The 70,103-nt window shown below is 45.9% G+C and overlaps 1 protein-coding gene across 1 annotated transcript; it reads left to right on the forward strand.

The window, feature by feature from the left end:
• The first annotated feature begins 27,880 nt into the window (after positions 1-27,880).
• On the forward strand, positions 27,881-51,076 carry cdh10a (cadherin 10, type 2a (T2-cadherin)). Its single transcript, XM_037455907.2, has 12 exons — positions 27,881-28,126; positions 32,863-33,210; positions 38,967-39,261; positions 41,205-41,324; positions 42,274-42,441; positions 42,787-42,968; positions 43,739-43,992; positions 44,840-44,976; positions 45,065-45,186; positions 45,538-45,646; positions 46,029-46,280; positions 49,818-51,076. The coding sequence occupies exons 2-12, from the start codon at positions 33,001-33,003 to the stop codon at positions 50,306-50,308; spliced, it is 2,340 nt and encodes a 779-aa protein (XP_037311804.1). The 5' UTR covers positions 27,881-28,126; positions 32,863-33,000; the 3' UTR covers positions 50,309-51,076.
• The last annotated feature ends 19,027 nt before the right edge of the window (positions 51,077-70,103 follow it).

Consider the following 70,103-nt stretch of genomic DNA (forward strand, 5'->3'; position numbering starts at 1 on the left):
AACCAGCCAAGTTGATGCTTTTAAAATGATCCCAACATACACTCACTCATAATATATATCCAAAATGTATTCATTGAGAAGGGACCCAGTCGTTAGTATTAAAAAAATGGGCAAATAAATGATTTGTGGCAAGAGTTGCAGCTCCGTTAATGTGATTAATTAAACAATAAAGAAAGGAAGGACTTCTCCTGCTAACTATTATTATTATTAAATATTATCTCTGCGATTGACAAAAAGCTGCAGCGGGAAAACGCAGACTCATCACTTCCTCTTGTTTTCAAGAAGCACAAAGAGCAGCAACGACTCACCCGTCTGGAGTGTAATGACTATATATGTGCGCTATTGTCAGGTTTGTAAAGCGTCTGCATGATGTGTGCGTGTCCGTTATAACACAACGATGACTCACCAGCAGCTCCCTCCACATTAATTGCACCAAGCATCATTATTGTTAACACGCGCTATCAACTGCTTCAGCATGTAACACACAAAGACAGAAAAATAAAGCACTTACTTGCTCCTTCTTTCTGCACCCATATACCTTTATAATGAAGACCAATTACAGAGTTGCAGGCTGGCAGCAGCAGGATGAATACATTCTGACATGCATCGTAGCGCCGGGATAATTAGCCGAGCCGGGCGCCGGCGTGTATACGCTCCACCGCCAGGCGGGAACCGGCACCGACCTTTTGGAAGCAGGTACGAGATTAGCAAGAGAAAACGTTTCCCAGGGGGGCGAAGCGGCGCCGGGCCGCCTAGAGCCACTGGGTGGGGAGTTTTGAGAAGCGTTTCTTTCACTTAGTGAGGTTTGAGTTCACTTTTCCGTCTTTGCCAAAAGAAAAAGGAAAGGAGAAAACACATGGCAAAGTTAGTGAAGGAGCTTAGGGGGGGAGGTGGGGGGGGGAGTTGGGGCGGCGGGCGTCCATCCATCGGAGCCGCCCGCCTGTCCTTGAAGGCTCGCGGAGGCCCGAGCCGCCCGGTGCCGGGCGAGGGGGCGGGGCAACGCCACGGGACAGGACGCCAGTCAATCACACGTACAGACAACAGGTACAGACGCACAACCTTTCACGCTCGCATTCACACCTACGGGCAATTTGGGTTCATCCATTAACCTAACCTGCATGTCCTTGGTCCGTGGGAGACAGTCAAAGCACCCGGAGATCCCCCCCCTCCCAGATGCAAACATCTGGAGATGGAAAACAAAAAGGAGGTTATTAAACCAAATATGTTGTTTAGAAAATTCAAACAGGGACCTTTTTTCAAACGCCAGCAGTTAGATTCCCCATAAATTGCCCTTTTTTAGTGTTTTAGGTCATTTTTATTTTGAGGCCTAACTACCATACAGATATAAGCATTAAGCAAGAGCAACAATGATGCAATAGCACGATAATCAGTAACAATATCTATTCGAGCAGAAATGGTAAAAAAAAAGCTCCCTGGAGAAATAAAGTCATCGCTAAATCAATTCTTCAACATGACGAAAGCTCCAAAACGTCACAGTCTCTATAATAATCAATCGATTTTATGCAGAGGAAATGTTTTATTGACTTGAAGTAGTTTATAATATTTGGAGGGAGGGTTGAGGGGACGGGGTGAGACACACAGATCCACCAATACAGAAATCACATGGACTCCGGTATCGATAGAGCTCATGTGTCAGGGGAGGTTAGATACAGTAGGACTGTGTAGTTCAGTAGACTGGGTGTCACCATGTCACCATGTCACCATGCATAAAGTGGTAGAATAAATGGATCTTTCCCATGTCATCCCAAGCAAAAGAAGAAATCTGTATCAAGCGTAGAACAGGTGTTTGTTTTTAAATCTAATCACTTATCTTAAGACACTGACTGGAGGTTTTTATAAGAAATATTTCCCGTTTTATTGAGATTTGCACATCTTACAAAAAAAAGCATCCCACTTTTCAAGGGTGGTGAGGATAAAATATCACTCTGAATGAATCTGAAATCAGGAAAATGTGAGATTTGAAATGTTCTTAACTTCTCTTGGGGGTGTCATTAAAATAATTAAATCCTAAAGTTATGTTATTATAACAAGATAAGAATTGTAGCAACTCAATAAAAACTGTCTATATAGTAGACGTCTAAAAAGAGGTAGCGTCTTATATCCATAGAGAATATGATTGCATGTTGTAGATGAAAAGAAGGATGAAAGCAGAGAACAATACGTGAACATCTCAGCTCACCCGGTCATGTTAGACCACATCACACGGCCCGTGAGATGCATTAGGATTTATATTTCATCACACACCAAATATGACCTTTTGTATGGGCCTTTTTCATATTAAATTACAAATTACATCCTGCGAATTGGTGGATGGAGCATATTAAATGAAATCTTGAAAGCATGAAGTATAGTTTTGGAGACCAGGCGATATCACTGTATTTAATTTGGCCAGCCAGTGAATTGAATTAGGGCTTTGATTCAGCTCTGAGTGTGGAATTATGTTTCATTATTTAAGATATGATGTCAACTCTCGTTATCATAAAAATGACCAGGGTAATTGTTACGACAATAAATATTGTTGGCTTTTCAAGCTCATGCGAGTATTGCAAATATTTAAATGCTGTTCACACGCTGCATAACAAAACACATCGGTCACTGGATATTTATGCATTCTGAACAATAACTTATGTCACACACTTGGATTTATGGGACACTGTTGTATGATTCATAATTATTAATTCCACCGTGTGACCACATTAAGAGATTCATTGGTGCTTGGGGTTGTTTACTCTTTCGCGACGTGTGATTTGTTATCGCCATTAAACTTCGCTCCGCCCAGCTGCTTGACCACCGGCGTGATTCTAACGGATGACAACCTGTCGCACACTAAATAACAGCGCGGCCCGTCCACTTAAGTGTTAGTCATTCCACGTTTTTTTTTTTTTTCTTTCCAAGCTATGGAATTACTCAGCCGAGGTAACGCCACTGGAGAGTGACAGCCACTTTGTCAGCGCCCCCCCCCCCCCCACCCACCCCTCGGTCAGGGTTGTCTTTTTGCATTGCAGACTTGGCACAAATTGTAAATGGCAGCGCCACTTGAAGCCAGCGAAGAGGCACACGGATGGTACAGTAAATGTTAGACTCCGGACGGGACGGCCACTGCTGCTGTCAGATAAGCGCGGAGGCCAATGGCGCGGCGTGCTAGCGGTCCACTGGGGGGGGGGGGGAGCACGGGTGGCAGCGAGGGTGGAGAAAAAAAAAGAAGAAAAGAATGGGAACAGCGACGGGGGGGGGGAGAAGCAGACCTGCTCTGCCTCAACAAAATGACGGGCCTTAAGTGGCAGCTGGATGACAAAGAGCTAAAATCATTTGGCTAAACATTTAAAAAACCAGCCAGTTACACTTAAATACTACAGTGGTCTTTTAAAATAGCCAACATCAAAAACTGTGATCATAGTGTTGCTGTTTGCCCGGGCGCTTTGTATCTGCACAAGTCCTCCAGCAGATGCCCTGCTCCTCGAGTGTGTGTGTGTGTGTGTGTGTGTGTGTGGGGGGGGGGGGGGGGCGTAAACATTGCCAGCTTTATCAAAGGCCTCAGCTCGCCCCGCTCTCCATCAAGTCTCCACTCAGCTAATGCCTGCATCTGTAATGTCCCCGAGGCGGCCTTATCTCCCCCGGCCACTTGGATTCATTGCCAACCTCCGGTTTCGTGGCAAAGCTCTGATGTGAAGACAAGCGAGCCGCGTGCCAAGGTGGGCAGCAGAAAAGAGCGACCCCCCCCCCACCCCCCCCCTCCTTACCCCCCACCTCTGCCCGTCTCTCCCATTCTCGCCCTCCTTCGTCGACAGCTACCCCCCCCCCCCTCCCCTACCCGGCACAGCCAGGCTGTGGTGAACAAATGAAAGGCTCTTGAGCAGATTGCCCTCTGCGGCCTGCTGCGGGTGGACCACTTAGAGTCCGACTTCATGACCACCCAGACAACGGGAACCGGAGAGCCTGCAGGACAATGTTCAGGGACAACTGCCTCCCTCTAAACCAGTGATTCTCAACTCACTAGTGGGCCTTTGCATGGGAAAATAAAAATTAGAATTAAAAAAAATCACAAAACAATTCCTCCTGTGATTTTATTTTGAAGGGACTTTTTTTAATGCAATGTTATTTTGGCCGGCTAGTGTGCCAGGTTGGGTCAAACCATTCTGATATGGGGGAGACATTCTTAGGATAATTAAACATCCTGAATATAAAATATAAAATTCAGCTTATGAACTTGATTTTGAATAAATTTGAGAAGTTTTGGGTCGTGGCTTGTCATTGAGGGGTGATGGTGGGTCCCGGAGCCAGAACCAGTTGAGAACCTCTGCTCTAAACAACCGATCTGACACGGTGTGCTATCAAAGGCCCCGTCCTCTTACTTTGTGAGGCCTTCAGGGGCCTTCAGCCTGCTGTAATACAACAACAATATGGGCCGTTAATGGCCAACAAAAATGTGGTCCAAGATCTCTTAAAGTTATATTGGCGAGTATTCTTTTTATATATATTATATATTCATACCACCACCTATAGCAGAACACGCTTAGTACTTAAAACCATGAGGTGCGATATGCAACTCCTTGCACTCGTTTGCATCTCCTGCATACGTACCCACGTACCCGCAGAGACGCCGCTTAACATTGAGATTTCAGCAGCGTGCAACGGCACACGTCGTAATCGTGCTGAAGAGGCAGCTGATGGCGGCGCATCACAGCCGAGGGGCTTCCTCTGAGTGCGGAGCAAAGGTCAACGGAGACGCTCTTGGCTTCCAGCCTTTGTGTTTTGTGTTGAAAATTGTCAAACAGACTTGATTATTCAACAAGTCGTATTTTGGTATGAATTCTATTTACCAACCCAGATGCCGTGAGATGAATATATAAACAGCAAGTCGTTACGTAAGTCAGTAAAAGAGACACAGAGGGAGAGGATGTCAGAATAAATGCTGAAAATACGTTGCTGTAAATTGCCCTTCTCAAATATTAAATCAATGTGCAATTATTGACTAGCATACGGAATGAATGTCATTGCGCATCCAGTGTGGTGATCTTTGATAGCTACAGGGCTCCATCACTTATTCATATACTTGTGAACGCAATCATCTGTGCTGCTTTATGGGGGAGACACGGAAACAAAAGTTGAGTTTCAAAAAACAGCATCGGGTCAAAACAAAGTTCATCAGCAAGGGAGATTTCACGATAACTTCTTCCGTGCTGTCATCCTGGTCCCAACCCGTCGTGTCTAATTAACATTACAGCCCCCTCCGCAGGTTCAACCGGCTTCCTGGGTGCAGGTTTAAAAAAAAAAAAAAAAAGGTCTGCCGAGGTTACGAGTTAACAAGGAGCGTGTGATCAGACGCTGCCTCCGTCCTCTGATCCATTAACCTGAAAACAGCGCGATGCATTCGCCCGGCGTCAACTAACATTAGCATATGACTATGCTCAAGTGGTTACAATGAATGGAAAATAAACCACCGCCCTTTGCTTCACACATTATGGTTAGTTAGAGCAGATCTGTGCTCATACTGTTAGATAATTAGATAAACAATAATTAAATGTTATTACAACGGGAGATATTTTTATATATAGTGCGACACATATAATATTGGCCATTTTATTTTTATGTAAGTGTAGGGATCACAATTTGAAAATATCTCTGTATAGTTGGGATGTAATTAATATGATTTTCATTCATACAAATGAACCAGACACAGTGCACGTGTGTGTGTGTGTGCACGTGATCGCTGTCTCCACCAGTGTGTTTGTATCCGGCTTCAAACTGAATGAATCTCCGGTTCACCAAATGATGATTGTCTCGTGATGTTAATTTCAGCCCTGGACATTCTGCACATCCTTCTACATCTGGCAAATAGAGCATAAAATACATCAATAACACATCAGTCTGAATCTGAGCTGCTTGTTGTAGCAGAAATTCATCAAAGTCAGCAAACGGGAGGGGACACGCACTGTTTTTCAAAGGGCCAAGGATCTGCTCAACTGATTTATTCTCTTCCTTTTTCAAGGAACTTTACATTTTGTGACTACTGCAACACATCCGGTCGGACTGTCGCCGCGACGAGAGGGAAACGCTGTGAAGGTCGGAGTGACGAGTGTTTTACACGTGCTTCACAACGTAAATGTGGCAGCTACTCGATGCTGAGCGGGAAATTAAACACATGTCTATACAAAGCATTCATGAAAGATGAAATAAAAAAGTTATTTTAGGACACTGGCATCAACGAATCCATGATATTAGGAAAAATGATCAATTCCAAAAATATATATATGCGAGTGCAGAACCACTGGTGCACTGTGAGACACTAGCGTGTAGTTTTCATATCTCCCATCCTTCAAAAAGGCTACGGTTTTTGAAATGACTGAGGTTCAGAGATCAATGTGCTCATGAAGAGCTCGACAAATATAAAACTTCAAAGAAGCATCCAGAGCGACTCAAGAACAATAAACATCTTGGGCTCTGGGAATAAAGGCCATTAAGAAAACAAACTGGGCCTTGAATAAGAAGCTGAGCAGCTCTGCGCTCCCTAATGGCTTTTTGCTTGGTGGATCTTTCTGAATTAAAATAAAGATGTCAGCTCTGCACAATAGAAACCTATGCTTTTCTTTTGCACGTATGTGTGTGTGTGTGTGTGTTCGGAGGCGTGCTTTTAATCAGTGTTATTGATAGTTTTAATTCGGCGGTGCTTAATATTCCTGCTCCCATTGCACTCAGATAGTGTTTAATGTGCAGAATTGAATCTGTACAATGAATCACGGCGAGTGCACTGCGCACCAGGAGCACGGATGATTCAAGTTGAAAAATAACACGTTTTTTCTTTTTTCTTCTTTTTTTCCTCTGCCAGCGGAGGACGGATAAGCTGCTGCTGAAAAGCAGTTCACAACGTCACACACACAACTGTGATTACTGAGAAAAGTCCCTCTCGCGCGCAATAAAAAGAACCACAATGCCTCGTACGGGGGTTGGGGGGGGGGGGGGGGTATCAACATTGCAAAGCCAGCGGAGAGAGAGATTGTGATCAGGCACCAACATTTACGCAACACACCCCGCGTACCTGTGACCTCGGCCGGGTTCAATTTGATTGTCTGCAGTTGAAGAATCCGCTAATTGTCGAGCCAAAGCACCACTTCAGCCCACTTTGCATCCCTCTGCGTCAAGTAGACGGGACTGTGACTATGAAATAATCCTCCGGCTTCACTTCATCCTTCTGAAGTTTAAATCCAGGGTGCACCATACTTCATTAGTAAAGCCACTGCGAAAAAAAAACTCCTGTCGAGAGGAGTCATTTCGGGGGGGGGTCCATGTGGACCGAGTTTACTCCATAAAACCTTCTCATTCCAGCGTGTACATCACACCCGTGATGTTGTTTGGAGGTTGATGTATTTTGTGACCACTGGAGGTTCAGTTCAAGTAGCCATATTTAGATCGCGTTAAGTAAATCGTTTATGATATTTTTTTATTTTATTATTTATTTTGGACGTACATCGGCTCAGGTGCAATGTTCTTTCATCCTCCATCCTCATTCTCCTCAGACACTGGGTCCCTTTGAATGAAAGCTGTGGGCGCATGAGAGAGAAGGGCAGAGCGTTACATCAAAAGCTCGCCAAAGATCCGGCAATTTTCATTTTTTTCAATACAGAAACAGCGGAAAAATGTTAATTGGCTTCTCAATTTTGAGCATACGTGGAGTCATTTATGGCAGTTGTGAAATCTAAATGTAAAGGGATCAATTAAACAAAGTAATACTAAATGTTTCCTGCATAAAGTACAGGTACGTGTATCTATATTAACGAATGGACGGATGGAAAGCACCACTGCAATGTTGAATAACGTCTATTTCTGCAGAGTGTTGCTTCCCCTGAACTCAACACAAACAGCACTTTGACGCCTCTCCACCCGTCGGCGGTGCGCTACGTCGCAGAGCCGAGGCGTTCCTCTCACCTGCTCGCTCACGGCGCATTTAATTAGCGGGCGATGCGGTCGCCCCGTCGGCCATTGCTCTCCCATCTGGCCTGGACATCGTTTGTAACAACGGCGAGAAACCCCCCCCCCCCCCCCCCCTCCCAGGAGCCAGATATATCTGTACATGTACATGGAAACAATGGCAAACAGCCAGCAGGCCTCATGAGTATTTCAGGGTGCAAGCTATTATTCATGTACTATTGGTACAGCGTGCTTTGCACCGTGGCAACACGGCGCAGGTATTCTTAAAAAAAAGGAAGGTAACATGTTCCACATGCACCTTTAAAAGCTCCTTTGTAACCTCTGGTATTATACTATTTTTAGCACCACGTTAATGTTACGACTTTAAAAAGCATCCATCATGTGATGCCCGGGGGGGGGGGAAGAAAGGGGCCGCTCGGGCCGCGTCGCCATGTGGGTAAACCTCTTTAAACATCTGTGGGTGATGTCTGGAATAGGGCTTCACGACAATAGCCCGTTTCCCTTGAAAGGAGGTCAGGTGCCGCCGCTGCTCTGTTTCCTCTAATAATCCAAACTGATTCTCTGAAAGGCTAATGGATGGCATCTGATTTGCATGTAAATTATCGCGAAGTCTCTGGCGATCTACGATTCTCAATCTGATTTAGAGACGGAACAGCAGGAGAGGAGCTGGAAATAATGTGTGTGTGTGTGTTTGTTTGTGGGGGGGGGGGGGGGGGTAGTGGGGGGAGCAGGGAGAACACATCAACAAATAGGGATTTATTTATTTTTCTTCTATTCTTTTTTTTTAACTGGATAAGCACTTTAATCATGTATCAGACATCTTGGCCTTCTCTACCGCCACTCATGCAACAACCCTCCCATTCGATCGGGAGTTGTTTTTTTTTTATTGTTTCTTTTCTTCTTGTGGTTCAGCTCTCTCAACAATAATAACATTCTGGTGAGACACAAAAGACGACCTGTACTGGCTATGAAAAAAAAGCACAATTCATTCATTATTTAATACGTGTAAGAACAGTGCAGACGCTGATCCTTTGCATCACGCAGCTCGTTGAATTGCGCATTTCTTTTGTCCACCTCGTCTCCACACGCACACACACACACACACACACACATCTCACAGTCAGTGTAATAAGAGGAAACTGATGAGTAAGATCTCATGACTCACTGTGCAAGTAATCAACGAGGAGCCTGTGAGTCGTTCTCTGCAGAGCGACGGCACTGGAAGCCTGGATGCAAATTATCTGTTCCTGCATCGAGGTCCGGTAATGACAGCGCCACTTTCTGCTCGGTGAAAGTATCAGTAACTCGGGTTATTTATGCAGCGTGGAGTGTTCACATTCCTCCACGTTCACCCGTGTTGGTTGTTAGGCAAAAACGTTCTCCCTTTAGCACAACAAAACAACAAAAAGTGCATTTTGCATTCAATTATTCATAGAGGCAGCGATTCATTTTTGCAACAGTAGCTGCGCTTCATCCAATAAAAAGGTTCAAGTATATTTGACCCCGTGCAGTCCGTCTGAGAATTTGAGTTCCTTCTGGTAAACAGCTACAGCCTGCATACATCTAGGGCTTTTATTGTGAAAGGTAAATAATGGAGGAGTTGCGTGCATTTTGCATACATCCCTTTCCGCACAACGTGATTGGTTGATGCCTTCCTGGTGGAAAACCTGAGAGAATTGTACCTTTTTGGGGGAAAACATCTTAAATCCTAACAATCCAAAACTACTATTTACTTTGAACCAGCAGTCACCTTGTTTAGGCTTTTATGGTGAAAGTTCTGTGTATCAGCCCCTCGTCCGAACTAATAAACAGAAATTCTGCACCGGGCTGCGCGTCAATGCGCCTCTTGGGGCCCAACGTAGCAACGCGCTACACCCGGCACGTGTCGCCGAGTCGTTGAAGCAACATCTCGGCGTCCCTCAGCGGCGGCGGCGGAGCCGGACACCCTGACACATTTATCCAGATGATAACGCCACGAGGACGCCATCCGTCTGCTCCGGGAGCAGCAGTTAGGTCTCCAGAAGTGCTGATCAGCTTGTTCCCAGAATGATGCACCGTTAATGGCCGCCGTGTAATGGCTTTCCTTTAGCGCGCCCATTCATTCCGCAGAGTAGTTTAATATATCACCGCGTTTCGCCGTGTGTGTCGTCGATTTCCTGTTAGCGGAGCCTCGTTTATGTTTATTTAAATATTGAGGATCTTTCAAGCGGGGAGACACATAAGTGGAAGATGCTGGAATGCTGAGAGCGCATTTGACAATTCTTCTGCTGGCTTTCATTAACCAGGAGTCTAACCAAATCAATCATTTCTATTTCAATCATACAGTAAAACACTCGACCGCAACGGCAGGCTGAAATACAAACTGAGTTTTAATGAATTTGAGGGAGTTTCAATTGAAACAATGATGAAAAAGTAGAGCACAGCCAACTGGTGACATGTAAATACCATTGACCTTGATGTTTATTGGTGGGTTGGTTTCCTGCAAATGTCTTATTGGTCTTATTAGGCATGTATTAATCATGTTAATCTCCAAACCCTGTCCCATGCAAGGAAGGCTATGTCAAACAAAAGTTCCTCCGGTGGCCGAAAGCTGCGTGAAGTAAGATTTTAATTTTTGTCTCTGGACCATTAATTTATACAATTTACTTTCTAATGAGTTAATTAAACTCACATTACAAAAGGGCCAGCAAGTTTAAGGATTCGACGATGGATAATTGACCCACGTCATTTGACACTTTCCCCACTGAATTGAATCTACTCAGACAACTCGATACTGTGAGGAAAATTTGAGGAAAATGTAACCAAAAGCGGGAAAGTTTTAGTCATGTGTTTTAGTCAGGGTCACACAATGGAACGGTGGTTTCATCCGCGTTCATCCACGCATGCATTCCTTCAAATGAAATCATTTGTGTTGCCAGGAGACCAGACAGTTGAGAACTTGACGTGATGGTGAGCATCACTTTAAAGAAGCGTAAATTCCACCCAACGAGGAGCATTACTTCTCGCTTCCTGCCGGCTCCCCGAGTCGCGTCACCTCGCTCTCTCCGAAATGGAAATGAAGCCCTGCCGCTGACGGCGCTATTTTTCTGACGGATGCCCTGTAGTTTATTGAATTTTTCTATGACAGGAAACACACGGGGCGGTCAGCAATCACTACCCCCTCCTCGGGTCAATTCCATTCTCAATTCAATACTTGGACAGAAGGGGGATCCGTGCAGAATGAGATGGATGCTGCGGCGAGTCGAAGCCTGCGTGTGTTATGTGTAATTTAGGTTGAGATAAAAAAAAATTAAAAAAAATTTACCGTGATTAGAAATCTAGTTCTAGTTTTAACATATTCATTTATTCATATCCATTGTTTGCTAAAAGAAAAAGAAAAAAAATCCAATTTATTTTCTTTAATTACTGGTGGACTGTCTCTTTAAATTCCTCCGCCTGGTGTAGATTTCATTTGTGAAGGCAATTAAACAAAGAGATGAAGGAAAATGAAGCAACTCTACGGAGATTCCCAGGATGTCAGGAATGTACTGTATCCACATGTTGATATATAGGATACATAAGGGGGGGAAGAGATGATTGGCAAGGGCAATGGGAAAGATAACCTGTATAACCTCTGTATGTCAAATGACCATTCATTCATTATTCATAAACCCAGATGAGCTGTTTTTATTTTTAGACACTGCTGAAATCTGTGAAGAGCGACCTTTTTATGGAACCAAGCAAACAGTGAGCGCTGCGTGATGTTTATTACGCTCTTAACTCACGGGGATGTGACAACGGAGCCAATAAACAGCCCAGCATTCATTTGTCAGCGAGTCGTCGTGGAGACTTAATGTGGCGCTGATTATTTTCTAACTGCAACGTGTCGTCGTTGTAAAAAAAAAAAACGTCTCGTCAGATTAAAACATGAACACTATTATACATCTTGTTCTCTTGTTATCTGTGATGACAACTTTTTCGTCTAATAAAAGAGAGACAGACTGATTCGCTGTGTTTGTCTTTCCTGATTGCAACGATTATGCTTAGAAACAACGTCAATGGAGCAAACTACACGGGAAAATTCATGTGAATGGATGTGAGTGACACCCTGCAGACGTGTTGATGAAACTTGAGACAAATGACGCTCTTACAATTTGAAGGCAAAATGACGAAAACAAAACCACTGCCTCCATATCTGTTAATATTCTAAAAAATAAGATTTTTGTACGAAAAATACATTTTTACATTTTTTTTCTGTTTTTAAAAATGTGCAAAACTCTGTAAAAATGAAGATCTGTAAATGAACAGTCCAACTGTAACTTTCAGTATTATGCTAATGCAGACAAAATGTTTTTCTCATTTAAAATAACGGTCAAATGAACAAAATTTGTAAAAATAAGGTAAAATAACTTTACAACTTTACATAATTTTACTGACACCTTTATCCAAAGCGACTTACATTTGAATTTAACCCATGGTCTACATTTTGCGTGGGGAGCAATTAGGAGTCAGGTGTCTTGCTCGGGGACACTTTGACTCGGCACATGGAGCAGACGGGATTCAAACCGTCAACCTTGCAATCCCCAGCCCATCACGCTACTTCATGCACCACCATCGCCCATGGAAAAAACAAATTGTGTTATAATCCCTATATAGACTATATACATATTAGGAACTGCTCACAGCTCTATAGAACTCTGTATCTGTGAGATGCATGGAGATTCAATAGAAAGCACTTATATGATGACATTTGCTGTTAAGCCGCATCGACGGTTGAAAAAGTCACGTTCAGGCCGTAAACAGCTTAATGGCAGAGGAAATAGAATAATTAGCCACAAACACATCGTGGTCCCCTTATATTGCACGGATTACTAATGGATCCCGACGGCTCGAATGAGGATAGATATGCCGATCAACCCCCGAGAGACTCGGGATGATTGATGACTGTCGAGTCCCTTTCCTGGTGGTGAAGCTACCCGAGGCCTCCTCGCAGCGTAACACCACCACGTGCCCTCCAGAGGGGAAACATCGTGATGCTTCCTGCAGGGATCCTGCTAGTACACACATGTGCGACCCTTTGTCTCCCTGCTCTGAACAAGCATTCATCCAAAGGGTTTTAAAGGTTTCCTTTACTAAATATCTAACACAAGGGTTTTTGTGTTGACAGATATAAAAAAGAAGCTTTATTCTGTTTGCTAATTCCGCACCGTTTTTTTCTTCATCCATTACAGGAGGACATAAATCAAGGTAAGTAATTCAATTCCATCTGTTACTTCTTTATGTATTAACAAGGAGACATTAATCAATACCCAATCGACGTTGCATCCCCTTCTCGGGTGAGGAAAAAGAAATCATTCCCACAGAGAGCGACGACGTCATTGACCACCTGCCTTCCGTCCCCCGTAAATACGGCTAGAAACGAGCTCGACGTTTAGGTTCCGACGTTCCGGTGCCATTTCCTCAAATGCAAATTAATGAGGCCAAAGGGGGGACAACAATGACTTCGTCGAATCATTGAAGAGGCCTTATTCTTTCCCTTATCTGTAGTATATATACTGTGTATATACTATATGTACGAGGTGGTGGTCTGTGCACTTGTCTGACACGTCTTTTTACTTTACTTACATGATGGATTAGGACAACCCCCCCCCATCATGCTGCGAGGTTGATCTCACTGGATTACAGACAGTTCAGTGGCAGCTAATCAGCAACAACCGACAGATACTGTTCAAATCCCTCTGTGCTCGTTGGGAACTGCACGTGTGGGTTGAGTAGTGAGTGGGGGGGGGGGTCAAAGGTTGCAAACAAAAGCCTTCAAACAGCTTCTTTTCTTCTTTTCAATGTTTTTTGCCTGTGATCAAACCGATGGAAGGTCCAGAAGCGCTAACATTTGCGTAAAAGGTACTTTGTGTCCCGGTGCTGTCGCTGACGACCACCGCGGCGGCAGAGAGACGCGCTGTCACACCGTTTGGATCAAACAAAGCACCACTTTGAGGATCAGGAGGACCGACTGACCCCGCGTTGTGTGCAGGCAGCTTGTGACCGACTGTCAGTTGCAGGTTTGTTGGCCAACGTGCCCTGAAGCAATGAATTCTAAGCGCTTTTAAACAGCTTTTTCTACATTTCATTGCTTTGTATTTCTTGAACACAGCATTGCTTTCAGTTCCACCCAATGGCAATTAATCATCGGACATTTAGGAAAAAAATAAGACAGGAGCTAGTTTTGTACGTTGTTTCTTCTTGGACTAATCTCCACTCAGTTTGGACGGTGGAGGTAAACAAAGAGCTTGAATACTTAAAGCTCGGAGTGTCCTGGGACCAGCGGGGCGCAAACTGAGTGGTAAAGAAAGAACGATCGCTCAAGAACAATTTTCAGTTGAAAACCGTTACCTCGCGCGTATTTTCCAAATGTGTCACAAAGTGACACTTATTACTCACACACACACACATATATATATATATATACATAGATATAACCTTTAAGGCCTTTCCATTGCACCGCGGGGCTTGCATCCCATCAGCGGGGCCTCTGGGATTAGTGGAATCTCCTGTTGTGCGGCTGGGATTAAATGGGTGTATGCTGGGGGGGGGCGAAGTGGACTATCACAATGTTTCTCTGGACTTGGCTGATTGCACTGCGGGTCCAATTCCAGCCCTGTTTGTTGTGTAATTATAGATGTTGGATGGTGTGGCAGATAACGCAACACGACGCTAGATGAACTGATCCCAACATGCGGCTGAGGCTCCCGAAGGTTGTTTCGCTCCGTGTTGATTTATGCATCAGTATATTTCTAGATGAATATGAAAGGCATGGTTTGCCCACTTATTAATCCGTGCATCCTAAACATCTTCATACTCAAACAAAAATGAGGGGGATTTTTCTGGCAGGTCACTCGACGGTCACGTAGTCGCAAAGGTTCCTGTGAATTATTAAAAAGGAGCTCAGCGCAGTGCGGGAAAAGAAAGAGAAATAATTAGTGCTCTCAAATTAGTGATGTATGCTCTCGATTTACTTTTGATTTAATGGCACATGGTTTTTGCTGCCGCAAAGCCGCTTTCAAGCCCAGTCTACCGGAAAAAAGCCGAAACGCCGCCCCCCCCCCCCTTTAATGATAGAAAATATACAGTGGCCACATCGTTAGCGAGGCTGCCTCGGCTTTTTCTCGGCGTTCACCTTCAGGCGCAGAGACAGAGAACAACAACCCGGGGGGGCCTCTCCGAAGCACAGAGCGCAGCCTCAACGGGAAACGGGTCCTACGGCCGCTGAAGGAGGCGGAGCCTGCGCATTCCGCTGCAGCAGCAGGACCCGGCCTGGGTTCAACTTTAAGTGACATCCGATGGTGATTGTCTCATAAAAAAAAAAAATGAGAGGGCAGGTTTATTAAAAAAAGGCGACACTAAAACCTGTGTAATGATGGGTGAAGACCTCCAGAACCAGGCCCCCCCACCTCCCCCAAAAACAACCTGCCAGCCGAACAGCGGCGACTGACAGCTGATGTATTGATCGTCCCGCGCCTTCATCCCAACTGATCAGTGCAAAACATCATGGGTTCATCGTAGGCGTGAGATCCACAGGCCTGCAGGCAACCTGAGACGGGAAATATATATATATAAATATATTGTCTTGAAAACGAAACCCGGCTGTCAAACAGTTTCAGAAGCTTCGATTTCCTGGAGGATCGTCAATATGCTTCGTCACATGTGTTTAATATTTAAAATGAAGCAACGTGAACAGTAGACCGAAGTGAAAAGGAAAAACAATACTAAAAGTACTTCATTCATTTGACAAAGAGCACATTTTGATTTTGAAAATTCTTTTGGAAAGAATCGTTCTTGACTCTTTGGATGAAATATTCTAAAGCAGACATTTATTTGATACCATACTGTCCTTTTTAATGAATTTCTGCCCATGCACATATGACCAATTCTCTTTCTGTGGCCGTATGGGTTGGTTCATCATTTAAGAAATAACCTGAGCAAAATGGCTTCGAGGCACTGACTAAAACTGAATTAGTTCGTCTCTTATCTGGACTAAAAAACCTCTAGTGTATTATGCAAAGTTGTGCAAAGAAGCAAAAAGTTGTATAATTCATAAATTGCACTGAATCCCGTTTCTGCAACTAGCCGAGCAGTCCACTACACACTCGTACTTGTTCATCTGTAAAAGTGTCAGACATGATCTCTGCTGCTTGGAGCCGCTCCAAAGTTCTGCAAAACACAAGATTTGTTTGTGTAATGTTCATGTGGAAAGAATAAAAAAAAAAAAAGGTTCAGAACAGTGAGGGGCAATATGCCGTTGGTCATGTTTCTCATAGGTATGTTTCTATTAACAGTAATAACCTCAGCTGTGGTCTTATAGAGTGCCATATATATATATATATGTATATTTATGCTGCTCTTCAGCAGTGTGGCCATGCACAAACAGAACATTTTGGCTGACGCGAACAAAGACCAACAGTGATGAATAAACATATATAAATGTAAATTCTGCAGAGGTGAAAGAGAAGAAAAAATAAAAAGTAAATCCACGGTAGAGCAGAATGTGCCTCCTGTGTACTCTGAAGGTTCTGGTATCGACTGGAGCCGGGACTCATGGCTCCCCTGTCAATCAAAGCACTCGGAGCCTCAGAAATGTGTTTGCCGACTCAACTGTGAATGTTCGGGCCTCCGTCGACACGCACAAGCAACCCGGGCAGCCGGCAAGGGCCCCCGGGGACCCGCGGGCCACGTGACGGAGCTTTGGGACTTTTTTTTTCTGTGCATCAGCAGCATTTCCCCTGCGCGTATTGATCGGCGTTGTTGTTTGCTGAAGAGGTGGGCGGGGGGGTAAACTCGCTGGTTGTTTCCCACGCGGCGAGGCCGTCCCCTGCAAACACACCCGCTCTCGTTCTCCATTCGTCATATCTGTAGCTGTGTGTAGATGTGTGTCCCCCCCCCCCCCACCACCACGAATGAGCATCACGGCAGAGACAGCAGAAGATCAAAGTTCTATTTGATTTACAATGAGGGTTACACGCCCCCCCCCCCCCCTGATGGAAATTAACCATTTTAAATGATTGGAATTCATTCATTGTTTTCCAATTTGATAAAGTGCCAACATTGTTGGTCAGAAACAACAATGACTTAAATGTCTTGGTGTCAGTAACAAAGTGCATTGGTTCAACTTGACGACGACGACATCCGATCAACTTATTTTAAGAACTCGGAAGAGTGCTGAAGCTTTGAGGGAAGTAAGTCAAAGCAGTTTTTCTCTTTTGCGAGTAGAAATAGTTTCAATTTCACCATATTAACACTGTTATCGGTACGGATTCTGGTTTAGCAGCGTGATGACCACCATTAATCCAGGAATGCTGTTATTAGGAACATTCCAGTGGAATTATTTGCATTTTTCAACCAATGTTCATATTTTGAAGAATGCATCTTTATTCTAAGCAAATACTTGACATTCGCGTGTTAGATGAATTAAATCTGATTCAGTGTGGAGTAACATTTTGGTTAAAGTTTACAACTCTGAAGTGAACTTTACAGTGAGAACCTCATCAGCTGATTACCGCTCCCAATCAGAGCATTGTGGGTAAAAATACACTCACTGCTGATCCATAAGCTTTGGAATAACTTGAAATACTAAAGTCCTGATCTCAATTAATCTTCCATGCATCAGCCATCTAATGACATGACAAGTTTTGAGTTTTGGCCTGTTTTTGGGAGCCGTGCTTCCTTTCCCACCCGATGTAAATGAATCTCAGCCCTCTTCTGGTGTCTCCGTGATCATTGCGCTCTCTGGGGTTTGTTTACAACTCCACGTGCATCATTACAATGAAACATCACAATGCATCCAGCCACCAAATCAACCCTCTCTAGAAATGAGCCGAGGAAGCGTCTTGTGGAGGAGTTCAATCCTTCCGGGGGGGACACCTTCAGGTCCCACTGGGCTCTGTGGAAACCAGCGACAGACGTCCACACCTTTAAAGCACCTGGGTCCTTCTCTCTGCTAATCACTAACACCCCCAAATAGAATAAGATAGAAGATAGAAAACAACCCGGTGAGTAAAGAAAACCGTTGATGTGGGAAGAAACAGTGTGAGTCCAGATAGAAGCGGAGACGGAATATAAGTCAAAGCCATTGTGCATTACTTCAACATTTCACATCCAGTTGTTAATTAAAAACGTTTTTCAGATAAGACAACAACCATATGACACCTTGGCTGTGATAAAATTGATCATACGCTGATTGAAATGCATCATTATATTAATCTCAAACAGAGTCTCTGCCAGATTGCATGTCCCTGAAAGCAGTAAAACCAGATGTCTCTTTTCCTTTTGTCGGCATTTGTTTTAAAACTTTATAAGCGCTGGCTGTAAGTATCAAAGCGCTGCAGAAGATTGAATATATTTTTACACCTGAGCTCAGTGATCTTTTTACCTTTTCTTCCTCTGCTAGATAACAGGGATCCACCACAGGTAACAACGCGCCGCACGAGGCAGCCAAACTTGTCAGAGGAGCCCCAACTATTCGAGAACAGCGCGCCGTTCGATATGCGTCGCGATTTGATTTCTCTGAGTATGGCAAGCTTCAAAGAGAAATACTGAGACGGAGAAGAATGTTGGCAGCCCCCGCAGCAGAGAAATGTGAAACCTCCTCCTTAATGGGGGAGGAAAGATCGACAGTTACAGTGTCACCACTTGTCAGGAAAAGAGAGTGGAGCTGCAGTGTGGAGCTGGAGTAGCTCTCAGAGTGCTTTTACATGGTAGCTCGTGCTAGCTGTCGGAGGAGAGCGCTCGGGGGGGGGGGGGGTAGCCGGGCGAAGGCTGCAGACTGGTGGCCGCCGCGCCTGATGAAGCGAGCCAACGGGGGCTGCAGCGGCTGTCAGGCCATGTTAATTATTTCTCAGCAGGACTCCTTATTTTTAGAGCTTGGGTCGCATGCTGTTGTTGACCGGGGGGGAGGGGGGGGGTGGGGTGGGGGGGCGGTCGTTATGTCCCGATTATGCATGATCCAAATGGGCGAAGGGAGTCGTACTTTAGGTGACCAATTCACGTTTAGAAGTTGATTCATTAAACTAGAATTGCGTCTCGAACATACGCAGCTGACAAATATCAGCAAACGTGTTTAAAGTCAAAATCAAAATTTGATTGACACAGAAATGTTTATTTTGTCACCCGCCCGCTTCTACGATGACAGCAACTGTGGTGGTTGATGGATGATGTATTTGCAAAGGTGCAAAAACAAGAAGACACAATGTTATGTTATCTAGACGTACCTTTGCGAGGCAACTATTGAAATAGGCTTTTAGTCGCTGATGCTAGCTAACTAGCTTTTCTCTTTTGTTTTTTAATGTCATTGCTATTGTTCATGTTGTTCCTTGAGAACATAAACAACTAAAATGTATGATTATTTATTATAATTATTAAAATTATTTTGCATTTGGGTTCCGTAGCACATTGTATAACTCTATACAATTCCTAATGCATATATGCTTAATAATTACGTTTTTAAACAACCAGGAAGCTTCACTCTCTTTTTAGCATCTGGAACCTTAAGAGGGTTTGTTAGTGTAAATGTCTGTGTGCAGTTAATTAGCCATATGTCCATAATCCATGTTCAGTTATATCGGAGGAGTGGACCCGGGTGTGGTCTTCGTCAAAGACAGTTTGTGGCCATGGATCAATAGTTTGCACAGGAAGACGTGCCACTTGGCCTTTGGGATGGTTTTGCAGGGAAACGCCTTCCTTCTAGCGATATTTTACTATAAAACACTCGGCCTTGGATTTTTACAGACTTCCACCGCCGAGCCATACTGTAGACTTTAATGAGCAATCGAGGGGATGATGAAATCATCTGTTTCCTCTTGTGAGAGGTCGGACTGAAGGTCATCTTCATTGAAATGCCTTGCTCGTGCGCATCACACCCAAAATGATCATTCCTTTATAGATGACTCACCTCGCTTACCTTGAGATTGCTACGGAGCCTTAATGAGCAAAGAATATTGATTTAAACACTTTTTGATGTAAACAGTCAAGTTAATTGGTCTTTTAAAAGGGTTTTAAATTGTATGGTTTTATTGAAAATACATGTGTGGAACCTTGTGAGGATGCGACCCGGTTGATACTGCACAAGTTGAATGATTGTGTGCAAATGAGTGCCTTAATGGATGTCTTAATGCAGCTTTGGCGTTGTTCAACAGGGCGCCCCTTCATTTTCATTCATTTTCTCCGTCTTTGAATGCGTTGAAAAAGGGTTGCGTGAAAAACAGAGTAGTCAAGAACTCAAGGTGACACGCGGCGAGCAACTGCTGTAGAAATCCTCATTTTCAGGGAAGAATATTCCTTTAAGTATTGCTAAAGGTTATCAAGTTGTAATGATTGTGTCTTTCAGGCAGAATGTGCACGGTTGTGCGACTCTGTGGGGTGAGTTAAAAAAAAAAAAAATCGTACTAAATTATTACTGACACACATGATTTACACAATCCAAACAGGTGAGAATCTGTTAACAGAATTGTTCTTATTTGAAAGCAAGGTGGTAAAATAGGATTTGCAGCTCTTTGTTTGTGGATTTGTTTCCCACAATAACCAGCGCAATAGACCTCAGAATCCATAATCATACTGTGACCTCTGCAAATTGTGCCATGGCAACACTGCTTGCATGTAATCCTCAATGGAAAACAAGGAGCATAAAATACAGAAGAAAAAAATTGAAAAAAAAAACACAACCCAGGCAGGGCTCTATAGAGTGTCAGACAGACAGTCATAATGCCATTTCTGATGTGAGACAAGTGAACGCATTACAGCCCCTCAGATGGCCACATACGTGTGATGAGTGTTTTGGTTGAATCAGCGCGGCGGTCGTGGAGAATCAGAGAAATAATTAGAAAACGAACAACCTGGCATGTCAGTGTCTACGTCTGCGTCTCACACCGTGGGGTCTTTGAAATAATTGTAGCATTGGCGCACAAAAGGAAACAGCGAGACGGCTAATGTCAAACCCACACGGAGGCCCAAACCAAATTCTATTAAGCAAATAACGGCCTCGCCGGCAACGAAGAATGAGATAAAAAGGTTTTGTTTATGATAGCCGCCCACCACATCTCCTCAATGCAGCCCGTCCACGTGAACAGCACCGTCCGCCCCACAAAGGGAAGTTACACAACGCAACGGCCACTGGATGAATAACAACCAATGAAACCAATATGTGGGTCAGCCAATGCGCAACGGGAGAGAGAGAGAGAAAGGGGACGAGTCCCCGCGTCCTCCGTGTTGTTTATTCCCAAATGGACCCGGGCCGGGACAACGGGGCCGACGGGACAGCCCTGGCGCCGATCCACTGACGTTACTCGTTTAAGTGGGACGAGGCTATTGGCATTACTAGTCGAAAACCACCAGCGTTCGAGGCGTTTTTCTTTGGTGGATTTTATGAGAACGAGGCAAAACTAAACTTTGTCGGCAGAGGAACTCGACACCTCTGTTAATCCATGCTGCCCACATGTTGACATTCAAGGTTCAGCTGTAGCCGGGAGAGAAACTGAGCAACACGAGCATATTTAGTAAGAAAATACATTCCGGAGTCACAGGCTCTAGAATAAGAACATTTCCTTTGGGCACTTTCCAACGAGACCTGCCTGTTGGTCATTAGCATGGGAAATGCCAATTCAGTTCTTTAATACCTTAGCTGCTGTCAATTTGAACTTTTAGGTGATCTATAATCCGATCATACAACTTTTGTTTTTCCTCTTCTTGCATTTTGCATACAGTGTGTTTTTAACAGAGAAAAGGTTGTGGTCTAAAAGCTGTGGTCGACGTTTGCTCCGAGCTAAGCAACACTCACAAAACGATGCGCTCGGAGGAAGGTGTTCAAAGTTAATCGCAAACATTAATTGCAGGTCTGTGACGGGACACGGTTCCGGTCACCTTCATCAATTCCATTAAAGACTAATTCATCACCTGCCAATCAAGCATCCCTCTAAAAACGCTTGATGTCAGCCTTTTACTGAAACACACCCCGTGCCGGCGAGTCCGCTAAATGACAAAATAAAATATAACCCTCCAACGTTAATTACAAGAACAAACCGACATAAAGGATAAATCTCATCTTTGGATAATATCATCTATAGAGAAACTGGTAGAGATGGAGTAGAAGCTTCTAATAGGCTAAAGTTATGAAGGTGTAATGGGTCATAATTCTATCTCCTTGGCAAACAGATGTACTCATTTACGTTTCTTGGTCAAAATTACTTTGAAATGAACATATGATAGCGTTATTTAATTTAATTTAATTTAATAATTGACTTTGTTTGAGATGTTTGTCACATTTGCACACGTTTATAGAATGTCAAATAATTGGTTTGACATCTGGAGGAACCGAGACCGGTATAAACAATTTACAACCATTCCAAAAATGTGTGTAAACTGGTGTATTTACTGGTGCCCAGTCGTCCCCGTGGTCCTGCTAATGGTTTTTGGTAAACAATACAACACGTGCATGGACCATCCATTCACAGTTCAGTGCATTCATCACAGCATGCAGCGATGTAACAGTGACTCGAATGCTCGGTTAATGCCCCGTAGTGTTAATCATTCCATCCTACCACCAAAAATAAAAACCTTGAGGGGCACCTGAGGCTCTCTACTGGGAAAGTTAAGGATGTATTTCTTTCTGAGTTTGCCCTTTAGGGCTTTGTGTTCAATTATAAGTTGCAGTGGGTGTACTGTTGGTACGTCTGTGTTTGGGTTACACTGACTACAATATAATCGGACATGGGAAATTATGTTATTGACGTTTGACATTTCCCTCTCATTTTGTTACGTGGACTGAATTGTTCATCAGCAGCAGCCTATAAGAACATCGGCTCTACTCCCATGTGCTCGAGTCTCTTCAGGCTCCATCTTCAAGAACCCGAGTGTGGTCAAGAGGTGTGTGGTGTAACAGGGAGGAGGAATCTTCACTCTTAACCGGTTGAATCCTCTGTTTTCCATTCCTTTACAAGCAGTATTAGAGGAGCCAGCATTGAGGCTACAAAAGGTCAGGTGGAGATTCGCCACAAAGCCGCCTTCTTAAGGTGGGAGGAGTAAGAGGATGCACAGAGGAATTCAATCTCGCCGAACCCGTTTTTATCTAAATGCATCTTCACCATTGGTCCAGAGCACCACGATGCTGAAGAAGGTCAGAGAGTCAACAAAGATGCGGCTGGAGGGGGGCGGGGGGGCTGGTGTAGGATGCAACCCGCTACATACCATAAAAGAACATCACATGATTGGGGCCACATATATTTCACACGTGATTTATAAATCTGTTGATTATGACTTTGATTATATGCCGTCGTACCTTGTTTTTGTATTTGAACTGGGGGGCCGGCCCGGCTGACCTCACATGACACGGCCGCGGTCTGCGCCGCGCGTGGCAACATACAGCCGACCAAGTGATGATGAAATGCGTTGCCAACCATTTCCCTAATTTGTTTTAATGAGATGTCACGTGCGCAACCCTAACGTCACAGTTGCACTGTTTTAAGGGTTGTTGTATAAGATAACCTCCACTGTTTCTTCCACTTCCCTTTGGTCCGGTTTTATTAAATTAAACTGCCGAAATAAATGTATCATTTCATGCAAGACAGTTCTAAGAAAGCACCACTTTCTTGGTGGAAACTAACAAAACATCAACCCATTCTCAGGCTTAACTCTTGTTTTTTTTTTTTTTTTTTTGGAACAAATTTGTTTTCAAGGATGACCTGGTATACAGAATGGGAAATGTGAATTGAAAAGGGTGCCATTCATGGTTGGAATATGGAATGGGAGGTTCTAAGCTTTTGGTGCGGCAGTAGAAGGGAAGTTGTAACAGTGGATGTCACATTCTCATGAAAACGTTATTACACACAGTACGGGACATATTTCAAGTAATAGATATTTCATTTGGTTGGGGTTGAGTCCCTTTTGAACTATATTTCTTCAACACATTTGAAATTTTTATTATTTTAAGAAAAACACGCCACAGAAAAAAAAAATCACTAAAATGCCAAGATACTACGCAAACTACCATTTACATATCTGTAAGTAATATATAACCTCTGAGTGGCGAGTGCCCACGAGGAGGGAGTGCACCGTGGCATTTCTGTGACCGGAGACGCTCCGTCAACACAAGCAGACGGAGCGCCTGCTGGGCGCCAGTCAACAGACTGACTGAAGAGGTGTCACCACCTCGGACGGGACAGGAGCCTCCGCGGGGGGCTCCTCTGGCGAAACCATCATCTGACACTTCTTCCCACACGTCAGCTCGCCCGACACCGATGTTGCTGTGCATTAGTGCAGATGTGAGGCCCATCAGTGAGGGAAGTTTCAACCAAAGTAGGACGTGACAGATAAGAAAACAAATATTTGCCTTATTGGCCCATAAATACACACGGAATGAAATGAGAAAGTTGACTCAACATGGGATGAAAAGGAATATCCTTGCTAACTAGACAGCACAGTAGAGAGTAACTACAGTTATAAATCTATCCATGCAAGTCACCATCAACTGTTGGAAACCTATCAAATTGATATTTGCGGAAATAGGCAAGAAAAATACAGTTTCTGTGAAGTAAGAGAAGAAAAATGTTCTTTAATTCCAAACAGGACTTACAATTGATCAAATTGGAGCCAATTTTACACCGAGCTCGGGCGCATCCAATCATAACTAGGAACAAAACAAAGAAGAAGCAAAGAAGCTTTATGAATACAAAAATGAAATAAAAAAAGATAATGGCCATAGAGGCAATTTTGTCTCAGATGTGTTCATTAACACGCGTGTCCCTGAGCAAGGACCTGAACCTTCCCTCCTATCCCCCCCCCCCCAGTGGTAGTGGGTCTTATGATGACATACATGTTGATGCATGGGATGAATACTTGCTGTTCCAGCTGAACACGCGATGCTCCGTTATTGTGAATCTTAAGTCTCCCTGTTGTGGGTGTAAGGTATGAAGTTCATGTGAGACGGGGGTTCTGACCTTCGCCGTATAATGACACAGCACTGCTGCCATTACTTTGGAAATCATCTAACATTGGGCTCATTATTAATGAACTCATGTGCTTTTTACTTGTGCAACAGTAAAGTGCCCCTGCTGTCATTAAAGGGGCGAAACCGAGGCTCTATTTGAAAGAAGCGTCCCTCAGTAACACGTCCATGCTTGTTTGCAGATGGTGCACGAATGTCACCTGGGCTTCTGAAAGGAAATGTTATTTGCCCACTTCCTTCTAGTCTGCACAAAACCATTTGTCCACCGACAGTCAATATGTCAACTATTTAACCGAAATACAGACTTCACTGCTAACGATTGTGTCAGAGATGAAGCCAACCCCAAAACCAGAGTGGCACACCTCGGAGCAGGATCGTTCAGTGAAGGAATACTGATTCAAACGGGACTGATTGCCTATAAAGTTCGGCTTATTTAGTCAATTGAATTACTGTCATCGTTTCACCATGTGATCAAACCCAATGAACCAGAAGCACTCGGCTCAGAATGTCAAGTGGCAGCTCCACGTCTGCAGCGGGGATCGCACCCATTCCCAACATGGATGAGGTAAACAGTGTTTTAACAATACCTCTCTGACTTTTTAAAGGCCATAATCATTTTGGGAATTATATCAACTATACAATACTTCGTCTATTGCGTCCCGGTCAATGCAAGTGTTGATTTTTCCTCTTTCTTCGTTGGCAAGTCGCTCATAAAATCACCGAACACATTACATTTCAACGGAACCAATCAATAAGACATTTGTATTTGTTTGCCTCTCCTTCAAGTGTTCAATGTTTGCATCTGTACTAGAAATATCCCTATTTTTAAATGTTGAAGAGAAACATCAGGTAGCAGCTTTTACTATTTGGTAAGGGACCTTCATGCTGCCACTAAAAGCATCAACAGGAGACGGGATTAGGTTTTTTTTTTGCTGATGCCACACCGAGATCTGTATCAATAACCTAGCAGCAGCTGCGGGTTGTGATGCTAGCACGGCAAACAGCGCACGTGGCGATCCTCCCGGGGAGGAGAGGAGAATCAGAGAGCTAATCAGCGGCAGCTAGGACTGTGGAGGCGAAGGCAAGTGCAACATGAAAGTGATGCTGATGGAAGTCGACACCGAAAATTGGGAGAGGATCAGGAGACACCCTTACTTAAGGAAGCTGTTTCCTCAGCCTGGAAAACTTTGATTTAATGTAATGGAGTCCTCATCGGGAGGGTGGGAGAAAGAAAAGAAAAGTGGGAATGGAGGTATTGTGCTGTTGGAAGGCATGTGTGAAGGAAGCTGAGAGGATTGGACTCATATTTGGGTGGAAATTGGTGGACAACAACAGCTGTGAAAACACGTTGCTGTATTTCCTGAATCAGCCGGGTACAATGCTTGCTCTTGTTCTCTGATGTTTGCACAGAAATGTTTGGGCTTGCGTAACAACATCTTTATTAGCGTCCCGGGGGCGTAGATAGCAGGTAAATTAATACTAATTCTATGCAGAGATGTACAAATTAGCCTGCTTTTTCTTCCAGTGGCTTGTTAGTGAGGAACGCACACAAATAGACTCACAGGCAGACATTAGCATCCATCCCTTACGTATATGGGTATGAGCGAACATGACGAACCTTCCCTCCCCCAGTCATACATCCGACACATGAACAAATACGCACACACACACACACACACACACACACACACCTACCTCTTAATCTCCCAGCAGCACGAACCCAACGAGGGAGTGAATTATGAAGTGTAAGGACTTGGCTCGGTATCAGAGGGAGGCTACCTCGCCGCTTGTTTGCCTGTTAATTAGTTTGGCCTGTTTGCATTTTTGGCGGGGGAGTCGATGATCCATCCGCTTCGATATCGGGAGACAAAACTCGAGCTCGCGCGAGGTCGGCCGGCGAGAGAGGGGGCGCTTCTCTTAAATTATTCACCCGCGGCGAGCCTCCGAGTGGCATCCCGCGCATCTCAAAGTCCCCTCAGCAGAGCGCCTATCGGCTCATGGCGGGGACGGATGCCGATGGCTAACAACGTATCGCTTCCCCCCCCCCTCCCCCGTCCCCCTGCGTCTCAAACACCTTCACGATACATCAAACCCCCCCCCCCCCCCAATCCCTGTGAATGAAGATGCCATATGGCCCTCAATAGGTGCTTAGTATACGGAGAGGTATCGACATGCATCCGGCGTGGGGCGGCGTGCTGAAGGGGGCGATGACAGAGTGCCTCGGACTGCGTGAGCACCTGCCACGTAGCGCCGGGCCAAAGTCGGCGGGACGCGGGGATGATGATGAACTGAGCAGCAGAAAAATAAAAATAAAAGGCCCCCCCCCCCCTCCACCTCCTCCTCTCCTCCTCCTCTCCTCCTCTCCTCCTCCTCCCCCCACAGCCCACGCCGTGCGGCTGATTTACAAGTTATGGCCTTTTTCTCCTTCCTTCCCGCTGTCATTGAAAGCAGATTAGATGGGGCAGATTACTTCAGACATCAAACGTGGCGCGGTCGGCCCGTCATGGCCGTCGCTCACGGCGACGCCTCTTCTGTGGAGGGCTTTCTGGATGCGCTCGCAGCGGGAGGAGGGAAAAAAAAACACCACCCCCGTGCCTCCCTGTGCCGTCCAGCCTCTTCTTCAGCCTCTAACCTCCATCCTCCCCCCCCCCTCCCCTCCCCCACCAACCCTTTGCTCCCTGGCTTTGCTTTTCTTCCCATGTCTCTCTCTCTCTCTCTCTTTTCTATCTTCCTCTTTTCTTTATCGCTAACTTGTGAATGGCAGCCAATCAGGAGCAGAGTCGCCTCAGCTTCAGCCTCGGTGACATCCACCGCCAGAAGTGATGCACTGCTAGAGAAAGAGAGGGGAGGGGACAGAGCGAAGGGAGGGGGGGGCGGGGGGGGGGGGGGCATAGAAAGAGAGAGAGAGAGAGAGACAGAAGAGATGATAGAAATAAAGTGTAGAGGAGGAAAGGGAGAGAAGCCAGCGAGCGGGGAGGAGAAATGGAGGGAGGGAGGGCAGAGAGAATGAGACGATCTCTCTCTCTCTCTCTCTCTCCCTCCCTCCCTCTCTCCCCCTCTCTCTCTCTCATACACATTCGCACCAGCTGTGCTGTTGTCAGTCTTGGAATGTAAGCACTGCCGTGAGGAGTCAGATTCTCCCCCCGCTAAGCACTGCTAAGGAGTGGGGACCACAGTCAGTCACACACACGGATGCTAAGCTGTCTGAATCAAAAGGTAAGGGCTTTTATTCCCGGTTAATGTTGATGGACATATTTAGATTGTGTCTGCTTCAAGGCACCGTAAAAGATGACGATCTGCGTCTCACGAAAATAAGTGCTGCAACTTCAAGGAGGTTGATAACGGCTAAATGAGGCAGCGGATGATTGGATCCACTGTTCGATACTCGCATCCTGAGATAATTCACTTCATGTGCGATGTGTGTTGCAGGAAAAATGAAGGAAAAAAAAAAAAACTTATATGTGGTAACTGTATATTCTATATTGTATAGTCTCAAAAATATCAACTTTGAGCCCATTAGTGATGTCTGATGAAGCAATTACTTCGTTCTGGGAGTCAAATATCATTCTTCCGTGACCTCAGTCACACAGAGAAATTACACCACTATGTCACTTTAACATTATCCGCGTATTGCTCGCGGTCATTTTGTGCTTTTCTAAAGATCAGCATCAACTTAGTCACCATTCTACCAAGTGCTTGCCAGACTCATACTGTGCATCTGGGGATCCTTTTCACATGGACAAATATACTCGGCGAGTGCACGTATGCAATATATAAATGAATCTGCTCTTGTGTGTTTGCACCTGTTCAAGTGACCATGCCAAGCTCTCTGTGTGTGTGCGTGTGTGTGTGTGTGTGTGTGTGTGTAGATGCCTTCGCCCTGTCTGCTGAGATGCACTGAGGGTGAATGATGCTTGCGATGTGCTCTGGGCAGATTTGATGGAGAGGCGCTGTACCGTCCCTATCTCTGGAAACGCATGCAGGTGTTTATCGTGGTGCTGGAGCAGAGTTTCTACATGTGAACTTAATCCTCCTCTTCCTCCCCTCGGCTCCCTCTCCGAAGCGCCTCGGGTCCTCCCCGGGTGTGCCGCCTGCATCGCAGTCGCCAAAAGTGATGTATTAGGGTGCAGCAGTGTGCACCGGGTCATCCGTGTAACACCATTACTGTTTAGTGCAAATTAGCCACTAACGCGCTCCCTGGGTTGTAGTCAGATACGGAGTGACCTTTCAGCGTGGAGATGAAAAGCGGTGAAATCCATTCTCACACACGGGCACAGAGCTCTCATGAGCATCCACACGGCTGGCTCGGAAGGATTAAACATGAATATTAGAAAATAAATGAAAAGTGATGTGAACATTTGTGAGATAAACAGTGATCAACGAGGTGTGTGTGTGTGGGGGGGTCGTGCTATTTCCTCGACAAAATAAAGAAATTCATACTGACATTTTAGTCAGTTTAAATTAAATTGTTGAATCTGTATTATTTGGGATGGCTTTGCTAAAGCGGTCAGGACTTCTCTTTGCATAGTTCTTGGTCCGATGTTAATTAGTTATAATTACCTTTAAAAATGCACACGCACTATTAAAGCAATGCATTTTTTTTTTTTTTTTAAATGGAGTGGATTTTACGTTTAAATTTCCCAGTCAACATATCTCTTTTCAAGAAAGAAGTCCCTCCCTCGCTTTTAAAGCTTTTCAACAAGTAAGTATCAGAAAATTGCTTAAAGGATTTTAAAACATGAGTAAAGCTCGCCGAGGTCTGCCAGAGCCGGCGGAGGCAGTCTGGGAAGCTCTAGGGCTCCACCAAGTGGAGGGCTGAGCCGATGCTGCGTCTCAGTACATCCAACGCCCCCCAGGCTAGATTTACACTCCGTCTGTGCTGCTCCGTCAATACCAGAAAGCAATCACTGGAGCTACTCAAACTGCCAATCACAAAACGCCAGTCTTCTTGCACCTGGCTCGCGTGTGGCGTTTGCTTGCCGCATCCAACCGGCCGTAAATCAGGGCTCCTGGACCAAAGGATCAGGATCACAATCATAATCACGGACTCTCATGACCTTGCATCCATCTTCGTCTTCACCTGTCCCAGTTTCTCCAAGATTCTCACAGAATACATTCGCTCGTTCCTCAACAAGTGAATTTCAAATGTAGTTTGTAATTGATATTTATTCGTTAAATGGTGTTTAAGGTGGTTTACCAGCAACTCTGCACATGCGCATTTAATGTGTGTGTTGCTTCTATTATTATGATTATGTGCAGTGATAGCATTAAAATGCTTTGAGGACATGACCCATTATGTGTTGAGTCCACTGAGCGCTGCTTCGTGGTTAAAGTGCAACGTTGAGTTCAAACCGATGCAAACTGAGTGCAACGCTATAAATAGTCTGAGCCAAAGGTTGCACCAACATGCAGCACAGATGGTCCGTTTAGGTGTTTGTGTTCTCCTGTGTATCGAGGATTATATATTTAGTATGCAAGACCTCTTGAAAAAAGGGTTTCTGTGCAGCACCAGACTTGTGCTGCACAGAAGAGAAGCGTTGCCCTACTAAAGCCATAAAAGTGCTTAGTTGCACAGCCGGGTTTAATGTCGGTGGGAGAGCTTGCATGTGAAATTTTTGGGATGTGCATACAAATTGATACGGACTAATATGCAAGGCCGTGCCTTTCAAGGGAGGATATCCTGATGAACAGCTAGTTTATATCTGATCAAAGATATTCTTATTCAGCAAAACAAGAATGTATAATTTTGTGGATTACAAAAAATGGAGCAGAGCCGAGCTCCTGCCAGAATATGTGTCAGCCAAGATTAAGAATAACAGCGCTCGACAACACTTTAAAAGCATATTTAAACTCGTCCCTTCACATTGCTGCTGTTAATGCCAAGCCATGGAAGCTGTCTGCAACTTAATCTAATCATAAACAACTTTTTTAATAAACCCCCACCATCTAATGGGTCGAATGAGTTAAGATGATTCGGGCCGGGGTCTTTAGGATCTGGCATTGATTCAGCTCACTCATCCTTTAATGGAGTTTGGAAGAATTCTAAAAAGACACACTGGCCCTAATGCTTAATAGGCACACCACATCAAAGATTAATATCCAGAATGCTATTAAAACTCAAGGACAGGCTGGAATGATAATTAGAAAATGCAATCACAAGCATCAGACTAGATTAATTGCAAGGCGGCGTTTCCTGATTTTCGGGACCACACTTGTCACACTCATGCCACGTTATGGGCGTGCACCGAGAAAATAACATTAGAAATGTAATCCGTGGCAACACAATCTACATTTGATCTCCTCTAATACCGAAGCAGTAATTTGTTCAAAGTTCAAATTCTGTCAGAGGAAAACAGTTGTATCGTTACGTTATCAGTTCAACGTGTTTGTTACATGTCGATTATGGAGACGTTTGGTTGGTTCTAACATTCTTCTACAAGCCTTTTAAAAAAAAAAAAAATTCTAATGGCATATTCATCCGTTCAAAACGTTGATCAACATTCTCAAAAAGTATCGTGAATACTCGAAAATCAATGCTGATTAAACGGCTTCTACCTCGTGACAGCGAGTGTCTAAGCTCGAGCGACACGAGCGATATTTTCGGCTCATCAGCTCACTTATTTGATTTTCTACATGCCACACTTCACCCCCACCAATGGGACCATCGTGCTGATTTTGGCGCGGACGGTAACGAGCCCTTTGTCCTCGCAAAACACTTGCAATGACGACGCGCTTGTTGTTAAAAGGGCTCTGAACAGAAGCCCGAGGCTCACAGAGGACCTCGTGGCGAAGACTCCGGGCGCTGCGGCCCTCGTGCAGCGAACGTACTTCAGGACGCGAGACAAGATTTATTAGGATTAACTTCCCGTGGAGGCTGAATTATGCATGCCGCACCCGAATGACCTGAGTGAAGATGACCCGAAAGCAGATAACACCTGAGATAACAGGCTTTCGTTTCGGTATTAGTCCCACGTTAAAGGGTCGCGCACACAATAGGTTATAAAGAACCTGTCTTTTGTATAATGCTGCTTAAGGGAAACCTCAGTCTGATGAAAAAAACCCCTTGAAAAACACTTTCATCAAAAGGGGAAGAAAACAGTAAAGAAAACTGGTCCCTTGAAAACGAACCCTTTTGATGTAGTGCATTGGGAGCAATACAAATATATGCAAGGCACCATCCGTAATGTATGCGTGCACAAATTGCAGTGGAAACCTTGGAGAAAAATGGGTCAGGGGATGAATAAAAAAAAAAAAAGAAAAGAAGAAGACATCTTTAGAAAGACAATGTGTGTCTACACAAGGCAGCGGAGGTCGCTCTTCAGCACTGTAAAATAAAGTGAGTGTTTAGCAGTGGGGCCTTTTGCTGGTTCTGCTGTGCAAATACACTCGCTGGCTGCGACGCGCTGTTTGCCGATCGTCGGCAATGCAGCTCGTAATTAGCGCGGTGCTGCTCACCCTTTTACTACTCAAATACAAGGAAGCCACGCAGTCGTAGCTGCAGTTTGTAACTTCAGTTGACAAATGCAATGTGGCGACTGCAGTCTGCTATTGATTGAATGGCTTTTCGTTTTTTGTTAATCACTTCCTTAGAACGACTCTTATTGCAGTCGGTCGTCGTATAAGATTATTTAAAATGGGTTGTTTAGTGCATTCATTTATTTTTCATTTTGCAACCCCTTCATTTAGATGTTTGTTCTGTTCCTGATCAAGGACAAAACCAATCACTGAATTAGCACTTTTGAGCTCTCAAAATGCACATTTGCTGATTGCACAATCAGCTTCCCCCCCGGTGAAGCATATATTGAAAGAGGCACAGGGCCTTTGTGTACAGATGTGTCGTCCTATTGTGGTCTGGGTGCTGCCTCAGTGTTCCTTCTGCCACGCTGGCTTTTCAAGCCGATTGTAAAGGTGATACAGAAGTGCTTCTTCACCAATGTTCTGTCTCTTCACAGGAAACTCAAGGACATCAAGGAGAGGAAATACAATGTCTGTACTGTTGACGCTGCCTTCCAGTGTTCGTCCGATCAGAAGTTCATCGCCATAAATCACCAGTCGTTCCAGAGGACATTCCCCCCAGCTGATTGGGTACCATGGTAACCAATCCGGTCGTGCTCCTCCTGGTGCTCTCCGTCCTGTGGCCCAGCACCGCCCTGCCATTCACGCCCGGGAGTATCGGCAGTCTGTTTGGGATGCCGGACAGCGACGGGAGGACTCTGCAGCGGTCCAAGCGCGGATGGATGTGGAATCAATTCTTTCTGCTCGAGGAATACGCAGGAAACGACCACCAATATGTCGGCAAGGTAACCGTGGCCCCCCCTGCCCGCCGCGTGCTGACTAATTCCAGACGGTTTAGCTCGTTGAAGTGGTGGTTGATGTAATTGGCTGAAGACGAATGGTCTGCCAGAAAGCCGGCTGTTACAGGCACAGTTAACTGGAGCTTAGACACACATGAAATGCTCTCTTTTACAGTCCTTATGTACTCGGCTCCTCTCTCTCACGTTGTTCGCTCAATAAAACGACATACTAATGTGCTGTGAAAGATAATGGTATTTAGTTAAGGTTAAGCAGTAAAAATAATATCTGCCCTATAAAACAACAAAAAGAGGTGTATTCAACGGTAAGATAAACTTGGAATACCAAGGGTACATGAGTCATGAGGCAATTTAGCTGCAACATGCTGCTGAAAAGCCTTGTTGAACAGACTGGATTTATATTTCATTTATTTAAAAAAAAACACTTGTGGAGGTGTGTGGGCATCATGTGTTTTATAAACCCACAAAAAGTGGAAGGGTAGCGGTAAAAATAAACTAATAACACATTGAGTAGGAGTTTGAACAAGGTTCAAATTTGATAATTAATATCAGTTCACAGCCGTACCAGTACAGCTCAAAACACTCAAATCAGCCTCACATAACCGTGAAGTGGTTTGGGACCAAATTCCAAAACTGCAGCTCTTGCACGACACTTTTCTCCAAAAAACCCGCAAAAAAAAAAAAAAAAAGAGTTCTGGGACAATGCTCCCTATCCGCAGCCACGCAGATCAGAGAGGTTCCTGTCAGCTCACCCATGCTAGCACTGCGGAGACAGGTGTGATGAGGAGCGCTACGGTTTAGAACTCCGGGGAGGGAAAATGAGGTGACTGTCGACAGACAATTTTCTCAAAGGAAGCTAGCTTTCATCACACACCTCATTCTCCGGAGTAAACAAGTGTCTTGTGCAAGGTTGAGTAGGGGGATATGACACTTCCTTTGCAGAAAACCATCATCCTGATGCGGCGAAAAAGAGAAAGGAACGGCGGAAATTTAATGGAATAAGGAGGAGAAAAGGAGTCGGGCGAAGAGGAAAACAAATCAATCAGCACGGGGGGGGGGGGGGGGGCGGATGGAACTCACCTCGTTGTGTGAAGCGACGCCGCCGCAGAGCAAATGGCTAACTGTAAATGGGGCCATCTATTGCCGCGTCAGTGACTGAGCGCCATGTGGCTTTCTTACTCGACTTTGCGATGCTCTCTGGCACCCAACTTCTGCGGCGTGACAGCAATCACATCCACCAGCTCTCCCCCTCTCCCCCCCCCCCCCCCCCCTCTTCTCCTCTGTCCAATATCATTCACCATTAAACTGTCGGAGAAACATGAGGCTGTAATAAATTACGAGCAGAAAGAAATAGGGCAGACCTAGTGCGATCCGTATCACTAATTCAATCAGTTTAACGTCGGGGCGCTCCGCGGGGAGACGGACTGGGACGAGGACAGGGAGACCGTTATAGACGGAGAACAAAGTGAAGGGAGAGAGATAGATGGACGGAGAAAGAAGTTATGTGGGAAAATACATCAATGACTAAAATAACCCTAAAAAACAAGCAATAAGATGAATGGACGGGGGGGGGGGGGGGGAATGCGGATGGATGGATATTGGGGCCGCAAAGATTAGTCAAGTCATCGATGAATCCATCCGCCGGAAACTAATCTCCCGTGTTGACAATGGACTAATAGTTTGGGTCATTTTTCAAGCAAAAAAGGTCAACCTCAAATCTCGTTCCAGCATATGAAGATGTGCTGCCAGCCTTCGCTTCCTTAATTTAGTGTCTGTGGGTTGCAGAGTCCTGGGTGAAAATAAAAGGGTTTTCTCTTAACTAATCACCGCGGGCTCTGGACTGCTATTATTTTGTCGTGAGTTGCAAACGAAAAAAAAAGAGCCTGTAAATAGAGGGAACAATGGCCGGATAATGGCGCTGGCAGGCGAACACATGAGAGGTAAACAGACAGAGACGTGAAGCACCGAGCCATCAAAGGCCCGACGGCCGTCCTCCTGGAGATCATCGAGGGGCCTTCGCTGTGCACCGTGGGAGATCTTGTTTGTTTCACATTCACTCAAACCTCTCCAATCAAGCCGCCGCCGCCGCCGCCGCCGCCACTCGCCCGCTGTCACTAACGGGCTGATTTCTTGATTACCAGAATCTGGCCTGACGCAAAGTCGCGCTCAGCCGTGAGCGGCTGGCGATTGGGCTGAAAGAGGAAGCGGCGTTTAATGAATGCAGCCCATATATATCTATATATATAGATGATTCTGTTATATATATCTGTAGATATAGATATATATGTGGTTGTGAAAAAGAAAGAGGAGCATACGTCGCAGGAAGGTCGGGGGGCGCCGCACTTGACGGGCGGGGAGTACGCTACGCGGTGTGGCGTGCACGGAGCCAGGCGCCAGGGCCTCAAATCCTTTGGCGGGGGCCGGCAATGAGCGCGGGCGCTCGGCGGCGTGCAGCTGCGGCGCCCTACTTCTTTGAGCAGGCCTGTGAAGTGTGAACACTCGCAATGCCGAGCAATAACGGCCGCAAACTTTGGATTCCGCAGCATCTGAGTGGCGTGTTTGAAGTGAACTAAATCCTATTAAGCTCCCGCCACACAGTATTGTCTTCCTGCCTTGAAAGGAGAAATGTGCTGCTCCGAAACCGAGTTAGCTCACTTCGCCTTGTTAATAATTCGCCGTGTGAGCATCTCCGAGGTTTTTGCAGACATGCAGTCCGACGCGTTTTTTTCCGGTGAATTTAGCAGAGCTCGCTGCGGAAACTACCGATCACATGAGCTACACCGTGTGACTTCAACCCGGCAACACGTGCATTATAGTACAGTGTTACGTACTATGTCACTGGAGACAGAGGAAGAGTAATGCTGCATTCATTCTACACTCTATTTTGCTATCTCCCCTCTGCAGCAGCGAGCCATGCTTAGCTGAGACCTGCACGGAATTGCCAATGATTTTGCCGCTTTACTGACAATTCCTGTTTGTGCGAGGCGATTTAAGTCATCAAGGCGCTCTTCTGTGCTTCTGTTGTAAGGCCTTGAAAAGGCTGTGTTTTCGCTGCGCGGCCTTGACAGGAGAGCCACTAAATCCCCACAAATATAGTGTGGTGGTGCGAACATTTGATTCTGTTAAGACTGTGTGAAAAACAACTTTGTGCCACAATCTGTCAACAGTTCCAACGCCAGTTGTTTCTTCTTCTTTTTTTTTCTGGATGTACTAGATGTAATAGATTTACAACACATGTTAGATTTCCAGAGTTTAGTTTCCCTTCAACGTTAGGAAACCAATACAAATCTATTACACTATTTATACGTGTACACGTATATATATATATATATATATATATATGTGGAAACATTGAATTAAAAAAATCCAGTATCAATTGGGTGCACTTTGAAAGCAAATTTACACGGTAGATCCAAACGAAGGTTGCCGTTAAGCGCTTCCTCTCCCCCCCCCCCCACTCCCTCCCCCCCGGGCCTTTCCAAGCAGATATGAGTTGGCCGCGGAGCAACACCGAGGAGGAAATACGCCCGCTGAGGGCCACCCAGGACCGGGGAACAGCTCCCACCAGGGGATCCTCGCCCACCGAAGAGAGAGAGAGGCGATAACACGCGGCAGTAAAAGGAAAATCACAGCCACGGAAAAAAAACGAGAGAACGTTGTGAAAAGCAATCCCTCAAAAATAATTGTATCTTTTTCTTTTTTTCATAATAGTCCATAATAGTAAGCGAGAGCTAAATTGATATGGGACATTTATATATGTTTTTTTTTTGTATTGCTCTCCCAAAACTATCCTCGTTTGCTTTACCACCGCCTATTAAATCTATAGGCACAGATCCGTGTACCCAGATGATTAGGAAGTTATGCTGCGTCCAATAATTAGTGTATACAGCATTACATAGACCAGGGGAAATATGTAAAAATGCACGCCACAAGGTTCTGCAAAGGCGGTAAAATTCCTATTATCATATAGACGGCCTGGCTGCGTGGGGCTCCTTTGATGCTTCGCTGTTTGTTCTTTTTGTTGCTCAGGTTTCTTTTTCACGGGATTAACAACCAAGGCCAGATATGTGGTTACAATCGCAGAAAACCCACTGAAGAATGTGATCAAACGTTTCGGGAAAACATGCGATCTGACTGGGGCTGAAAACAGTAATGGTCTAATTATCACGCTGGGAGCAGAGAGGAGTGTTTCAATGGTAACCGAGTGTCAGTAATGATGTATGTTCCAGCGTTGCTCAGTGAGCCCGCTGCTGCAGCCAGTGTACAGTGCAAACACATAAGCAATGCATTTTAAAGTAGAGAAAAGGTGACTCTAACACTATTCAAGATTCTTTTTTTTTATCTTCACAGCACAGATAGGGAGTCAATTCCAATGCAAACAATGGCGCACTTTCCTGCTCACTGAAATTAGCAGCATCACTCATAGTCAACAGTCGCAGCAGCCTTCGCACACACAAAGCGCCGTAAATCCTGGGCTCATCCTCGGCTGCGCTCAGGAGTGAATTCATATTCGCAAACAATGAATAGAACACCCCAGACCTCAGACACACGAGCACATTCAAGCCGACTGATATTCCTCTTTAATCGACGTCGGATGATGGAGTTCACCTGCAAGAAAATATTTTCAGACACAGCGGCCAACGCTGCGCTCATTGTTCATTTGAACCTGACAGCGGCTGGTTTCCACGTCTGCGACGTTTCTTTTTATTTATTGAGAAAGGCTGGCAATACGTCTCACATTTCCATTCAAAAGGTGTACTGTTGACATCACTTTTCCAACTGCGGGAAAGAAATAATTAGCTCCCTCACAGCAGGCAGACATTAATATTAATACTTTGCTGACGAACATTCCGTGTCTCTAACTACTTGTCATTTAAAATGTGAGCCCATGAGATCGCATTCTAAATATATCTGCTGACAGATCCCGCGCAGTAATGAGCCTGAATCAAGTCTGTCACAGCGAGCCGCCATTACTCCTCCGCGACGCTGGGATCCGCTCACAAGGAGATGGACAGGTCAGAGGTGACTCATTTTAGCCGTTGTTGCTGTGGGTCACGTTGTCGTCATTTTTCAAAGTCACAATTTCGGAAGAAAGAATCTCAAACTAATTTGATACCAACTAATGGAGTGTGTCTCTCTGTGGACACCGTGGGGGCCCGAGGCAGGAGGCGGAGACCCATCGGACCCTCATTGGGTTCGCACCATGACTTCAGAGATCAAGAGAACGTCTCCGTGGTTTCATACATACGGCCAAGCAGCACATTCGACTGCTCAAACTGTTTCTGCACTGCGTGTTCGTTTCGGTAAATGAACTTGGGGATATGTAGGACACCCGCTTTCGTTTGAGTGTAGAAAGACAGCTGGCAAAAATCAAGGAATAGCTAAACGGCCCAAACTAAGAGGCCCGTGAGGAGACTAGAGAGTGGCCGAATGACACCTGAGACTGCTGCTTGCAAAAGTTTTCAATTAAAAATGAAAAAGAGAAAGGGAGAGAATGAGCAACCAGGGCACACAAATTAATTTAGATATTCAGAGAAAGACCCTTTTTCTAAGAATTTTATTATTTTGTTAAGTTTACCACACTCAAAAACAGCACGTAGTATTCAAATACACAAAGAAGACAATTAAGTGTTAATATCTGTAGAGGGTTGCAATCAGATTTTAACCTCACGGCCACGCATTGCCGCTCGGTCCTATAAAGGTGTGTGTGTGTGTGTGTGTGTGTGTGTGTGTTGTGTCCTCAGCTGCACTCCAACATGGACCGAGGCGACGGCAACGTGAAGTACGTCCTGACCGGGGACGGCGCCGGCAGCCTGTTCCTGATCGACGAGAAATCCGGGGACATCCACGCCACCAAGAGGCTGGACCGGGAGGAGAAGGCAATGTACTCGCTCAACGCCAAGGTGCTGGACCGCAGAACCAACCTGGAGCTGGAGCCCGACACCGAGTTCAACATCAAAATCCACGACATCAACGACAACGAGCCAAAGTTTGCCAAGGACACCTACTTTGCCAGCGTCCCCGAAATGTCCGAAGTTGGTACGTTGTGGTTGGTGTTTTTAGGTGACGATCCGCTTTTGGTTCCAGTTCTTGTTATGAGTTAAACAAGTGAGCCAGAAAACAGTAATTGCATGAACCTATAGATCTGGTAGTAATTGGTTTATTATTTGAAAAGCATATGGGATATGTAATTAAAAGCACGTTGGAAGGTAATGAAGGGGAACCAAAAGGGCGTGCGGCTCATCAGTCCGATGGACCGGCCTATTGTGACGCTGCATTCACTCCGTCAAAGTCATTTATTCGTTGTGTGATTATTTGTTTGGCCGGGCTCATTGGGCATTCAGAACAAGTAGTGCCATTTGCCATTTTTAATAGGCAGTAGAAACATGGAAAGTTTAGATTGTCAGTCTTTCCAATTAAGGATTTGCTTCATTGCTCTTTGCTTCATTCCAATCAAGTCATATAAATAAACCAATTGGCATGAATATAAACAAAGCTTTTGTAAATAGTGCGTGAGGGCATGAAATCAATCCTCAATTATGCCACAAAAAATAATAATTCACAGGAGCAATCAATGGTCTATCAAGAGCCAATTGCCTACATGACACTCTTTAGAATTCAGGCACGTTGACGAACTGTTGTCATAGAAGGGAAAAGAGTCGCAGGGTCACCGCTGCTCATCTCTGGGCCCGCCTTATATGTTTAGACCCAACAAACCGGTTAATAAAACAGGCCAACCATGAACTACCAGCAGCCCCACCCCCCCCTCGATGCCATCAGTGCTGGGACTAAGTGGGACAGATGTTCAAGGGTTCATTAGTATGCACGGAGACATTCAGAGACCCAAACAGGACACGCCAGAGGTCTCCTGAATGCCAAGGACAGTATCTGCAGCGTGGCGTTATTGAAACGCTGGGGTGGATCGGGCAGGACTTCATCCTGGAGTGACTCAACTACAGGATATCTGGGAGCAACTGAGCCCTTTTCTCCTATTCATTTTTATTCATTTAGCACTCGAATGGCACATATCCAAGCACCTATCAGTGGTTGTGGAGGCTCGTGTGTAATATGCATGAGGGGAAAGTGGTTGGAGATTTAGGAACAGTGTGAGTGATTCTAGTTTCATATTGCCAAATAACACTTCCAACTCCGGCTGCCGGGTGTAATCTCTGCAGGAAATACGAAAAGGCATCGTCTCTGAGCACAGTAATTCTCTTTCAGCTCCTCAGTAGAAGCTCGTCAGTGTTTATCTGATGCTGCCACACCTTGGACTCTGACAACAGAGGTCAGGGAGGAATGCATCAGTAATACGACCTTGCTACGCTAACAGCAGCAATGGTATTATGCACAAGACTATGCCAAGGTACAGACTTTACTCTCTGACTCTAGATCCAAACATAACATTTGCTGTAGTGAAAATAAAGTGCAACAATATGGTGTTTCATTAGTTGGGTTGACAACATGGAATTAGGAATATTCAGCTTTAATCCGCTGTCATGTATCACACTCATCAGCTACGGGCTGCGACGGATCACAACAAACTGACTGATGGGACCAATATCTCGGCATTTAGTACTTTAAATGAGTTATCAGCCGTTTAGAGCGACTGTTAGGACTTTAAGCAGGCAACCTCTCAAATATCCCTGTGAATATGTCTCGTTTAAACAACTCGCCAAAAACTCAATTTTATTTTCAAAGCCATCAGGAGACCTCAAAGGAACCTGCGCAGGTTAGCTGCACGCTCTACCTTCATGGAATATTTTCACTAAGATGTGCCTGCCTTGCTGCAGCCAACTCATTAGATCCACACTAGTGGCAGATTATTTGACACGGAACTAAAGATTTACTTATTGCTTTGCTCTGAAAGGTCATTTTTATGTTTTTAGCGCAAATTCTCTCCATGTGAACAAACGGTGCATACAAAGTCAACGTTGAGTCAGTTACATCCATGAATCACATGCCTTTGCATGTTTTCTTTGCAGGTACATCTGTTGCCACAGTAACCGCTAACGATGCCGACGATGAAACGTATGGGAACAGTGCCAAGCTGGTATACAGCATTCTGCAGGGACAGCCATATTTCTCTGTGGATTCTGAAAATGGTGAGTTATACCCAGTGTGTAAACAGATCTCCCTCACACTGCCACAACAGCTTCTAAGAGTCCAACAAGTGCGATAAGGGTTCATTTGATGTTCTTATTTGTCAGGAGCTGATTCCACAAGTCCATTTAGGAAGATGTCATCAGGATTATGTTTTTCAGCCAAAATGTCCAATTATTTAAAAGTGTGTATTTCTAATTGTTCTAGTAAAATATGTACATCTGTCTAATATCCTTCCGGAGTCCAAAGGAACTAGCTAGTTTCAAACCAGGAGGGCTTAATTACTTTTAGCATTGAATTGCGTTTTGACCATAAAAGGCCCTTCCTTGGAAAAAGGAATTATTCATGAATACATTCATTCATTGAATAGTCTCGTTTCTGTTGCATCTACATCTAGAATGAGTTTAAGTCATGTCAGATGCTTCCTCGCCCTCTAAAGGAGAGGTCCATGACCGAGTTGGTTTCATCTCTCGGCCTGATATAGTGATACAAGGAAGTGTGTCTTCCACCCGGATTCAAGAAAGGAAAAGATAGACCTACGTTGGTCAACAGAGACTGTGACCAGAGCAGCTGGCCTTCATTTGCATGCAGCACTGCAGGAGTCATCTGTGACCAAAAGGCCTTTCTTCTTTGACATCATGAGCCTTGCCTGTGGTTAGACTCAATGTTCAGAGCTCTGCAGGCACGTAAACCCAGACCACCTCCTACCACATGGATTCTAAACACAAATGTAGCACGCCTGAAAATAGAACAGAATGAAGGCAGCAATTACACTTTCCTTCAAATGTAATTGGAACCAAAATAGTAGTGTATAGATGCAATTTCCGGTAACGTGGTTGAGCACGGGAATAAAAATTGATGTTAATCTTATCTCATTTTCTAATAGACAATACACTTTTCCAAAATGCAGTTCATTAATTTGGCCTAAGTGGTAATGTTTTTTTCCTTCAGGCACCATCAAGACAGCCCTGCCTGGCATGGACAGAGAAGTCAAGGAAAACTACCAGGTTGTGATCCAGGCCAAAGACATGGCCGGACAGATGGGGGGCCTCTCTGGGACCACCACAGTCAGCATCACCCTCTCCGATGTCAACGACAGCCCGCCGCGCTTCGCCAACCGTAAGAGTCCTCGGCTCCCGGTGCTGTAACGGACTGAACATGAGCGGACGTCAGACACAGAATGAGAAATGCCTCGAAATCAGATCCGAAAACAAAATATTATTAAGAAGAAAACTGTACTGAACATGACTAAATGCAGGTTTCACGTGGGAAAGCACTGAGGTCTCCTTGGTGAAAGTCCTGTGTCTGTTTGACCCATGAACCACCTTTGGACTTTTTGCCTGTCTCATTATGAATGAGACAAGCAAAACGTCAAATCATGGGTTCCCAACCCCAAGTTGCCTTACCGAGGACACACGCGTTCCCCAGCGAGCGCGTCGTGACTTTGTTCATCCGCCGTTTTAGATTCCTTCCGGGTGACCACCGTGGAGTCCACGGAGATCGGAGGCGCCATCGGACGCATCAAGGCTGATGATCCAGATGTCGGGCGCAATGCTGAGATGGAGTACAGTATTGTCGGGGGCCACGACACATTCAACATTATCACAGACCAAACCACACAGGAAGGAGTCATCATAATAAAAAAGGTCATTTGTTTAGTTTATTCCCCATTTTCTTTTTGGTGCATTGGAGTCGTCCAGCTTTACTGATTCATGCTTTGTGGTCTGCATCCAACATCAAGTGCAGCTGCTGTGAGCAGTCATGTGACTGGGATTTGATTGATAACGGCTGTGCAATCAGACAAACAACTTCTGACAAGTGACACGTTTTCACACAGCTGCAATCAATGGCCTTCAAAAGATGTTGAAGTGTGCCACAGAAAGCCTTTAAACCAAAACCATTTTTAACAAATGCATCAAGTAACACCACCTGTGCCCATGGAATTTGCATAAGGTCTTCAGCTGTTAGCCTTTGGGAGTTCCTCTTCATCCTTTACTATATGCTTTAATTTGATTTAATGTGAGCCGTCTTTTTATCTCTTCCCTCTATATACATTGAGCTCCACTGGGAAGACGGAGTAGAATGGTTTGAGATTAGAAAAAGCTCTTTGATAACGTTTATTCGTGTTAGAAAGACATATGACAGAATTTATTTTTCAACTGTAGAGTGAAATCAGATACCCTGAGCCTGTGAAATGAATAATATGAAGCAGACTTTGGGCCAGAAACTCTTTTTAGATTCCACCTGAGATCCCCGAAAGAATCCTCACATGGATTTATAACTTGGAATTGGGAGTCTGAATACGATAAAGTCAGACAAATAGGATGTAATGAATTGCCTCTCAAAAATCCTAGAGGCGGACAGAATTTTAAGGAAAAAGTCTGCGGCTTGACTTTTGATGCTCTTTCATCTCCAGGCCCTGGATTACGAAAGTAAGAGGGACTACGAGTTCAGGGTGGAGGTGAAAAACACCTACTTAGACGCCAGGTTCATCCACGGTTTGCAGTTCAAAGACTACGCCACGGTCAAGGTGACCGTGGAGGACGTGGACGAGCCCCCGGTCTTCACCAGGAACCCTTACGTCATCGAGGTGCACGAGGACACGGCGGCCGGCAGCTTCGTCGGCGTGGTGTCGGCCAGGGACCCCGACGCCGACTCCAAGCCCGTCAAGTACGCCGCGCGCGGCCTTCCAGCGAACAGATCGTTCAGTCGTCCACTTAGTGAATTAATCGGTGGCCCCCGTTAAAGCAAAGATTTCCCAGACTGACCCACGTGGAGCGATGTTTGCCGAAATGTGAAACTCATTGTCAAAGCTTTAATTGTTTTAGTATGAAACCAATAAGCGAGAACATGCAACACATGGTAGAATTACAGCATTTCCCCTTATCGGTCTTTTTGGCAGTGAGACTAAAATGAGCCCACTTGGCTTCATCCAATCCATCAGCCTAGCCTCTTGTCAGTGTGGAGAGGGAGCGGGGGGGCAGCACATTATTCACGGTTCCCTCCTGGTTAAATCCCAGTGGAAGATGGCCGAGGCCCTGTGAAGTGAATACAGAGACACTTTTTTTTAATTTCTCACAAGTATGTAAGCCCTCCGTGGCACGGAGACAACGTGAGAGAGCACTAATTTTTGTGTATCAATTCACGCGGCCCGGCGCAGTCGCTTCCACGCTATAAGGCGCCGCGCCGTCTCCCCCGCAAAGAGACGCGCCAGCTCTCTGGCCCGTGCCACGTGGCGTATTGTGTTGCACGTTCAAATATCAGTGAAATATGAGATTTGACCATGACAAACGAGCAGGCACGAGGCAAGATGCATCATCTCTCGTCACCGGAGAGTGCGGAACGTATCGCATTTCGAGGGGCGGCGGGTGATGGAGTGCGCCGGACCAACACACTTTGATGAGGCAAAGAGGAGCTTTAGCTCGTTCGCCCCCGCGAAGATTGACAACATGACAGGGATGCAAACACACATTCGTATGGGTGGTAACGACAGCACGCGTGTGTGGTCTTCTCTCAGGTACTCCATTGATCGGCACACAGACCTGGAGAGGCTGTTCAACATCGATTCTGTGAATGGCACCATCACAACACTGAAAGCCCTGGACAGAGAAATGTCCAAATGGCACAACATCTCAGTGGTGGCCACTGAAATAAGTAATTGACTTTTATCAAGTAGTTCTGTCTTTTTAGAATTTGGCGTTAAGTAACTCTTTGTCAATGTGTCCTTCTTTTTTAATTTCAGATAACCCACGGCAGACCACCCGGGTGCCCGTGTTCATCAAGGTGTTGGATGTCAACGACAACGCCCCTGAGTTTGCCATGTCCTACGACACATTTGTATGCGAGAACGTCAAAGCCGGACAGGTGATTCAAAACTAAGACCCCTCATGTGAGCAGGAAGCCGTTTCCATGGTTTTTGGGCAGAGAGCCAAAAGGACGTTGGCAGCGATCACCCAGAAGTCACTTCCTGACATTTGCGTTCTGACGGATCTGTGTGGGTGCACAGCCGCTCACACGTCACAGCGGGGCGGTTTCAAGAGTCTGCAGATCCTTTAATTATATTAACACACCTCAAGAATCGCAGATTTGTCTACAACGGATCTGACTGGTTTACCCAGTGATTTGTAACTTATTTTCTTCCATTACAAATGGAAATGATGTGTTCAAGATGATGAGTGCTCATGTGTTTTCTCATACTTTCTTCTTTCGTTACAGCTGATTCAGACAATAAGTGCCGTTGACACGGACGAACCCCTCGTTGGACACAAGTTTGTCTTCAGCATAAGTGCCACCAATCCGAACTTCACCATTGCTGACAGGGAAGGTAAGAGACATCTATTAAAGTGTCTCTGTACGTTAAAGGGAGTCTGACGATTTTCATCTGATAGAAATGGTATGGAAGTTCACAACATACATGTATTGCCTCGACACAGCTCTCAGCTTTGCAACTAGCAGCTAGTTGTGCTAACAGCGCTAACAGAGAAACAGGTGGCTGGCCCGGCTGTGTCACCAAAGTAAACAGTGTGAACCATTAAATTATTTACCACAAATAAAGAACACCAGACAATTACAGAATACAAACAATATATTTGATAAGAATGGCCTGGCCGTCCATATTTGTTACGAGGTCCCCTGTTGCGGCTGTTTGGTGAAGTGAGGCGGCTCCTCACTGATGAGCTCTACTGGTTTGACCCCCCCCCCCTCAGACAACACCGCCAACATCCTCACGCGGAGGGGAGGTTTCAGCCGGCGGGAGATGAGCATGTACTTCCTGCCCGTGGTGATCTCAGACAACGACTACCCCATCCAGAGCAGCACCAGCACGCTGATTGTGCGCGTGTGCGCCTGTGACAGCCGCGGGAACATGCAGACCTGCAACCCGGAGGTCCTGCCCTTCTCAGACGGCCTCACGACCGGAGCGCTGGTGGCCATACTGCTCTGCGTCGTCATCCTCCTCAGTAAGCCCCGCCCACCACGTGTGTGTGTGTGTGTGTGTGTGTTTTGACTGTGTGATCAGGTGTATTGGATGTAAATTTCAATTACATTGACCAGAACCAAAAGGCACACATTTACCTCTTATACAATCTGTACACAAAAAGACTCAGAGTTGCTATAACGTGTCCTCTCGCCTTAGTTAGCTATGCGTGGCTGGCTTTCTTATTTGACTCAGCAAAATTTGCAGTGATGACGGTGGCAGATTTTTAAATAATTGCTACATGAAGTCTCAGGCGTCAGAAAGGAGAAGGCAAAACATCCATCTCCTTTTTTTTTTAACAAGAAGCGCCTACTCGACCCATCACTACCGAGGATGAAGCCACTGGTCCCGGGCCAAAGAGTCAGCATCGCCGAGTGAATACAGAACTGTTTTGTTCAGGGTAGCTAGCCAGCCTTTGGGTGATGCTGTGCAACACTATTATGCACATAAGTGTCAAAGGAGCAGAGTCAGAAAAAGGAAGAAAGGAAACAAAGGGCAAAGGGTGAAATGAAGCTCTTACTGTAGAGCTAAGAAAGTAGCTTTCCGATGCTTACTGTTCTATCTGCATGTATTCCAATTAGTTATCGTGCAGACATTTGTTGTTAAAAGTACTGTCATGCAAACGTGCAAATGAGGAGATCAGCGCTGATGGCCACATGCAGTCCCCATTAAAAGGAGTAGCGTCTTCGGGCTTTGTGGCCACTGACACACATTTGTAAGGCTGTCACGCCCAGACTCTCCACTGATCACGGCAGACTGAAAACCAAATCATTGCCTCGCACTCTGTCACGTTGAAATGTTTTGCCTGGAGTTGGAAAATGCCTCCGCTCCTCGTCGGTCACAAAATGTAACATTTACTAGACCCATCCATCATTGTTCTATCTTCTGTTTTCTCGGTTTTGTGGTCCGCAGACTATATTTGTACTTTGGGAAACGTGGACGATTGGGATCTGCAAAAAATGTCTTTGTTTAGGCTGTGATTGCAAGTCACTCTCAATTCAAAGTTCTATGAGACGGCCCACGAATCATTCTGTCTGTGAACATGGGGCACCACGGCTCCCTGAAGACATGAAAGGCACATGATTGGAGAATCCCTGTTGTGGGTTTAAGCAAACGATCAATTCTATCAACTCCAAAGGCTGTCATCTACAAGCCGACGCCTACCTGACCTTCACCTCCCGTCGATGTCAGAAGCATGTAATAACTGCGGCATGTATCAATCAAAATCCACATGCGCCTCCTTCGTGAGGCGCCATGTCCCCAGAACCAGCTGTCCTTTCAGAATGTACCGCTCCCCAAGCTCTTTGTGGGAAAAGAGCCAGAGAAATGACCTCGCCTCAGCATGCGGTTTTTCTTTTGTTCCCCCTATTTATTTATTTTTTTAAGCGGTTTCTTTTTGATCAATGGCGCCGAGATGCGACGCACAGAGCATTAGCACAGCAGGCAGGAGTCTCACGTGATCCATGCCGCGGCCAATTCAAGGTGCTGAAGTCGATAACGTGGCGCGGGGGCGAGTTGCTTTTGCTCAAACACACGCTGCTGAGTGGCCACCGCTCCAACGGCTCCTGTCGTTACAAACGGCACATCGATTGAAAGCTTTCCCAACTCACTGCGATCAATAAAATGTTACTGAAAATATGCATTTCTCCCAGCAGTCCCCCCGCTCTGGCTGGCACCAGCTTGGAATCCTAATGTATTAAAAACCGTTATTGTGACATTTAATACTTACAGTGGTTGATGCAGCCAAACGCTGTACTTAAACAGTGCAGCGGGGCGGTATTTACAAAGAACGCACTGGAACCGCGCGCCCCCCCCTTTGCAGTGAATCACCAGCACCACACATCATACAGAAATGGTAAAGCGAGTAGGTTGTCGGTGCCTTTAGAAACTACCTGTGTGGCAAACGGGATATTAACTTAATAATTTTATAACAAAACTATCGGACACTCAGTGAGAGGCCTTAGTCATACTTTGAATAAAAACCCTGAAAGTAAATGACTTGAATTGTACGTGGATGACCTCTATGCCGTCCTTTTTTTCTTGTCAAGAGGCGAGATCTTTTGAAGAATGATGCTCTTTTTAATAATCGAATCCTGAATGCCTTTGGTTGCATATGCGAGAAGGCAAAGAAAGAAAAAAAAAAACCAAGTAGGGTTTGATTGAATACTGATCCCGAGCAGCAGCCCACATAATGCAAACACACAATATGCACGGCAAACTGTGCTGTGGTTCTGCGCGTCCATTCATTATCAAATAAATCCACTTTGTGAAATGCTCGCTGTATCACCCGGTAGGTTGCGTGTTAATTCCCAACATGCGAAAAGCACCACTTCAGCCCTCCTCGCGGTCTAATGCGGTGTGTAACAGCACACGGGCCGCGGCAGCAGAAGTGCCTATCATTTTACCCTGCAAAAAGCAGAAATGCGCGGTGCTTATTGTCAAGGGCGTATCAATAAGTAATGGGTTTGAACTGCCATTGAGCTGTACCTCGCCTGGCCAAGCATAGTGCTTAATAGGAGCATTTATGACCGACTACACATTAGGATTGAAGAAATCCTTGCTCGCTCTTGTTCAGTGAGACTGTCCTCCGAGCACTGAGTAGCGTTCTTCACAGGAGCGTCCAACACTCACCGTGAATCGACTTTGAACCCACTTTTCTCCCCGTCAAAGAGAAAGCGTTTGTGATTTTGAGGTTTCCATCCCATCTGCACCATGACCAACTAGTATTAACAAAATAAGCATTGGCCCCGCTTTAACTCAAAGTGGCAAAGGTTGAACTCTCTCTCCTTTTCACTTACATATCATGACATCTGCTCATTATGTGACGCTTTTCTGCCTCCGAACCCCCCGGCCCCGACCCGACGGACCTCCACTTCCATCCAACGGCGAGGCACTGAGGTGGAACATTTCACCCTTTCCGTCCAAAACCAGGGTCGCTCACAAAATGCCCGTAAAGAACCTTCTAAACAGACACCTCCACCCGACCCACAAGGTGTTGTTAATTAACACCCGGCTGGGAGGCAAGTAGACAACTTCAGTAGCCACAGCATCCCGCTGGTTAGGGCAAACAAAAAAAAAAGGGGGCAGGAAGGAGATGGAAAGGAGGAGCGTTTCTGGAGCGTTATGGGTTTATTTAAAAGTTGCTCCCACCCGGTGCGACTCTCTCTGGAAACATGCTCACTCCGCAATCTCCAATTGTCTTTTACTGCTGAAAGAGAATGAATGAGATGAGATATAAGCCTGCGAGCTGAAGGGAGGGAGAGAGAGAGAGAGAAGGATCATCTAACCGCTGAGCATTTCATACTCTGAATGTGCCGTTCAAGGGGGAAAAGAAAGAAAATGCTTTTTCACTGAATCTTTAATAATAGGAGGGGAACGCCCGAGGCAGTGTTGGGGATTCATCACTGGTAGCAAATGTGTCTCCCCTGTGCTCTCTAATGCATGACACATGTTAGGAGGCACACTCCTTATGCAGAGCCTCCTCCCCGCGTCCCCCCCCCCCCCCCCTGTTTTTGTGTAGTGATCGTGGTGCTGTTTGCTGCCCTGCGGAGGCAGAGGAAGAAGGAGCCTCTGATCATCTCCAAAGAGGATGTCAGAGACAACGTCGTCAGCTACAACGACGAAGGGGGCGGAGAGGAGGACACGCAGGCCTTTGATATCGGCACGCTGCGCAACCCGGAGGTGATGGACGCTAACAAGCTGCGGCGGGACATCATCCCCGAGATGCTGTTCCCCTTTCGGAGGACGTCGCCCATAAAGGACAACGCCGACGTCAGAGACTTCATTAACGGGCGTCTCCAGGAGAACGACGTGGACCCCACGGCGCCGCCCTACGACTCGCTGGCCACGTACGCCTACGAGGGCAGCGGCTCGCTGGCCGAGTCCCTCAGCTCGCTGGAGTCGGGGGCCACCGAGGGGGACCACGACTACGACTACCTCAGCAGCTGGGGGCCGCCCTTCAAAAAGCTGGCCGAGATGTACATCGGGAAAAGCCCCGACAGAGAGGCCTAGGCGGCCCCTTATCCCCCCCCCCCCGCACCCATATTTTCTGTCTGTTTATCTGGCTAGCTAGCCAGACAGCCATTTGTCTAGTTAGTTAGCTAGCCGGCTAGCCTGCCCACCTATCTATCCAGCTATCTATCTGTTTATCTGTCCAGTTCGCTAGCTCGCTAGTTCACCAGTAGTCCGTTTGATCCGCTCACGCGCGCCAGCCGGCTCGTGGAGGCCGATGTGGAACTCGAGACTTGGGCCGAGCGAGGTTTCTTTCTCATTTAACGGAGACGCAGTATAATTCTGAAAGTTTTACTGTTTTTTGATCATAATCAGTAAAGATGCCTTTGAACTTTAGGATTCTTTGTGAACAATGGTGTGGACAATGTGTTTTGTAATTGATCTGAGAGATAGTAGTCTTGTATACTATCAATGTTTAATGGCACCGGAAGGGTTTTGGGCGGACTAGAGAAGGAGTCGAGTGGTTTTTCCAGCCACCTCCATTAAATACTGTAAATGTACAAAGTGTTTTTAACGATGGACATCCTATATACTATTTGCTATATTCGTTTGACAGGCAATGTTCATGTGAGTGGTTGGTGCAGTTTATTTGTCAAACTGTGAATTCATTTAATCATTTAGGTGTAATATGTAATGGAAAGTGTATGTTGTAGGAAAACTGTCATACACTGGCAATTCATGCTGTTTGAATGCTGAGTCACACTGTTTTATATTTATATTTTTATACTTATTTTCATAATAAAACGATGTAAAAAAAGAAGCACTTGACTTTTAAAAGGGTGAGATTCTCTTCTATTCTTTTAAAACCCGATTCACTCGAACAGCACTTGTTTTTTGGCGGGCTAATAAACAGAAGAAAGCCACATTTCCCTGTTTCACATACCGTGACCTTTAGCGTGGGGGGGGGGGGGGGGGGGTGCACTCCCTGGTGTCTCCTCATTAGTGGGCGGCTGGGAAGACGCCGATCACGTCCCTTCCCCACGCCGCCCGCCTCACTCTCCTCTTTGGAATCACACCAGCTGTCCTGTTTTAGTGACGTACGCTCGGGGGAAGCTGCTCCAGCGTGTGCACCCAACCCAGAGGGATCCGTTTCAGCGTTAAATGGAGGTTCCGTTTGTCAAGCGGCCGGTCCACTCAGACGTAATGATTTTATTTACCGACTGTCGCGTTGAGCGGTTCGGATCGTTTTTTTATCGTGTCGCTAATTGCCCCGAACGGTTGTCACGTGCGATGAAATGAGAGTAATGAGCATCTCAGAGCGAAGATAATGTTAAAAACTTCTTCTGCAAAACCTCATGAATATTCAAGGAGTTTGTCTTACTCCTTCCTTCACACTTCACGCATCGTTGCTGGGGAAAAAAAAGTCTTGGAAAAAGGAATTTCAATGTATCGTAAAGCCCCAAATCTGCTATGACAATATTGGATGTCTTGGATTCATTGTATATTTCTATTTGTATTTATGAATGAAAAACAAATAGACAGAATTTTTACATTTGGAAGAAAAAATAAGTATGTCAATTTGCTTGCAGACAAATTTAATCAGCACACTGTAAACATCAATTTGGAAGTACACACCACATTTGTGTTTTGTGTCATCTTCATATTTATTTTAATCAGGGCAATACAAGTCAATTGGAAAAATGCTAAATTACTGTATAAAAAATGCTATTTAGACCTATTTAGCCTTCTAATGCCAAACAATGTTCCAGTTGAGCAATGAATCGCATCTCTGTGAAGCTTTTATTGTTTGGCCCTTTAGACCAAAACATTGTTGAGCATTTGGAGGACTTTCTCAGCTCGTGCTACACATTGATATTTGTTCCTTTTGTCTCAACACAACGAGAACAATCGCCAACGCAGACTCAAAAATAAAACAAGATAAACCCTCAGCGATCACCGCTTCGCTGGCAGCGCGTTAAAACGACGCCATTCGGCGGCCTGCTTCACGTGCCGCGTGGGCTCCGAGCTTCTCTCTCCACACGGGTGATTATTGTGAAAGTGAGAGCCTGCAGGAGCGGATAGATATCGACTCCCCCCCGCCCCCCCCGCTCTGCCGTCACCTGCTCGCAGCCCCGAGGAGCCACGCCGAGCGTATACCTGCCCGGCACCGCCGAGACCCACTAATGATGACGCATGTCACCCAAATACTTCAGGTCTCACGGAGAAACAGCTCGGTTTGTGAATGAACCCCAGTAAAGGATGTGCTGAGAGGCCTACGCCGTGAAATGGATGATTAAACAGAAGACTCTTTTGGTTTAAGTCACTTTGTGTTGCTGAGGTTTTCTCCATACTGGGCTCATTGCATAGCAACAGCACACTTATGAATGTCTAAGAGAAGTTCACATAGTGTGCTCATTTTAGGATTCATACATGTATTCAGGGTTTCCAGTAGGGCCGTGTTTACATGACTTTGAATACAATCATTTGCCTCACAGCGTGTGCCTGAATAAACCCGCATTCATCCTCCGTGTGAACGGCTCTGTTTTAGCGCCTGTTCATCTAAGCTTCTTGAATAAATCCACCCTGCTGTGATTGTCCTCTGACTAAAACAGCTAAAACTGAATAACATGTTGGGTAACACATGTTGTTTTATTATACAGGCAGGCCAAACATCACAATAAAAACAGACTGGGTTTTCCAATGTCAATCTTTTTTCTGCAGCCAATGACATTCTGAGTGGTAACATCTTGACTGTTTAAGTGTATAACTTTAGATATTGTGTTTAAATACAAAAAAAAGTTAAACTCACAGAACCCAAGTGGACTGAGAGAGATTCCCATCAGTCGATTAATGACTCGGAGGGAGGCAAACAGGTGAGTCTCATCTCACTTCCCCCCCAGGGCTCCTGAGATGTTTGTTCTGGTCGATTTACATCCACAGCCCTACTATTAAGATATCGATCCAGTTTCAAGGTGGACATGGTAAATGTATCTCTAATGAACTTATCAACACTGTGACACGTGAATATGTGGAGGTTCACCAGTAAATGTAACACATAAATGTGTGTTGGCGCCATAGATGTTTTAATTAAAAACCACATTAATGTGAAATGTTGCTGGCCTCGGAAAATATTTCGTTTTTTTTTCCCATCCAGCGGCATGAATCAAAGGAAGTGTGTGAATGCGACCCGCTGCGCATGGGACCCACGAGCCCAGTGAGAGGTGATTATTCCTCCATCAGCCTCCCCCTCATGCATCGTGTCTGTCCACTAATTTGACCCCAGTGACCCGCAGGCCCCGCGGAGGATTCTCTCCGCTCACGGCGTGATTAGAGCCCGAGTACAGCACGCCGCGCGCTTCCAATGTCAGAAAGTGGTCCGCCCAGCGACGCGGGATGAAACGGGATGAAACGGGACGGGCGGCTCCTGACGGGGGGGCCCGACGGCCGCGCCGGCGTTATTAGTGCGGCTCGCCGAGGGAGGAGAGGGCTGCGGATGGCTCAATCCGACGGAGGAACAGCGCGGGGGACTGAAGATTGATTTGCTGCTTCCTTTGATTACCGCGAAACGCGCCAATTCATTCCTTCTGATTCGTCCGATGCAAAGACGGCGGTTCACCCGAGCAATCTTCTTTTTTTTTTTTTGAAAGGCTGTTTGTGTGCACAGCTCGAGAGGATCGGGCCTCCTGTCAGGATTCATAATGCGTCGCGGTTGCTACTGCGGCCGCAAAACACCAACAGATGCAAAGTACCCGCAATCAATAATGCAGGTGAGATATTGGCGTCCAGACCAGACGTGACAGCACACGCCGTCCACCGGAGGTTTTGTGTCTTTTTTCCGGGCCGGCACTATTCAAACTTGTCCCCTTTATAGCGAACCGTTTTCCCCCGAATAGAGGTACAAGCACAAACTCGATCGCGTCAGCTTAATGTGGCTAAAATGTAACTGAAAGGGCGTTATTTTTAACACATATTGATTCCATAACGGCCCATTTGGCTACTTGGGAAGCTTCAGGTACCCAACCCTGAGTGCACAATTGATCTTTCCATTAACTGACCTTTAGAAAAGAGAAACCCACGTCTATCAATAGAAAGACTTCCGAAACGTGGCGTTAAATGAAATATGCTAAATGGGGGATTATACTTTTATGGGCTGCTATTTTTAGAGAGACACTTTGCCCGTTCGGTACCAAGCGGACGTCTCCGCGCCTCGGCCCTCTCTCTCTCCCCCGTTGTCTCGACAGGTCGTGCAATCACTCACCTTCCATCCGAGGGCCCAAGCAAGCTACGGCCAGGTGGCTCACCTCAGGACGGATCGTCACCTGTTTGTGAGCCAGACGAGTCCCAGCGTGGCCAGACAGGAGCCCGGGGACGAGGACAGAAGAGCGCGAGGCTTAGCTCGCTGCCCTGCCGCCTTGAAATGTGCTGACACCTGTTACGACACACACACACGCACACACTCACACACACACACACCTTCTCTCACGCCAACTTTCTTTAGACAATATTTGATGTGATATTGCAAAACAATGAAACACACAGAGCTGAATAACCAGGGGGAATGTTCCACTACAGCAGCATTAGCAGCATCAGCTGCACCATGAAAACAAAAACGATGACAAATCGGATTTATAAAAAAAGACACGAATTCAATATGAAAGTCTTTCTGTAAATGTACACTGATTAAATAATACAATGTCATATCGGAGGTCATGTGGGTGAATGTAAAAACATGTATCCAAACAAAATTAAGCATTTATAAATTCAGAATTGTGTAGGGCATGAACTGTGATATGTGTCCCTTCCAAAATAACCAAAAACCGACATGAGGGCTTGTTTCATCGAAAGCACAACAGAAACTGGATTTAAATATTCAAGAAAAAACAAGTTGAAAGCAATAAAAAGATAATACGAATCATTTCTTTGGGCTTAGTGATGGTAGCATTTCCAGCGCATCCTTTTCCTAAAATGTATATTATATACATATAGATTCATTTTGTGTAGCAGTTGCAATTTGGGAAGCACTCTTCCAGGTCTAAAGCGATTTCAGCGAGTAGTTACTGGCTGAACATTAAAAAAACACAAGGCAGCTTTTTTTTTCCCTCAGGGAAAGAAAACGACTTCTGCGCACAAAGGAAATGCATCAGTGGCATGGCACGCTGCCTGGTTTGTTATAATTACAAGCAAAAGCAGTTCTGAATGGGCATCTTAATGACCAAACAAATTGTTGAATATTTCAAACCCATCTGGATAATTTTCTTAGGGGAAATGTAATTGCTGTTCAGACACGGCGAACGCTATCCTTGTTGTTTACCTGAGAAGTTGCACAAGGCCTCTTCCTTTACTGCCAATTCGCACTGTTTCAGTCAGGTTTCACCCCACCAGGCCGTCGGTGAGGCCTCCGACGCTCATCACAGCCACAGAGATGAAGAGGCAGAATGCGTGGAAACGGTTCCACTTGGGTTTTGACTTTGTGGCTCTGCCGACACGTTGTGTTCAGTTCGCTCTGAGGGCGGCGCGCCGCCAGCAGCAGTCGACTCCTTTTTCGTTAGTATTTGGCTCCATCTCCTGGAAGTGTGCAACCAGAGCACGGAGATGCTGCTTCGCACGTTGTGTTATGGGAGCCGGATCATGAAATAACACACACTTGTGAGATTGACTGAAAACACAACGACAAACATGGCACACGGGAGATGCTGCTGCTCCATCAACAGACCATATGCTGATTGAATGGTACATTGTTCACAGGGCGTGAAGCGTATTCCAGCCTCTGTTGAGACGCACGCTGTGTGCACGTGGGGCGGTTGCTGTGACGTCCTCGGATGGCCGTCAGCAGAGGGCAGCAGAGATCTTTGAGCAAGTACCTGGAAGCAGGACCGAAGGTTTTTCTACCAAATGTAAGGATTGCTATCGCAGCAAAAGAAAGAAAAAGAAAACACATTTTGCCATTTTCAAAAAACATGTGGTAGTAGATTTATCTTCAACGGGAGGTGAATTGTTGCTCTTTCTATTTTTAGAGATGAAGACTGCATCTTCTCAGCCAAGGGTTTACTGGTTTAATTCAATTAATTTGACAGGGATCTTCTCATCGTCAAGTTGGCCACAAAGTAAATACACAAGAAGTCTTTTAATGGATGACAGTGTCAGGTAAATGATGCATGTGGTCATGAATTGTATACCAAAATCACAGTATTTATAATCCCATTACCGGCAGTGACCTCACTTATAAATCCCCCCTCCAATCAGGGAATACTTCTCCTACCAAAACCTGGTGGAACATCGGTTGTTGAAATTACTGCGACAGTTGTGCATGTTGTGTTCCATTAACTGCGGCGTATGAGTTTCGCCATTCTGCGTTTACGATCATGATGGCGGCGACGCCACGCTTCACAGATGAGATGCTGCGGAAACCATACGAGGGTGATTACATCCCCCCGACTCCCACTTGTCCTCGCTCCGACCCCGCTCACAATGAAAATAATCAAAAGGCACGCCGTCATCAAACAATATGAGCCCGGGAACATTTGGCACGCAACTTTAATCTAACCTTCGGGAACCGATCCAGGAAACCAGTCCCCCCCCTCCCCCCCCCCCCCCCCCACCCTCGCTGCTTAGAGGCGTCCTTTCCCGGGCCACAGGTGAAGCGGCTCTGCAGAGAACAACGTAAAAATGGGGTGGCGGCGTCTTGGAAGCGTGTGCTTCGTGGGCCGGGTTTTACGACGCGCCACGTGCCCCCCCCCCCCCCCCCGTAGATAATCTGTGCGACTGCTGCCTCGGAGCTTTTGTGTACCGAGTGTGTTCCAGAGGTCAGCTGCCATCTCATCTCCTGCTTCCAACGTTCGTTAAGCTCCATTCTGCTCAGCGTGTCCAAATGGGGTAATTCTGTGTTCAATTAAGCAGGGCAGACACAGGACATTCAACACAATGTCAATGAGGTGCCACCATGAGTGAGCTATCAATTTGATAGACAGTCGCGGGGAGGTGGATAATAAGCCGGTGCACGTCCCCCAATTCTGCACCACCCAAGGCCATTCCCCCAATTGAATTACAGCGGTGCCTTGGTAAGTCACAGTTGATGGGGCCTCGTGCACGGCACAGAGCCCCCTTGCAGTGACTGACTGGTTGTGCTGTATAATTGCGTGCTTGTCTGTAGCTATCATGGCACTGTCTTCCCAGCAGCCATGGCCACGGAGCCGGTATAAGGAGACCCGCCAGGCCACACAAAGCACTGCGGTTGTCCTCAGGCGAGAGGCCAGTGTGGGAGAGAGGGAGAGGGAGAGGGAGGGGGGGGGGGGGTGAGTAAAGCAGGGAATAAGGGGGATGGGGTGATTCTGCTGTGCACAGCGAGCCAAATATCCCCGGGCCACGGGCCAAGTAGTCGGTCACGAGGAGCGCGTGCCAAGAGGATGCCATCCGGCCAGGTTGCACGGCCAGATAAAAAAGCCCGTAGCTGCACACAGAAAATCCCCCATAATACAACAGGCCCGCTTCTCTTCTCGCCAGCTCGCCCCCTTCCCCCCCAGCGACGCTCGCGCCGCAGAGAGAGAGCTCTGATCTGGAGATTTCGCTGTCCAGGTGTGAAAGTAGAAGCTCATCCTGGGGGTTTGGCCAAAAAAGAAGGGGGGCGGGGGGGGGGGGGGGGGTTGTTTGAGAGAGAAAGAGAGAGAGCATTCAAGGCTTTGATTTTGTTTGGTCACAAAGCCCAGACGCGATGCACTGACGTTACTTTTGTCGGGTTTAGCTAGTAAAGCCTCTGAACAAAAGTTCCTCGGGGGTGTTCGGTGTCTGCAGGACCTGCAGAATCCTCAAAGGATGCAGCCCAGAGGACCATGGCAGACTCTGGAAAAAAACAGTATTTTTGTTGCTCAGGGTTCGTGGCGGCTGTAGACTACAATGAGGTCATCTCATCCAATCCTGCTCGGTCTAGGACACAATAAGGCTGCATTAAAAATGATTTTATTGTCTTCCACGCTGGCAGTTATTGTGTTGATTGTTCAAATAACGATTTAGCTAATGAAATTGAAAATTAATTAAAAATACAGTGCAAAAAACCAACCACTCCAATTTTCCAGGTGGCATCTTCAAATGCCTCTTTTTTTTTTTTAAATGACTTTGCATAAATATACATATTTTAGAGATGAACTAAATAGCTTGATAACTTTAACCAGCAGGGTGGTGTCCAATGTGTGCGTGATATATACACTAAATGCAGGAATGTTCATGCACATGTGATTTCTTAGATACATGTCATGTGATCAACGATCATTTCCTCTGGGTATTGTTAGAGTAGAGCTTCCCATTCCTCTGATAGATTAAAAACGATTAATGTAAAAATACCGGGTCAGTGTTTTGGTCTTTAGATGAAAGCATCCCCACACAATGTTTAATTATTATATAAAATGTTGGCAGCTCACGGGCTTCATACATCACTTCAATACGACTCAAAGGCCATATTTCCCCCTCTTCCTTATTGAATGCATTGGTATTCATCCATCTGGTCCAGTGCCAGCAGCGTTGTTAACAACTTTGATATTTGGAAACATTCAGCAGATATAATGAGGCAATCAGACGGTGTTTAAGGACCAAATGTATCACTTTACATACTTCAACACGGAAATCAACACGGACACAACTTCTGCCCTGAACATTGTTGGAGGTTACAAATAATAAAATACATTTAAAAAAACAGCTTTTTTGGCAAGTAAGGGAATTAGAAAGCCGGAGGCACTGATTCAAGCAATCGCACCTCCTCCGTCATGAGGGAGTAAAATGATCAGATGATGCGTAGGCCGCAGAGTTCAGGGCAGAAAGAATGATGTATGTAGTGTTCTATGAAACCAGACAGTTTTTAGGTATAGAAAGAGACTTGTTCTGTCTTCATCCACTAAATACAACAACAATAGTGTGGCCGCGTGTGCTGTGTGGCTAAAGGGGGAGATGGCCATGTATCTAATAACATGTGCTGCTCACTCAGTGGTAAGGTCTCTGCTGTGGTCCAGGACACAGCTGATGGGTACATGACATGTTTACATGACGTCACCCTGGTAGGACACTCTCTCTCTCTCTCTCTCTCTCTCTCTCTAATCCCCTATGAAAGCGATTTGGACGTCTGTCACTTGCTCGTCTCACAGAACAGATACGCTCTGATTTGATTAAATGTATAAAACCACCCTGAAGCAGTGAGACGTCCTCCGCTGGCATTGAGCGACGCACGATTTGATGAGACAGCTGTCTGAACCACACAAAATACACATCTTTACATCTGCAATTCATCAAGTGAACTGCCACTGATCGAGCCGAGGCTCCTCCTGACATCTCTCCAGTTTCCCCACAGGAAGATTCCCAGATACAGTGGGCGGGACTTAGAACCAATAATCAATACGTGAGCCTGCGCTGAGTGCCGTCACTCGGCCCGACAGCCGAGCGGCGGCGGCGTGGAGTGGGAGACACGTCTCGCCTGGCAGGAGGGGTCCCCGGCCATCTCGTGTGAGGGTGGGGCCGTCAGAGCTCCGTCCCGCTGGGCCGTCACAGTGGCGTTCTTTACACTTTCCAAACATCTGTTCAAGATTCTCTGCTATTGTTACACAAGAGGTCCACATTCCATCAGTTTTGGGGAAATATTTCTAAGTGGCCTTTCAAACTGTATTTCTTCCTGAACCGTGTACCTCATTGGACATTGGGTAAGTGTATCCAGTGTAATGCGGTTGACCCCCATCGAAGACGCCGAGAGGTGATTTACGACGTGATCATTAACGTGTGATCCACGGGACTTTGGTTGGTGTGAGGATCATTAATCTGGCTTCCCATGTTTCCCCCATGAGTACAGCAAACGCTGCCGCCGTGACGGCGGGAGGAATCATCGGGAGGACATCATCCATCCAGCTCACAATTACCTCTAGAAAGTGGCTCAAAAATCATGATTTCAAAAAAAAAAAAAAAAAAACTCCGATTCCCCTTTTCTATTGAAACTTAGTATCCGGTGCTTCTATTTTTAAAGGCCCGGACGGACCTCAAATAAAAGAATGCATCGGGCTGCCGCTGCTCGCCGCGATATAAAAATACCCCCCCCCCCCCCCCCCCCGGTAATGCGTCGCCACATACATCTTATTGCTCCGGGTGTTATGGAGAACAGCATATGAAGCCCATCACTCAACACGGCCCAAACATACACAGCTCTTCGCTGTTTGTGTGTGTGTGTTTGTTGCTGTTTGTGTCAACAAAGAACCCGATCCCCCTTTTTCACAGTCATTGCAGTAAATTGTGTTTGGCCTCCGCCCAACACCTTCCCCGGATGCGAGTCCAAAGGTGACCTCCCCCCCCGATGAAGGGCGCAGATGATGAAGGACTCTTGTCTGCTGTTTCCCTGGAAGCTCTACCGGCTGATGAAGGGTGCCAGCTCGGCTCGACCTCGTCAATACGACTCATATGTTTCATATTTATAACCCGCTCTCCTTTTTACCCTAAGAGCCCGCGATGCATTATTTATGCTGCCCGAGACGATATTGAATTCTGCTCTGACACTTCAGTAAGATACAGACCGTCCGACTTAAGAGGGCAAATCACAACATCCCACCAGGAACGTCCAACCCGCGCCCCCGCGCTTTTCATTCGGCCCCCGAGTGAGTGAACGCGTTTCACTGCGGCGTCGCTTCGTTTAGTGTCTCCACCTGCGGCTTCCGGTGCGTGACGTCCCCAAAAAAATGCCGTGTTGACTCAATGTCCTTCGCCATGTCAAACATTAAAGCTCCATGCATTTTTAATCACGGACAGGGCAACAAGTTGGGGCGAGTGCTATCTTTAGTGCGCGGAGTAATGTGACCTTAATGTGTCGGACCCCAAAGACAGCGCCTGGCTCAGCTCCTGTCAATACCCCTAAGCCCCCCCCACCCCCACCCGCGGCTCTTCACAGGCGTCTCTTTCAACAATAGCTCCAGGCTGGACGCGATAAGACTGTCGGCGAGAAGATTTATTCGAAACGGGGGACAAAAAGGTGAAAAGGGCCGAGCGGTAAATGAGTGTCGGTGCTGCGGTCCGTGTATCTCGGACCACATCGAGTCGCGTGCGGGGTATTAAACCCGCGGGTCCACGGACCCATGTTCCATGCTTCGACCTTGGTTAAGGTGCGGGTGCATTCCCTCAATGCACGCGTTATCTCCCAAAGCAATCCCGACATCAGCGTTGTGTTCGCCTTCGTCACGGTGATATATTGTATTTTCTGCCGCTCTTATCTTTCACATAATGTCTTTTTTGTAAGCAAGCAGAAAAGGCCCTTGATTGAAATAGGAATATGTGCAACACTACACGTTTGTGATGAACATGAACAATAAGGATTCTAATGAGTCTGCTTTTTTGATACCCCTTGACCCGCCAAGAGTTAAACAATTCAAACACACGAACCCGTATTTGTCGATGTGGACGGATCCCCTCGACGCGGCCGGCAGGCCCGACAGTGAGGAGCCTGATGCTTTAGAGCGGACAGCAGAGTGTGCTGTGGGTCCATTAGAGCCCAATGGCGATGGGGGGAGGTTAATGTCGTACGGACGTGTACTAATTAACGTGGAGGACAACAATCAGACAATTGGACTGTTAAGAGAATTTATCCCTGCCTCAAACACACACACGTTTGGGCCTTTTAATAAATATATAAAGGCTGCGCTGAAATTAAAAAACAAGCCTGAGGTGAAAATGTCCCCCCCCCCCACACAGCTCCTCCCCCTCCGCTCCGCTAACTATTAAAACCAACAACATCTGCTTCAGTTAGCACCACCTTCAGTGCAGCTGTGCTCATTCCCCATAATCCCCAAAGAGTATAAACCCACGGCGGTAATGCTCGCACAACTGTCAAAACTCTTTCATAAAGCACGTGTTCACGCTCAGCCCGTCTTTGCCATCACAGACGACATCAGAGGTGCTTTATAGTCTGCAGCGCGGCAACAAGTCGCTCCCCTTTTAAATGATGTGAGGAGCAATCTGCACTCTGCTGTTTGCCTGGGTGTCGATAAGTATTCACGTTGAATGAGCATTGCATGTGCACAACGCATCACGCCCAGAGTACCTGCAAGCCACCAGTAGTACGTTGAACTTGAAATAGTACAAAACATTGTTGTTTACTGGGATTATTCCATGTTTTACCATGTTTGATTTGGTGTGCATGTAATAAAGCCCCTACCTGCCGCACGGAGTCTGATGCCACGTGGGGAATGCAAACTGTACTCTGCAGTTCTTACACTTAATCTCGCTCAACTTTCTAGAGCCACCAAGGTCACGAGACTCTGACCTCCATTTCTACAATCTCTAAAACATTTTTTGCAGCCGCCATCATCTGGCCAAAATAGCTTTCTTTGGATCTCACGCTCGGGCCATGCTCAAAAAAACGAAAAAAAAAAAAACGATTAACATGCGGGGGGGGGAGCCGAGCGCGACTAATCTCTGATAAACTCACCTTGTCCATACCGCCATGTTAAGTGAGAAATGTGCCGGGCATCTGATATGATATCCCACACCGGCATCCTGCAACATCCAGCCGGGAAGGTGGAAGGTATCAGCCGTGTTGTGACCACTGATTACCGCTCACTGAGCGTCCGCCTCGTATTAGTGATGCACTCGGCTGCCTCGAACAAGCGCCGAGATCCCAGAGCACTCGGTAAATTGGACAATCAGTAATGGTATTTGATGACATTAAGAGCGGGGGATGAAAGGAAGGACACTTCAGTTATCAACAGGATAATGGGGCTGTCGCCCTGCACTTTGTGGCCAATGAAATGGGACTGAGTTAATTATCCTTGCCATTAATTAGGCCATCCAATCAAGGAGAAAGGGGTTACTCTTCATTGACAGCGTACCGTATTACATTGAATTATTTGCCTTGAGAAATGTGGGTTGTTTTTTAGTGAGAAATGGGCTGTGCCGAGTATAATGAACTGGGCTCCAGAGGTAATCAACACAGAAGCTTCACACGGAGGTGCGTGGGGGGGGGGCACCCTGACCAGAGATATGAGCTCGCACTGACTCCTGAACTCAGCTGACCCAAGTTGCCTCCAGATAGACTCAATCTGCTCTCTCAGCTTGTATCACAAAAGTTGCAGAAAGCCTTTCAAAAAGTTCTGCGGACAACAAGGTGATTCGGAATGGGCTGTAAATAAATCAGGAGTTTCTATTTGTTCCATTTGAGTCAGGAGCACACAGGCACACATCACATCATCCGCAGGAGGAAGACCTGCTGGTCAGAAAACACATGTTACAGATATAATAACATGTCTCTGATGGTGTGCTGCAGATCAGCTTGTTCTGGGGATGATCCGTACGACAGCAGAAGGAAAAACAAAAGCCTTAAATGCAGATGACACAGTGCCTCGTCAGATACCCAACGCTGGGCGCACCGAGACCGGACGTCCAATTACTCGTGACCCCATCAAATGGAGATGTGAATATTCCCCACGTTGAGTCCCGCCGCATCGTGCGGTGTGAGATAATGCTCATTTAGGGGTGCCTCGGTGACGGACAGATGTGGAAATTAAGATAATGAACGGCTCTTTAGAGGACTTCGGCGCCTCCACCCGGAGTCCGCCGACGCGCATCTCCGTCGTCCCAGTGGGCGGCCAAACACGGGAGGATCAGCGTTTTTTATTATTATCAGCACCCGAAAAGGGGGGTACCAATTAACGCTGTGCAATTCTAATACTCCCTTTATGGCTTCATTTTATTGAGATTGTGGCGCTGGCACACAACCTAATGAAGAAAAATGCAAATCAAATGGAAGAATAGTAAACTGAGCTTGAGTTTGTGCAACGTGCGTTTTCAAAACGACAACTTCCAGCTAATCCAAATTAACAGCACGATGGCTTCAAAACGCGTCAAAATTCAACGGCACTCGTTTAAATTTACACATGAATCCGCCACGAGAAACATCACAGATGTGTTTTTCTAATCGGTTCTGCAACAAGCGTTTCTGTCAACCCCGGGTCACATGAGTTCTTCATTTGGCAAAATCATATTACTGCTGAGGAAGATGGGCAACAGCTACGGGCAAATGGAGGGAGAGAGATTTAAGATTACGTGTCAACTTTATTATCTTTTCTGAGACCTGAAAGGATGGCTCAAAGGGCAAAACATATTTCATCCATAATTGCATTTTTGTACACTCAAAGCACTATTTTTTTTTGTTTGTTTTTTACGGTCCGTGCGTAGAAATTGGTAATGAAAGTGGTATAATGAACAAATTAGGTGGTGTTTGTAATGAAATTACATGTATCCATGTGTCCAAGAAGAGGAAAGAAGACATGACACTCGTGGAGGAGGCAACAACTAAATATTAAAACATGACAAATCTGTTTCACTTTTATTTTTCATGACCTCAGGCATTGCTGTTTGTATTCATTAAGAGAAAAAAATGGCACATCAGAAAAATAAATAATGGGAGCTTTGTAACATAAAATATGCAAGTTTAACCTTTGGTGACTGCTGTAACAGACAACGAGCTACGAGCATCCTCAGTCATTAATTAGTGGTTCCTTTGGAGGGGATCGCTGCTCTCGGCTGCCTCCATTTATTCCCTGGAGAACTGACATTGGGTTTCGTGATTTGCTCACCACTATTATTCAATCAACCACAAGGAGGAGGGGGGGGGGGGGGGGGGTTAGGGGTATATGAATTAATGAAAAGTAGACTTGAAGGCCATTTGGAGCACGGCTCACGTGGTTTTCAACGCGTCTTCTGGGTCTAGGTCCACCTTGGGGCTACACACAGGTCGGCCAGTTCCACAGCAGCGTTGTGTTACTGCTGCTCCTCTCGGAATCAGTGAGACGTGGAATTCATTAACAACAGCTGATCCCTCCGTCACTTCAGCTGCTGCGTTTATCCCACTAAATGCCGGTGCACGAATGCACCCTTCCACGTTTTTCACCCTTATTTCTCTGCTGCTATTTGCGTCCCTTTGGACGAGGGCGGTGCCAAAGGGGGGGGGGGGGGGGGGTAAGGAGTTGAAAGCGCCCCAGTTGTGCAGCCTTACGCCCACTGCCTGTGTTTACCTGAGCAATATCTCCCACATTCAAAACATAAAATGCTCCTCCATGGCAAAGCCCTTGGTTATTGTTTAACCCCTGATTGGAGTGCTACAACTTTCCATGGCCAAAATGACAATCTGGATTCCTATGTATTAAAATTGAGATCCTGTCTGTTGATCAAATTATCCGTCGAATGTAAGGACACACATGGAAATATTTGGAAATATACTATTTTTTAAATTAGATCAGATGAAATTAATTTCAGCTGTATGCATTTTCAATTTTTAATGTTGTATAGTTTAATACACCTTCTATGTGTGTATTGGCTCACAGATAAGAAGGAGGGCAAATATGCTGTTTATTGTATTTTCCTGGCTATACAACATCCAAGCTAACGTATTTCCTATTAATGTGTGTTATATATATATATATATATAACTGAAAAGTCCTAAACGTTGAGGGAACCTTTCATTGTCATCGCCACTTTTATCCTTTCAAATGACACTTTCAAGGTTAACATAAGAATTTATAAAAAGCTCTTTTGCCACAGTTGAGGGTGTTGATTCAAAGGTTTGAAGCCAAAATGGTGATTATGATTAATAACTGTGTAGCCTCCCCCAAACAATGTCGCCCTCATAGAGCCAAACTGCCGTTTAGGCTTTACTCGACTATGTCGGGCCACAGGGGGCCTGACCACGCAGGAGATGTCAGGTGACGTATTGGGATGAGTCGAAGGCAAACATGTCCCACGGCTTCATCAGTTTCCTTTCAAACGTAACTCACGAAAAACACTTGTGTTGTGTGCGAACATCATTTTTAGCAGACAAGGCTGGAGCGTGTTTGTTTGTGTGATGAATCACCCGCCCAGCTGCAAACTGCAAGGTCACCGTCCAGATAAGCGCTGAAGAGTGTTTCCACCCCGAATAAACCACAGAGCTGAATGGACGGAGGAAATAGATCAGTCCTAGAAGCGATGGAGCCTCTCGCATTGTGCACCTGTGCATTTGTTTCATGCCAGTGTTTGATTTGCAGAGATAGGATTCTTAAAGAAGAAGGTTTACGTTTCATTGGTGTGAAACTACACTTCTGGCGCTCCATCCATTACATTTTCGTTACATATTTTTTGGGGCACTACAGTGGTGTTCATCATGAAGCAGGATAAAGCCGCAGAGGATTATTTCCTCTCTCACCTCAATGCCTCCTTTGAACAATCACAGACTATAGCGTAGAGGTCTGGAGAGTCTCCAAAAGGCCTCTGAAGGTCATCCAAGAAATACAAACTTCTCGCCCTTCCTTCCGCGCCGTCTCTGTGCGTTGCATTAACTTTGTCTCACTTGTCCTCCTGTGCCATTGATCGAGGAGGACATTTGAGGGAAGGGCATCTTTAATTGTACACAAAATAAAGCTCCCTGGAATTCTTTTTTTTTTTTTCCTCCCCTCCCCTATTGTTGGATGGGAAGGGATTAATTAAGTACATCTTCAACAGGCAGAGTTGACTGTGTAAGCAGTCAGTGATTATCTGTGATGGGTCTGGCGGCCCGGGTGGGAGGGGGGGGGGGGGAGAGGGGGCTCTGCATTGCTGTGCTGCTGACAAAATGTTGGCAACTTCCTCTTAAGGATCACTGCGTGTTGTGTTGTTAGTGTTAATTATTTTGCCTTTCCCCGTGTTCATTAAAAAAAGCTTCAGGGAAGTTTCACGCAGAGCCTTTGCCATCAGTGAGAACCCGTATGACGGGTAAGGCCTGCAGGGTACAGAATATCACAGCAATGTAAAACACATATACATAGGTAAATTATGTATATCTAATATATACTGTATATATATATATTTTTTTTTTCTCTGAGTGCCTTATTAAAGAAAACAGAAATACAATATTCAATTTCATAATAATTTAAATCTCATGTCTCTCTGCTAATAACCACTCTGATCGACTAAAACGTATTAAGAGACAGACTTAAAGTTGGTAGAAATTTAAACCACGCGTTAAACTTACGACTTGCAGACAGCTGCATCCCCAGAGGACCCAGTTTAATAAATGAATCAATAACGACATCTTATATCATACTTCAATTCATGTATTTTCCTCATAATCAGGTTTAAAATGTACCTGTTCTATACGGTCACTGTCCTGCCGTGAAAGGCAGTGTAAAGCAGACACACGGCTGAGCCGTGGTGTTAAAGTCCGTCATCAATCGTTGTAATCCAACCGCTTTGGGCCCCCGGTGCCTGTCCATCTGCATTCCCTCCAAAATATTTCATTCCTCTCGTGGCGCCACAATGATGTGGCCTGGTGACCGCTGCCCTGCAGTCAAAACGCACGCAGAGATTCAAATATCGGCATAAACTAATGTTTGACAAGCCATATGATGGAATTCACTTCATTTTATTTTCCCCACTTCGTCCCTTTTTCTTTTTTAAATCTCACAGACATTAAGCCTGTGGCAATATCACGAATCTTCTCCTTGAGAGAGTTATTTCGGAAAAGGGAAAAAATTGCACAAGACGGACGACGTGAGCCTGCAAACCGCCTCAAAGTCAAATCTCTGAACATGAAAAAAAACGAGGATGGAAGCCCATCAGCGGCGGGTGACTTATTGCCGCGAGGCGGCCCGTAGACGCTCCGTCCCGCGGTATAATGCGCGCCTAAATGATAATGTTAAAGGTTATTGTCGCGCTTTGCCGGTGACTCAAAATACATCGGCTCCCTGGAAGCTGGCTGATCGTTCAAACTCAAGGTGTCAGGAGACGCGCGTTTGCTCAGCGGCATTCTCCGAAGCCTGAAAGGGGCGGGAAGGCTTCGTTTTCAGAGGCACGGATGGAAGAGGACGTCCGATGTGTATCGGGGACGGATATCGAACAACACGGGTTTCCCTTTCTGCACCCCCCCCACTTCTCGGGGTGTTTGATGTGACGTCTCACAGTCTTCGTCTCACCATCATCCATCGCGGCGGCTGCTCAATCCCTCGCTGGAACACGACCAGCTGTTGATAGGTTTTGATGCCATAGTTGTAAGCCTGCATGCAAACATGGATTTCTGTGTGTCGCAGGCACACCGGTTGACATCCAAACACAGAACTGATGTGTTTGTCAAAATCAGACGCAATAAGGGAAGATGGCGGGTAATTACTGAACACAATGTTGCTTTTGACCTTAAAGGGGTGATGAATGGGGCGAGTCCACTTTGTGACATACAAGCAGAGAGTCATCGATGTTTGTGCGTACACGGCAGTGCGGTAATTAATCATGTAACAAGGGGCCAAGGCCTCATTTTTAATTAACGGAAAAAAACACATGCTCCTGAGGGGGGGAGGGGTGGGAGGGAAAGGACCCGTCTGAGCTCAACCGTCTCGGCCTCAGGGCAACGTTTCTGACCTGAGCGCGGTGGCGTGGTGACTCGGATGCGTTGTACTTGACTGAGAGATGTCGGCTCAGTCGGGGCACAAGTATCACATCGCCTCCCGCTGCAGACAGAATGCTTCTGACAGGAGTTGACATCCTGTCCTGGAAATTCCTGCTTCCAGGAAAAAACTGTTGAGCGGAGCAATAGTGGGTCCGAATCAGGGTATGAAAAAGCAAACCCTGGCGAATGTAATGTAGTTATGGATAAGCACATATATGCATGCTGCTCATTAATCCAAAAACAGTATAGGATTCTAGACAAATGACATTGGACATTGTGAACTCATTAGTTCATTATTCAATGCTGTATGTGTTGTCATCGATGTCAATAATGAATGTGTACTTGTAAGCAGATTAATAACAGAACCTCTGTGTTTATGAATAAATAAAACCTTCATCACATTGTTGCCGTGTGTTTCCATTCAAACACAATTCTAGATGGAGTCTGGAAGTTATTTTTACTAACAAAGGAGATGAATTTCAGTGTTTCCCCGTGGTTCACAGAATTGGGTGTGCTGTGTCACACCACCCCCCCCCCCCCCCCCGTAAGGTGAGGGTAGAGAAAACACTTCGTTGCTCCTTAGGAGTTTGTTTTTCTGTAAAATGAAGTTAATTATTAGCATCCAGCCATTTTGAAAGGGATGTTTTTCTGAGCTGCAGCTGCTCGGATGATCGCTCACATGATCTATCCTCTCTCAAACCCCCTTTCTGCAGGAAGAGAAAGGGGGCCTGTTGAACATTGATTTATCAGCGCGGCGCCACTGGTTGACGGTGCACTTTTCACAGAGAAGTACATTAGGCCGGGTCAACGCATCACATCTGTATCAGTCATGTCATAGCGTTCCAGCACGGAAAGCGGCTTTTCCTGGAAGCTCTGGGATGCCTCCCAGCCACGTGGTAGGTTAAGTTACCGAGCCTAGGGGGGGGGGGGGGGGAGGAAGGTGTAATTGCATCAAGAATGAAGGTGTTTCACATCGCCGCGATGACACCTGTCTCGACTACAGGCGGCTCAGCAGCTGCAGGAGCAGAAGGCCGCGGCACGAAGAGGGAGCGGGTGGCTCCTCGGTCGGCCGACCCCGGAGCTTGAGCCAAATTATTTACAATCAAAGCTCCGTGTCACGTCGGTTTAGCATTCGGGGCGGGGCGGGAGGACGCCGCGCCGGGTGCTGAATGCCAAATCGTAAAAGACGCTCTGCCCCGTGACTGAGAGCACACAAGTACAGCACGGGGGAGGAAGTTGGAAGAGATTGTGAACAGTAATGGAAGGCAGCAGGTGCAGAACTTCTCACGGGGCGCAGAGGTGCCACCATGAAACGTCTCGACTTTTGTTGTCAGGACGGACCAAATGTTGTCTTATCAAAATTGTCTGGAAGCGACGCCGCATGAGAACTAATCAACCTTGGAGGGGTTTCTTAATCATACATCTCAGCAAAAGCCTCCGGCAATATGTTGTTTG

This window comes from Pungitius pungitius, chromosome 19 (assembly GCF_949316345.1).
Source record: "Pungitius pungitius chromosome 19, fPunPun2.1, whole genome shotgun sequence".
In the NCBI taxonomy this organism is placed as follows: domain Eukaryota; kingdom Metazoa; phylum Chordata; class Actinopteri; order Perciformes; family Gasterosteidae; genus Pungitius; species Pungitius pungitius.

Excerpts from the sequence above, each read along its gene's own strand:
- cdh10a (XM_037455907.2), top strand. The coding sequence starts at position 33,001 with ATGGTAACCAATCCGGTCGTGCTCCTCCTGGTGCTCTCCGTCCTGTGG. Across the intron at positions 42,442-42,786 it reads CCCGCCGCGCTTCGCCAACC|ATTCCTTCCGGGTGACCACC; the intron begins GTAAGAGTCCTC and ends CCGCCGTTTTAG. Across the intron at positions 42,969-43,738 it reads GAGTCATCATAATAAAAAAG|GCCCTGGATTACGAAAGTAA; the intron begins GTCATTTGTTTA and ends TTTCATCTCCAG.